This window comes from Aythya fuligula, chromosome 1 (genome assembly GCF_009819795.1).
Source record: "Aythya fuligula isolate bAytFul2 chromosome 1, bAytFul2.pri, whole genome shotgun sequence".
Taxonomy (NCBI): Eukaryota; Metazoa; Chordata; class Aves; order Anseriformes; family Anatidae; genus Aythya; species Aythya fuligula.
The window spans coordinates 195,674,724-195,735,671 of NC_045559.1; the positions used below are offsets into that span (position 1 = coordinate 195,674,724).

At 42.3% G+C, this 60,948-nt stretch overlaps 4 protein-coding genes across 8 annotated transcripts; 1 reads left to right on the top strand and 3 right to left on the bottom strand.

Moving 5' to 3' along the window:
* Positions 1-20,972: 20,972 nt before the first annotated feature.
* Positions 20,973-22,219, bottom strand: FUT4 (fucosyltransferase 4). Its single transcript, XM_032207514.1, has one exon. It carries the CDS (start codon positions 22,217-22,219, stop codon positions 21,152-21,154), a length of 1,068 nt encoding a protein of 355 aa, XP_032063405.1. The 3' UTR covers positions 20,973-21,151.
* Positions 22,220-29,824: 7,605 nt separating this feature from the next.
* On the bottom strand, positions 29,825-35,608 carry C1H11orf97 (chromosome 1 C11orf97 homolog). The gene is made up of 4 exons (XM_032207526.1): positions 35,518-35,608; positions 34,755-34,859; positions 31,045-31,170; positions 29,825-29,884 (listed from the first exon to the last, which is right to left on the bottom strand). Exons 1-4 carry the CDS (start codon positions 35,606-35,608, stop codon positions 29,865-29,867), a joined length of 342 nt encoding a protein of 113 aa, XP_032063417.1. The 3' UTR covers positions 29,825-29,864.
* A 1,658-nt stretch (positions 35,609-37,266) lies between these two features.
* Positions 37,267-39,910, bottom strand: ANKRD49 (ankyrin repeat domain 49). Of its 2 annotated transcripts, none has more exons than XM_032193881.1 (3): positions 39,888-39,910; positions 39,083-39,370; positions 37,267-38,227 (listed from the first exon to the last, which is right to left on the bottom strand). In XM_032193881.1, the coding sequence occupies exons 2-3, from the start codon at positions 39,368-39,370 to the stop codon at positions 37,769-37,771; spliced, it is 747 nt and encodes a 248-aa protein (XP_032049772.1). In that variant the 5' UTR covers positions 39,888-39,910; the 3' UTR covers positions 37,267-37,768. The 2 variants fall into 2 exon arrangements, with proteins under 2 accessions (XP_032049772.1, XP_032049762.1); XM_032193871.1 differs by lacking the exon at positions 39,888-39,910 and adding an exon at positions 39,790-39,843.
* An 85-nt stretch (positions 39,911-39,995) lies between these two features.
* On the top strand, positions 39,996-60,344 carry MRE11 (MRE11 homolog, double strand break repair nuclease). 4 transcript variants are annotated; one of them, XM_032201145.1, is made up of 21 exons: positions 40,067-40,250; positions 40,349-40,463; positions 41,242-41,374; positions 42,215-42,375; positions 42,961-43,048; positions 43,626-43,767; positions 44,723-44,837; positions 45,942-46,127; positions 46,557-46,728; positions 47,296-47,376; positions 47,845-47,971; positions 50,232-50,335; positions 52,437-52,610; positions 54,167-54,229; positions 54,699-54,915; positions 55,506-55,583; positions 56,656-56,711; positions 57,169-57,236; positions 57,625-57,706; positions 58,867-58,944; positions 59,683-60,344. In XM_032201145.1, exons 2-20 carry the CDS (start codon positions 40,444-40,446, stop codon positions 58,909-58,911), a joined length of 2,112 nt encoding a protein of 703 aa, XP_032057036.1. In that variant the 5' UTR covers positions 40,067-40,250; positions 40,349-40,443; the 3' UTR covers positions 58,912-58,944; positions 59,683-60,344. The 4 variants fall into 4 exon arrangements, with proteins under 4 accessions (XP_032057029.1, XP_032057036.1, XP_032057021.1 ...); XM_032201138.1 differs by lacking the exon at positions 40,067-40,250 and adding an exon at positions 39,996-40,056 and having other exon boundaries at positions 58,867-60,344; XM_032201130.1 differs by having other exon boundaries at positions 58,867-60,344.
* Positions 60,345-60,948: the final 604 nt, after the last annotated feature.

A 60,948-nucleotide genomic window follows, 5' to 3' on the forward strand; every position in this document is an offset into this window, starting at 1 on the left:
TACTGATTATGTAGAGACCTGAGGATGTGCTACACAAGATCAAGCACTTTAAGAGGGATTAGGCTGGTTAAATACAATTGGAACAAAGATGATTTTAAAGAGCTTGTAAACCCATGAACACAGAGTAATTTCCTACAACATGAAGAAGTAAAATGAAGCCTGGCTTTGGAAAATGAATGCTCGACTCCTTCTGTTCACATCGGGCTTAGCACAGAAGAGCAGAGATCATCGCCCATCAGTTTCTTCCATTGCAAACCTTCCTGAGTGCTTTGCAGCCAGAGCAAATCCTCTGTCTGTATGATGCACAGGCACTCTGAATGTCACTGTTTCTGAAAAAAATGCTCATGTCATTTATTGTCATCCTTCAGTGACATGAATACATGTCAGCACCCGTTGGGCTGTGATGTGACTGTTGGGGCACTGCTGAGGTCTCAATTAGGAAGCTGGTAGGAGCCAGCACTTTCCAAATAACAAGACTGATGAGCCCAGAGCTACTGCAGAGCCCCAGCTCCACCACGATGTCCTTCTTTTTAGGTCCTGCTCAAGGAACAGACAAAAAAAGACACTATTGCAGATTCACAGAGCATGTAACAGCAGGGAATCCTTGTACAATTTCCCACAGACTGGTCAAAACAGAAATTGGTTTGGTTTGCTACTTTTTTCCTGGTGAGCTCTTCCTTAATGCCTACACTGTGGGAGAGGAAGCTCCTCAGCTCACCCGGGAAGCAGGAGCCCCATCCTTCCCTGGCCAGAAACTGCCAATTTTTTGAGAGGTGGGCCTGTGCGAACCTCTTGAGGCTCAACAAGGCCAAGTGCAAGGTCCTGCACCTGGGTCAGGGCAATCCCAAGCACAAATACAGGCTAGGCAGAGAATGGATCAAGAGCAGCCCTGAGGAGAAGGACCTGGGGGTGGTGGTGGATGAGAAGCTCGATGTGAGCTGTACGGTGCTGCCAACCTTTGGCCAGTGGACTGTATCAGGCTGCCCAGGGAAATGGTGGCATCCCCATCCCTGGAGGTATTAAAGAGATGTGTGGACATGGCACAAAGTGCCTTGGTTTAGTGGTAGGACTTGGTAGGGTGGGTTGCTGGCCGGACATGATGATCTTGAAGAGATCTTGTAACCTAGACGATTTTATGATCCCCAATTCTACCTTCTGTGAGTCTGGTAAGTATGATGTTTACCCTGCTGATTGCTCCTTCCCTGGAGCTGGCAGAGAGACAAAAACAGTGAGGCCAGTGCCTTTCACAACAGAGGAAAAAAAGACACTTTCGAAAATAAAAAAGACACTGGAAAGTAAAAGAAGGGTAAAGGGCTGAGTATATACAACCACTACCTCCTAAGCACAACACATTAGCAAAGCAGCTTGCCTGTCTAATTTCAGACTTTTCAGTGCCACCTCTAAGTTAAAAAGAAAAAAAAAATATATATATATATATATATATATATTTTTTTTAGAATAGTTTTTATATAGACAACAGGTAACAGCTCCATTCCATTTCCTGCAAGGAGAGTTTAAGAAGTAATTTGTGCTTTCTGAATCCCTAAGATAAGAGCCCACCCCTCACTAGCATAAACCACAGCTGCCCCTGGTCATTGAGGTTTGAGGGACTGTGTGGCAGCAGGGAAGCTGAGCAGACAGCAGGGTCCACCTGCCCTGCACCAAGCACCCTTTGAATTTCAGCCAAGAGAAAATGACTCCAGAAACACATCAAACAGGAAAACATTTTCATTTATACAGCTATTCGGTATCCACGCAGAAATTTGCATTTTTTAGATATCACAGCGTGGCTTTGATCTCTCTCTGGCATGATGGCATTGGCTTCAGCTGAATTCTTTGTGATTTACAGCAGGAAATAGCAACTGAAGGTAGCTTCGCTTGGGTGCACCTGTGGGTGCCTGACATTGTGGCCATAAATGCAGAAACAACACAAAGCAGTGAGGTGGCCGTTCAGGAAATATATATATATAATCTCATACACTTTCTAGCTTAAATACTTGTTTATTTGAAAGGAAGGACATCCACATCCTAAACACACATTTTTGTTTGACAGGAAGGACACGATTCTACTCTGCCATGAGGCAGAATATCTAAATCTGAGTATCTGAGAGCATCTTAATCTGAGTATCTCAGAAAACATGTTCTTGTGCTTAAAACAGTGAGTTAACAATGAGTTTTAAGCACAAAAACATGGGTTCTGTCACATTTATCCAAGCCAAAGAATAAATTGGTGCAGAGAGGTAGTGTGGCAAGTTTCACTCGGTGTTTAGACCCCGCTGCCCCTGGGACATCACCCATATCACAGCACTGCCAGCAGCTTCAGCCTGGCCTCACCCAGCACCACGTCTCCCTCCCGCATGAGATATTGTAAAAGGGAAGACTCCAATTTTTTCAAAAAGCACCTGGAGTCACCTAAAGGGGTTTTGCCCGTGAGTATCCCAGAGGTTTTGTTGTCCTCACAGCCAGGGACCAGGCGAGCTCCAGCTGTGGCATGGGGACAGCCCCACAGAAGTGGCCTTGCCATGGGGTAACAGACCCCAGCGCTGCCCCATGCCCACCTATAAGGGGGATGTAGGGTGTTGGGGAAGGAGGGGACAACCCTTTCCCTCTCCACAGTGGGTCACTGGGGTAAGACCATCACCCTTTGGGTTCCCAATGGTCTTGTTCTGATGGAACTGGGGCCTTGTGTTGGGGGTGCCCTGCCCTACATGCATCCCCTTGCAAGGCCACATTGGACGGCACGGAGAGGGAGGCACCATTTCATAGGGACTGCAGGCTGAAGTCCACCCTTTTTATAGATTTTAAGCCAGAAGAGACCTCTCTTTAGACTGCTTGAATAACACAAAGCAATCATTTCATGCTCTGGCTCCAACGCCTTGGCTTAGACCAAAGCACTAGCATCCTCAGGAGGACACTGCCATGTAATCTACAGCCATTGCTACTTCTTTTTCCGACACTTTTTATATGTTTGTAGAAACATATAAACCTCTTAGCACTCAGGGGGATAAGCCCAAACAGATCCAGATGCTCACAGAGTTCCCTGCCTTATGTTTGTGGTGGCTTATGGCAACGAGCGTGCTTGTTTTGGAAACGCGCGGTGTGCGAGAGCCCCAGCACATGTACAGCCGTGGAGTGCCACCTTCTGTTTCCCCACGAGCACAGAGCCAGGACAGCATCGACACAGGTGCTGCCTGAAGGTTCAGGTTAAATAAAAATTAACTCCTGCCTGTCAAAAGCAGTGCGATGCCGTTTCGCCGTGTACCAGCCATGGGGTTTCCCGTGTTGTTATCACCCACAATTTCTGTGGGCTTGGCAGGCATTGCCGATGTTGGCAGCCACCATCCAGCAGCTGTCAAAAGCAAGCCAAAGTTAGCAAATAATACATTTCTCTTTTCTATATGTCACACAGCTTCATTGAAAACGAGGTTGGGCTTCCTTGGAAAACGCCAGTGATTTGCAACAGTTACTTAACAATTCCTGTTCACAATTCCTAGCTGCAAAGGATGGGAGTCAGCTCATTTCTAGGCACTGGGACTGTGAGCTGTCTTCTCCAGCAGTGTGTTACAGGACGCTGGTCCATGCTTCCCCTGTATTTACAGGTGATTTGTTCATGTGACGGAAGCAAAAGCTCAGTTCACCATCTCCTCAACAAAACTAAAAATTCATCAAACCCAAATAAATCATAAACCATAAAGCCCCCATTCCCTGTTCCCCTGCGCTGCTCAGGAGAGGAGGTAGAAGAGGGTGGATGGAGGGAAGGTGTCTTTAGTTTGCTCTTAGTTTCTCACTGATCTAGCCTGTTAGTAACAAGTAATAAATTACATTAATCCCCCTATGGTGAGTCTGTTTCGCCCATGACAATAATTGTTGAGTGATGTCCCTGTCCTTATCTCAACCCTTGAGCCCTTTCCATCATATTTTCTCCCCCTTTCCCTTTGGGGAGGGGGAGTGAGAGAGCGGCTGTGGTGGAGGTTGGTGACCCAGCTGAGTAAAACCACCACAGGTTGCCGGACTCCCCCTTCCCATTTAAGCACTTCATTTAAGCACCCTAATCCCGAGCTGCATCCTGCCCTGAGGAGAACTTTCTAAAAGTAAGGTGGGTTGAGCGAAGTGTCAGTGAAACCACCCTCACTAGGGGACTTTAGGAAAAAAGTGAGAGAAATCTTTGTCAAAAACATGGTGGTTTTTACGTTGTAATATCCAGAAAACAGCATATAAGCAAAATTCAAATGTCCTGTTTCTTACCCATAAAACATTGGCACTACCTTTTTCTTCCTTACATTGCTTTCCCTCCCATTAGAGGTACTGCTCATGGGAGCAAGAATTTCTTTCAAGAATCTGGAGTATCCAAAGCTCCGTAACAATGCTGGGTTTGGTGTGGTGGTAGGGGTTCTGCTTACAAACAAAATGCTGAAATAAAGATGATTTGCAGTAAAAAAACATAAATAGAAAAGTCTTTTAAAACTCTCAAATTTGTTTTTTTTTTTTAATTATCCAATTCCAGGACAACAAGATCCAGAGAGGGAAAATAAAATAATATTTTTTTAAAAAAGGAAACAGACACAGATTTGCCACCAGCTTTGAATGACTTTAGATCTTCCCTCCAATTAAGAGAGGTTTTTTACAACCTTACCACATACCCCACAGGAGAAGATTTACCACATATCACATCAAAAAGTATTGGAAATGGCAAAACCACTGGCCAGGCTGATGGCAATGCATTAAGCATCAGTGTGTAGCTCAGCTCCGAAAGCTGCACAGAGTAGTTAAACAAAATTAAGGCTTCATTTGTTACTTTTTCATGCAAACCAAGCATGCAAAATTGCACGCCAATTTATCTGCCTTGGCAGTGTTAAATTTCATGTGGTTTTCTGGCTTTTGCAACTGAGGGGTTGCTCCATCAAATGCTTCAGCCTTGCCATGCAAACCCTCAAGGCTGTAAAGCAAAGCAAGCAGCAGGCACCTTGAATCCAACTTGGAGTCAGACATGGCATGGCACTGATAAGGAGGCAAGATTCAGCAAGCCTCAGCTACCGAGTCTCGTGCCCGTGTTCCTGCAACTCCACTGGTACCTACAGGAGTCTGTTCTAAATGAAAAAAAAAAGAGGGGAATATTTTTAATACTAATATCTTAATTTCTATTAATGTGTGCTGTTGCTGTCTTCTTTGGTGAAGCATAAGAAAATGTAAGCAGCCTGAAGTGAGGAAAAAAAAAAAAGTGATTTTCTGGATTTTCTGCCATCAACATCTGTTACCTTATGGGAGTACACATTATGAAGTTGACAGCAAAATTAAGTGGTGGGATAGAAAAAGCTAACTGTAAAGCAACAAGTAGACATGGGAAAACGGGCATTAAGCTAACCTTTTGGGGTTTTATGAAGGGCTATAAAACAAGACTCAGAACCAAAAGCTTGGGGACCCCTTCCACAACTGTGCTGAGAGCACATGCAAAGAGCCCTGAAAACTGCTGTCACCAGAGGCAGGTGCCTGTAAAATGCTTATTGCCACACAGCCCACCCTGCACTCATTTTCCAGTTATCCCCAGGCATAAGGGGATAGCTGACACACAACAGCATCCTGTGAACAAAAACGTGGCTTTGCATTGCTGCATCCTCTCCTGCAGTGTGGAAAAAGGTGGTGGGAAAATGGAAATGCAGAGAAAAGCATAAAATTGGTCACTTTTACTGGGTCCCGTGGGACTGGTGAAGTTTAGACGCAGCTAGTGTTACAGTCTTCTGGTTTCCCTGGGTTTGCAAAATGAGTAGCAAATCTGGAGGTTCACTGCAGTTCACTGCTTTTCATCTGGCCAGCAGAGCACACAGGATCAGGAGGCAAAATTAATCTTACTAAACTTGTCCCAGTCAGCTTAATGACTAGTATAATCTATTAATTCCTTTTTCTGATAATGTCAATGATAAATTATTTTATAAACAGACAACAAAAGTGGTGTTTTATTTTAGTTTAGTTTAGTTTAGTTTAGTTTAATTTTTTCTTACAAAAAGGTTACAAAAGACACCTGCCTCGAAGATGGTCACTTTAGGCTCCTTCTCTAGCCACTGGGAAGATATCGGATATAATTCATTTTTTCCTAAAAATAGCTGGTTGGAGAGACGTGGGTAAACTATGCTGAAGGCTGATAAATATTCATTCCTCCTATATATTTTTGTGCAGCACAGATAAACCACAGCAGCCATTGTGCATTCAGTACAGTAATATCTTTCAAGAGTTACAAGAAAAACAACTCACCCCCAAATTAACAGAGCTATTTTCATTTTTTTTTTGCAGTTGGAGGAATGCGGAGTGGACCTTTTCACGGGGCCTGTGACTAATACAAGACAGTGATTCAGGACTGCCATTTTTATGTCTTACCACTGTCATTAACCATATTTATTTGTCTGGGTTTGGCTTCCACTGTAGCAGGGACTGCACAAGCAGGGAGATGGGGCTGGCTCTGCTCTTACCACCTGCCAATAAACATCAGCATCAGCTCAGTCCTCCCGTCCAGACTTGCATAGTCCATCTACAGACTGAAGACATTAAAGAAATGATGCACAAGAGCACCAGAGCACATCTCTACCTTACTCTTCACTAAAAGCCTTAATGCCCTAAAGCCAACACAGTGTAGAAGCAGTGACATGAAAGAAGCGACAGAACAGATATTCAATACGTAACGCTTCAGCTAAAACAGCAAGCTTACAGAGAGAAAACCAACAGAGGGAAGAAGCTTTAACCTCTTCCCTGCCTTTCTTCAGCCTGGGGAGGAGAAGGCTCTGGGGAGACCTTACTGAGGCCTGCCAGTACCTAAAGGGGGCTGCAGGACAGCTGGGGAGGGACTCTGTGTCAGGGGTGCAGGGACAGGAGAAGCACACAAACCATGGGGCTGGACCATGGGAATGTGCAGCATCATCGCCCTGCACAACCCCCCAGATCCTGGACTCCTGCTAATGGTGCGTTGGACAGGGCTGACTATGGGTTGTTTTCTGCTGAATCCTAAGTCCCTGAAATCTGAGATTTCTGAGCCATCTTGATAAAGTTACAGCAGGGATGGTGCTCCCACAGCAGCTCTGGCTGGGCTGCCAGGGTCGATTTTATGCTCGATTTATGCTAAAAGTCAGTTCCTCACCTCCTGAAACAGAAATGACTCCGACCTATTAACATCCATCGTCTGCTACTGTGCTCATCTCTGCTCTTGGGATCTGAAGGAGCAGGGAACAAGCTGAGCTCGGTGCTGGAAGGCTGCTGTTAATACATTTTCTTTCTTATTTTAGGTTTCAGGAAGTATGAATGGCTTCTTTTTGGTACCTGCAACCACCATGTCGCTAACAGAGGTGGGACACAGGCAGTCCTAGACAAGCCCTTTGTTCATTTTATAATTCTTAGTGCACAATACAAAAACATAAAGGACAGCAGAACACAAGATATCAGCTATGTTGTTGGAGAACTGATAAGCGAGTAAATAGGCACAGAGAAAACGAGCCAAATTTTTTGGCTTTTAATGGAAACCATTCGGCTTTCAAGACTGTGCCCGTTCCAGCTGTCACACATGATGTGACAACGAGAGGACAGGCAATTCCCCTGCTAGTCCACAAACAAAATTAAATGTTCTCCAAACAGAGAAAATCAGTATAATCAGTATTTCTGTGTATTCATGGCCATACTTTCTGTATGAAGTGAAATGCTAATGCAGGTACCTGTGCTCATGGTTGTCCTAAATAGAAGCTCAGCACTTCAATTACACCAGGAATATTGGAGGCTAGATGAAGATTTGGCAAAAAAGCAGTCATCAGAGCTTTTGATCTCAGTCTCCGTGGGCATGTTCTGCAATACCTGCTAAGGAAAACTGAGCAGAGATGTGATTATCTGCGTCTCGCCTGACCTGAGGAAGGGCACGGAACAAAGGGTTTGCCATTCAGATGAGCCCTGGCCTTGGATGTCAGCCCTCTGGCAGTGATGCAGTGCGGAAAGTCCTGAGATAAAGGACTTAATTTTTGGAAAGGACCAAGAAGGAGGGGTGACAATTACACCCCTGTGCCTGACTCGGCTGCCACGTGTGTGATGTGCGACCAAAGAGCCCGTGTGACTCTTCTTGTTACGTGCTGTCTTATTTAAAATCGATAACAACCTCTGAGCTAGAAGCCTGCCCTTCCTATTCAGAAGGACTTTCATTAGCTACTACACGTGTTGCTCTTCAGGATGTTTTTCTCTCCGTGGAATATAAAAGCTGGGTGGAGGATTAGGGCAAGTTGTTCTTCGCTGTGCAGGTCAAGTGTTCTTCTCTTCTCTTCAGCCCATTATTGTGAGGTTTTACTCTGGACACCCATGCGTGAGAGCAAACTAATGCCCTATCAAGTTTCAAAGAGAATAAGGGGCACCATCTTCAGAGAGAAAGGAAAAAAAAAAAAATGGAAAAAATCACTTCTTTTTACCCAAAACCTAGGTAGTAGCCTGGCCAAGGACAGGTGGTGATGTCTGGCACCAGCACTGAGCAGCTCAGTGCCTCTCTGCCTGCTCTAGGTGCTGCAGCCCCCGTTCTGCTCCTGTCCACATCCCTGCCACGGGATGTGCTTTGCTGCATGCAGACACAAGCACAGTCCCCATTGGCACCTCCTTGTGTTCTGCTTTGGGGCCGTGGGCTTCTCTGAAACTCTGAGCTTCTTTGCTTCATTAGCTTGAGAGAAAACATCCTAAATTTTTTGCTAAAAGCCTGTGCTGATGTATATTGCTCCTGCTAAGAGTCAGCTCAAGGCATTGCAGCAGGGCTGCCGTTCAAAGCCAGGACAAAGCTCATGTCAAGCCCAGAACTCCACCGCACGCTTTGTGGTGTTACATACTTGGACTAAACTTGCCATCTGATTCAAAACTGGTCAGAAATACCTCGTCACATGCACTTTATAGGAAACTCCACTTGAAAATGGGGGAGAAGCAGAGCTAGTGACCTTGGTATTTTTATTCCCCAATATTTCTATTCTTGACACAGCCAAGGTTCATGCATTTAGGTCCAGGAGAAATGAAATCCGTGAGGTTATGCCCACTGCAAACACAGGAACACAACAGAGCGTTGTTTCCTGCAGCCCCTGCTCTGTTTGTGCTGCAATTTGCGTGATTACAAGGAACAAAGGGATGTAGAGCACCGGGAATATGTACACCTATTCCTAAATTAAAGCAATGTAAACACTGCTCGTGGCAGGAACAGTCTGACCTTATTTCGCCTTCTGCTGCTTTCGGAGCAAACACCACGTCAGCGCGGGTTGGCGCTGCAGCAGCGCCCTGTCCCGAGATAATTCCTGCCGTGGCCGTGTGGGCACAGCACCTAGCCTTCGGGTGACACCCCAGCCTTTCTCTGCAGGGGTTTTCCGTGTGTTTTTGTGAGATGGCTTTGATGCCCCAGGTCAAACTGACTGGGAGTGCTGGCACGAAGGAAATGTCCCCGTCTCCAGCAGAGGCTGAGATCAGCATCACTGTGCTGCAAAGATCCTCAGGAGGACAAAGCCCGGGGGTTTCAGCTGTGCTGCCAGGGAGAAATGAGAACTCCCGTGAGGGCATTAGCTCAGCAAAGATGCCCATGGCTGGTCCCAGCAGAGCCCATGGTCCCCGGCTGTGTTAGCACAGCAGCTTTCTTTTTTTCTTCTTCTTTCTTCGAGCTGCCACACACTCACATCTTCTCCAGCATCAGATACTTTGCACTACCACAGTAGATTTTTCTTTGTAGATCCTACAGCACTGTATTAATGGAGAAATATCTCACAATATCTCAGTCTGGCCTGGGAGAAGAATGATATCTTAGTAACTGGCTGATGATGAGGCATTTCTCATACAAGGCGTGGTGGATTTGTGTCCCAGAACATGGGGACACTCGGACAAAGCCCTAGTTCCAGGAAAAAAGGACAAAAAAAGACTGCCTATATGAATTGCAGAGAGTAGTTTGAGCCATTTATCAGAAAGGCAGGGGACAAGGTTAAGCTCCTTCCACTCCACCAGCTGGAATAAACCCAAGGAGCAAATGAAATTGATTCCAGAAGCTGCTGTCCCCTTCCGACACCGCACTGGCTGCGTGTGGACAGCCTGGCCACATACCTTCCTGGCTCAGAAAGACTGAATTCCTCTTACTGCCAATAAGAACCATAAGTTGCTGCTTGAGGAGAAGATCAAATGTCTACAATAGGGCCCTAAGCTTTCAAGTGCAATGGCTCTGTCTGCTGGGAGAGATGCCGAGGCTGGACACGGACGTTGAACCTCCTCAGACATCCTTCTCGTGTTTTGTGCTGACCTTGTGGAGGCTGGAGCCGACAGAAGTTGCTGTGACATTTTCACTGAAGCCATAAATTCCTTTAGCTTAAAGCTAAAACGCTGAGTAACCTGAGATATAACTGAACTTATTTTCTCTCAGCAGAGAGGAGCAGTACCTGTGAAATCGGCTGAGTGACAGCCCTGGAAATTCAATATCCCCACGGCAGAGCCAATTGCCTCGCTGGCATTTTTTGTCCCGCTCCAGTTAAACCAGGCGGGTGAGATGCTGCTGAGACTAATGCGTGCTTTTACTTTCATCCAGCTGTCGCATTTTAGAGGGATCGATACAGAAGGCTTTAATATACTGAGAGCACCGGGAGAAATGAGATGAGTCCAGGAGGGACAATGCCTCAGACCCCTTGGTGAGAACAAAGCCACCGTCCCCCTGCAATTAGGTTTGGGGCCAGATTCAGGCTCCTGACAACCACCCAGACACTCCTTGTGCTATTACTGACCTGTCAATCATCCAAGCCATATTTCTTTAGCATTTCCATGTGCTGAGGTATATCTAGACTGCAAATGCAGTGGAGGACTTCATTCTCCCTGCGAATACCTTGGTGAAGGCAGCAGAGCTTCAGAGGCACTCAGAGCAGGTGCCAGCCCCGTGCCTGACCCAGCTCACACCTACACAAATGCTGCCTCCCCCATCATGTTCTCCACTGTTTGGTGTCCCCCCTAATTAGCTGCCCCTCCTGCTTGCCCCCACTACAGCATTAATCCACCAGGGGCCTTACACAGGCACTTTTTCAGCTCAAACGGGGAAAGCCGGTGTGCCAGTAAAAGCCAGTTTCTGCACGCTGACTTCTTGAAACAAATACAGGTTCCTACAGATGTGCCAATTAGCCTTAATTTCAATATAAAGTGAAACTTAGTGGTCCAAGTCTGGATGGTGTATCAGTCTGCTTTGACTGCTGGATCTCTGATGCTGAAGCATCTTGCAGCAAAATTGCCCATTCATAATATGTAGCAATGGTACACGTGCTGCTCTTCCGTAGCAAACTTCAAATTAAAGCCATCAGGTAAGCCACAGGGAATCAACATATGCATCCATACGACACATTACAACCTATAGATAAATAAACATTAGTTAGGGTTTGTGGCTTCACTTGGAGAGCAGAAAAACGAGCCTGCAAGCACAGGATGCCATGAACTCCACCTTGCCGGAGATGGACCTGCCATCCAGCCTCCACATGCCTGAGCAGGAGGGGGCAGTCACGGTGTAGTTAGGAAATTTGTTGCCCCCTCCTCATTTGTGTTCTGCCAAGCGAGCCCTGCCTTAGCAGATGGGCTCTCAGCAGCTTTGTCTTGGAGCTGCAAGGCTCAAATTTAAGCTTCCAGTGGGAAGCAACGCTGCAATCACTGGGATAACCACGTAGCAGGTACTAAAGCTGCCAGGTATTTGTGCAATTTTAGATAACTGATTTACAATCATCTTCTTCATTCTCAGGTTAAAGCTTTACAATAAAGGAGCTGTTTCATCTGAACTGATGAAATCTGTTTGATTCCCTTGTTTATTTGCCTCTGTTTCTGTGGCAGCCTTAAAACTGCTACACCAGCACGTGTAGCAGATATGAAGAAGCAGCGCAGCGCAGCACAGTGCAGCAGTGCAGTAATTGTGTTATCTCAGCATGATTTAAAACACTGGTCTCAATCTGGACTTAGAAAAATGGACATGACAGAAAAATTTACCAGTTTTGCTTGAATTTCTGGCTTCCTAGCACATAACGTGTCCAAAAAGCTTGCACACTTTTGAAATCCAGAGGACACGTGCATGTTGGCAGGCAGTGTAAACAGCACCAGTGTCCCAAGCAGACAGATTTTTTTGGGTAGCCTGTAGGTACACCAGCAGGTAGCATCAGGAAAAAAGCAAGCTGTTTTCTCTTTGGACAAGATGACACTGCAGCTTTTGTAAAATAAATGAGGTTATTCATGAGAAAACACAGTGGAGATGGTTTGCAGTGGTGCAGTCTTTCTGCAGTACCCAAGACCTCGTAAGGGATGTATCCAGAGATCACTGAGCTAATTTATTTGTGAGTTTAGCTTGTGGGTTTTTTAAGGATGTGGGTCTAAGATATGATCTGCCATAGCAGAGGCAGTGCACCACAAATAATGCCATTCAAGTACCTAGACAAATTGCAAGGTGGGGGACAGAAGGGTGCCTTGGAGCACCAGGCAGCTCGCAGGGCTGACCTGTGCCATCAGGTCTGGTTCCTCGTCCTGTTGGCAGATGTGAGCATGGGATCTGAGCCATCGGTGCTCCCAGCACAGAGCTTGATGCCGGCTCCTGGCCCCCTGCATCTGCCAGAGGAAACGATCAACAGCAAGTGGGTAACCTTGAGGGAAGATTATAACCAGCCTGGATCCCCCTGCAGATAAGCAAGCTGAAGCAGGTGAACACGTTATGTGAAGAGGCACAGGATGTGGGAGTCAGGGATTGAGGCAGTCAGGGACTGAATGGAAATTTGCAGAAAAACAGGAATTCATAAAAAAGAAATGGAGATCTTCCCCATCTCCATTTCTGCTACTGTTGTGGAGAACATTATGGTACAGATAAGGGGAGTTTGGTCAGTTTGCCATTTGGAGACCCTTGCCTTCTTCCATCCTTCAGGTATGATTAAGTTGTGCTTATGGCAGAGAAATACATCATTCAGTTCTTCACCAAACTTTCCTTCTCTTCTCAGTTGCTTGATAACTCCCCAGCCTGGCTATCTGCAATCCATAAAGACCACCAAACGAAGAAAATCCCATAAATACCAATTGTTCCATGACATTACTTTTCCTGAGTTGAGTACCACCATCCACCAGGCCAGACTGACTGAAATGAAAGCAGGCAGTGGAAGATGACACACAGAAGTGTAATAGATAAGTGCACAGGGAGATAAATCAACCCCAGAGCAACAGGAACAGAAGAAACATTTAAGCCCATAAAACATCTACCCATATCTAGCTGTCCCACAGCTAGCAGACACCGATGGTCATTAGCTTAGCCAGCTAATTAACCTCAGCTTGATGCTCGGTGCCCTGCTGGTCCTACTGATGCCCAGCCTAGGGGCAGAGCGGATCGTACACCCTGCTGGTGCTCAGGGTGTAACTGCTCCCAGCTGGGAGATCCAGAAGGGATCCCCCACAGCCCTGGGGGAAAAAATCCTCTGGTGCCATTCCTTTCTCTGCCTCACGCGTGGCCAGGTCTGGCATCTGTCTCTCCAGCGCTGTCACCTGGTGGGTGCCTCCCCGAGCCCCATGCGCTGCTGCTGGGCAGGAATCATCAGCAACCTGAATGGGGTGAGAAGAGAAAGTTTGGGGGCATGCACTGGGCCATGAACTGCCCCTGGCAAACCAGCTGTGGGTGGTATCTCGCTGTCGGTGGTTTGCAGCCCGTGACAAGGCCAAGCTGTGGTTAGCAGACAAGCTGCCTGGACTCCTTGGCTTGGAGCAGGCCAGATTTCCTCCCTTCCATACACATATCACAACAAAACAAAACAAAAAAAAGTTTCCTACTAACTCAGCAGCTGCTGTAAACTGTTCCTCACTTCAGTAACTTTCTAATTAATAGATATGGGAATGACTAAACAGCTAAATTATAACACAGCTTCAGGCAGAGAACCTGAAGTGAAAACTATGCACCCAAACTAAAGGAATGGCATCTTCTGTGAACCCCAAAATATATTTAAGGCGGCTTTCTGAAGGCATTAGTACCACTATTAGTACTATTAGTACTACCATTAGTACTATTAATACTGCTTAATTAGCAATTCCTAATATTCCAGGAATGAAATGAAGCACCTTAGGAAGTAAAGGTGGACAAGCTGGTTTCCAGCTTTAAGGACTCGATTTCATTTTCCTAGCTCCTTGTAAAGTCCGAAGCAGAAAGACACCTCCTGCAGGAGAGGTGCCTGCGCGAGACTCACAAGCAGGCTGCCAGAATCTGTCAGGTTGCAGGAAATGTCTTTCCCTCCAGGGCTAATGCAAAAATAAACTAAGCAAAACAGACACCCACACTTCTTTTTTTATTATTTTTTTATTTTTTCCATATTAATTGGAGCTGTCCAAGTGAGGATTTTAGTTGCCATCTCTGCCCTGCATCCTCCTGCACTGAGCCCTGCCCTCCCAGTCCTCTCCCTCCAGCTTTGTTTATGGGATACAATGGGAGTTTTACTGAAAATCGAACATTTGCCACTGAGGAGAAGAATTAAGTAAACAGCCATAACTCGTAGGGTGAGGTTACCTCAGTAACTCCACGCAGCTTGGCAGAATGCTCACTTTTTGTGCTGAGGATAAAGCAGGGTTTTAATGACGAATTTTATCCGTTACCAAAATGAATGAAATCTTGTTTCCAGTGAGAGCACTGTCCAAACTCTTACTGACATGTAATGGAGTCATAAGCATCTGGCCTTCAGACAAACAGTCATAATTTTAGTTGTATTGCTGCCTTCCGTGGCATTTTGAAAGGTTTTTATTCCATGGGGCGGTTGTGGTCCAGCAGAGGAGACCTCAGGCTGTGGGAGTGATGAGGACAGGAGAAGGGATGTGTTTTCTCTCCTCTCCTACAGTGGTCCCAGATAGCTAGCAGTTCTCCAGGTGCAAAAAAGGTCTGAAACTACAACCTTGTGCCTCCCCTTGTCTCCAGCCACCTTCTGTCAAGAAGTTTAAGATGGCTGTGAGTTGGGAAGTGTGATCAGGAAGCTCTCTCTTTCTCTTAATTTCCCTAATGCACAATCGAGCTCTCTCTTGAGCTTGCACTAAAAGCATCGGCCAGAACAAGGATGGGAACGGGACGGAAGGCTGCAGCAGAAGAGGCAGAGGAGGTGGTGGCAGCTTTGGCTCTTCTTGTCGTGCAGGGGTAGAGGTAGGAACGAGCAGATAAAGCCCAGGCTGCAAGCTGCAGGTCACAGCTTTGCACACCTGGAGTATTCTCTGGGAATCAAATACAAGAGCAAATTTCCTTTTCCAGCTACATTAGTGAAATGTATTTTTTTACTTCTTGTTATTATTTAAAGTACTTTTGAAGAATGGGAGAACACACTTCATGTCTGTGCTTAGGAATAGACTCAACATAATGGCAGCAATTTTCATATTTCCAGTGAGAAGCCACTGTGAATGACAAGGAAGAGTAACTCAGCACCGCTCAGGCTCTTGTCTTATCCAAAAATTTGGTCCAGGAAATATTCCTCAGCACAGTAAAAAGGCAGGGCAGTGAACAGTGAACCTGTGGCTTTTTTAATGAATGTGCCTGATGGTGCTCAATGAGAGCCTGAACCCAGCACAAATTCTGCTCTGCTTAACCCAACTCATTTTTTCACAGCGCAGTCATACTGAGTGAGGTCTTTGCATTCTTGGTCCATCTCTGAGGAATAAAGGACTGGAAATCTTCAGGGCTACCTGGTAATATAATCTTCACAAATAAATGAAGGGGATAATAAATAAATAAAGCCAGGGGAGTATAAATAACAAATAAAGCCAGGGGAGTTTTAGCCAGGGGAGTTTTAGGTTAGATGTTAGGAAGAACTTTTTTACTGAAAGGGTTGTGAGGCATTGGAACAGGCTGCCCAGGGAAGTGGTGGAGTCACCATCCCTGGAAGTCTTCAAAAGACGTTTAGATGTAGAGCTTAGGGATATGGTTTAGTGGGGACTGCTAGCGTTAGGTCAGAGGTTGGACTCGATGATCTTGAGGTCTCTTCCAACCTAGAAATTCTGTGAAATTGCTAATGCTCAGTCTCTTCCTGGACTTAGTGTCCCGTCATCCAAAACGCCCAGAATGTTTTTTACTCTGGTGGCAAATCTGAGGATGTAAACGCTGAGCTGTCTTCTATAACAGCCAAGCCACGGGCTGATAAACTTCAAAAGATGGTGTAATAAACAAAGGGGAAATAAAAGATGCTCCAGGTTTCAAGTTTTGCACTGTCTTTTGATAGTAATTAAAAGGACATTATTAAAATCCTAATCATCACTAAAATAATGTCCAATTTGAACTCTCTTCACAGAATTTTAACCCATACATTTATATAATTCCAAGGACCTGAAATCCCTGAAAAACTTTGCTGACTTTATTGACTTCTTATGAGAAAACTGCCCACTCTGCAGGGCTCCTGGTTTCCAAATGCTTCCTGAGCACTCTGAGCACCTCTCTGCTGATTCCCCCCAGCTTCCAAAGCCTCCCGAGGGCCAGGTTTCCTCTTACTCAGCTCAGAGTCTTTGCAGCGAGGCCCTCAGGAACAGCAGCCACTGTAAGGCAAAACGTCCACAGAACTTAGCAGAGGCATAGATATGGTGGCCTCAGGTATCGCTTCCAAACTGGCCTCAGAAGAAAGCACGGGAGTATATGGAGCATAGCTGATAAACAGCCAGTTACAAGATATATTTGAATTATTCAAATAACTTTTTTTTTTTTTTTTTTCCTGATTAGAAATAGGTGTTTGTACTTGGATCCTGGTTTATCTTTAATTAAATACCACTTAAACCCACGTTAAGTCACCATGTTCTCTTCAACAGATTGCAGATTGAGCCAGCTCTATGCTTCCTACAAAGGACCGTTCACGCTCTGAAAGCAAATACCATTTTATATGATTGCTGGATAAAGAGTGAGTTTAAAACTAATCAAGCATAACTCACATCTTACTTAAAAGTCAACAAACAAACTTGAGCAAATGGTACCCAATGTTTGGCAGATAAATATTTCCACCCGTTTCCACCACCCAGAGTCCAATCACGGTTGGAAAACCAGCAAAAAAAAAAAAAAAAAAAAAACATTTCCCATCTTGGGCACAGGTAAACAAGCAGTTGGTTTGCAAAAGTTAAATGTGGCGGTGACACAGCACAAACCACCTGAAGGGGAAAAAAGCGAGCGCTGCAGCACTCACCACATCCTGGGGAAGGGGGGTGAAGTTTCAAGAGAAATGGTGAAACTTACTCAAAACTCCCCACTATGTGGTACAGAAGATGAATAAAGAGAGAGGTCATCCACCACCTTTGCTGCAAAAAACGTTGAGAAATTTAGGGGAGAAAGGGTTGGGGCCCTTTTTTTCTGTTTCGTGGTTGAAGACATCAGCGAACAAGTGTGAAAAAAGCTGCAGCTAAGAGTTGCACTACGTGCTGAACATCAACCCCAATCTCTGTTACACTTCGGCATTTAAGAAAAAAAAAACTCTGAGGACTTTCAAATTCTCTGTAGGTGAAGAGAGAGTTTGTTGGATGGTTTTGGGTTGTTGTTTTAAATGACATTTTTTCCAGCAGACATCCAACTTCAATAAATGCTCCTTTTCATAGTGAAAATAACCCAGTGCAGCCTCTCCTGCGAAAATATTTTTCCCCTGGCACAACCTGGTCTCATTCCTAACCTCAGACAGTCTGACTAATTTGAGAACAATGAGCCACTTCTCTTGATTAGAAGGTGGAAAACATGAAAAGAATTTTTTCTCTAAAAATTGGTTTTCTACAGCTGCCCTTCATAACGCATAAAGAAATACAAAAATAGGGTCATTTTGTGCTACTTCCTTTCTGTAATTTTATTGAGTGTTAATCTACATGATTAATACAAAGTTACTCCACTCTATGAAGAGACTTTACAGTAGAAATTTCCCTGAGACACGTTATGTAACTGACAGGATCACACACTTCTCTCTTCCACTTATAATCAGAGGGTGATGTCGATTCGTCTCCTTCTGAGAAACAGAGCAGAATCATCTTCCTTTCCCTCCCTCCTCCCCACCAGTTTAATACATGGAATAAAACAGGTTTTTTCAAAATGTATTCCAAAAGATTTGTCTGCTCAGAATAGAAGGTAATTTGCTTGATTTTCACAGACACCACCTGCAATGTCTTGTGGAGTCTGGTACCTGATCTACAACCCAATTTGCTAAGACAAAATTCTTCTTTACCATCGAACTTGGGCTCAGTTCACTTGGGAATTACACAAGACAGCCCTCAGCTCATAGCAGTACTCTAGTTATTAGCTTATTTCTTATAAGCCCATGGAGTGGCTGAACTAAAAATCCAACTGGATCTGCAGAGATGCTGTATTGTTGATGGCAGCAGCTGTAGACCAGGTCTGAATTTCCTCCTGATAATGGGAAAAGTGTGTAATGCTTATGCAAGACCTGTGAAGCTAGAAAAGGCTTCTCTTCTCCCACAAGTACTCTGCAATAATTATTACAAGACCGCAGTTTTCATTATACAATTTTTTAAAATAATCATTTAAAATAATCACTTACAAACAGAGCACAGCTGTGATATCTTATTCAAAAATAACACTTTGATCATTGCATAGCTGTTTTCTGAATTTTACAAAACTCTAATTCCACCAAGATTCCCGTAAGAAAAGCTGAGAATAAAGTCCTGGTTGCAATCACTGGAAATTCCCATGCTCCTGTAGCCTCATCTCCTGCCTGTGGCATCACTAATAGTAACACAGAAAAATTTTGTGTCTGAAAACCTCCAGAACATGCTAAAAATTTGGAAGGACTGGAAAAATAATACACTTTTTGGCAGGCTGATAAAAAGTAGTGCAATCTTAATTACTAGTTTTCAGAGACTGCTCACCGCTTTTAACATCAGGTTTTTGTACATACTTACATGAACTGAAATAAACTGTAAAAAGAAAGGATAAATCAGAGATGGAGTCTGTTATCCCAGCACTTAACTGTTAGTGTTAATGTTATACTTAGATTTCTACTTTAGAAATTATCAAAATCGGTTTTACGGGAGCATTAACCACTGGCAGAGAAGCAGATGACCGTGCAATGAAGAGCATGCTTTTGCTTTAAAGAATCCCTTGGAACTGTTTAAATTAAAGAGCAGCAGTAAGTAGGGAGCATCCCTACTGCACTCTGCATTGCGCTGACCGTCTTCTCTGCTCTCCTGATAAAATCTCTGCAGCAAGTCTGGCATGAACAACAGACATGGTCAGGAAGTACTTTTACCTATATTCCCTTCCACAAAAGCAGGAGAGAATAAAAACAGGAGCCACCAAGATCTGAAGGCGTAAATCTCTGCAAATTATTCACGAACTGTATCATTATTTCAGATTTTTTTTTCAATCATCTTTAGATCTGTGCTTACCTAATCATGGGAACATGTAATTTACCATAAATTACCGTAGGCCGTCAGCTGATTAGTCTAAGCACCTAACCTGACATCCCTTATTGCTTAACTCAAATGTAATCCTATTCTAACATAAATAAGACAAACAAATGCCAACAAACTGACCTCGCACTTATTTGCAACTAACTCGTCTTTCCCCACCTGTTCTGTGCCCATGATTTTACTCCAAGTGAAGCCTCTGGATAATTTCATGGCATTAAATAAGAGCAGGATGAAACCCTCAATCATTTGGACAGCACTCTTGTGGGTTATCATTTTTTTTGCCACCAAATCTCACAGCTGCCAAGGGCAGGAAGGGCTGAGGTTCCTGTGGATCAGTAACTGCAACTGAAGACCCTCTCCGGCTTTCAGGATGCAAGATTAGAAGTAACCAAAAAGTAACCACACACTGACTGCTCCAAAGATCTTAGTCCAGCAGGGTGGCAGAGCCTGAAAGGGAATGCCGCCTGTAAATGTTCTGGGTAGGCAGTTCACAAGGAAGTTTTAGCCTAGAAAACTAGTTGTACATTAAAAAACGAGGAAGAAACCTTCAAAACCAAAGATAAGAAATCCTTCCTCTCCCTTTTCATATACTTCCCTCGTACAACCTGTATTTAACAATGGTTTACATTGTATTCTCTACAGTAATTTCCTTTCTGGAAGGTAGTGATTTGGGACTTGGACTTTGGGATTTTTGTTGTAATTATTGTTTCACAAACAGCGAGCTGGCACTCTGAGTAGTCTGTCACCTGGCAGAATTTTTAAAAATGCGTGCCATACGCCAAAGCATTTGCTATACAATAAGACATTTGAACGATATTAGAGAAATAAGTTAGCCTTTCTGTATACATATTCAATACAGTAATAAAAAAACCCTGCTGTTCTGAGTCTTTCCCTGCTTTTTCCTATATGGCAGTAATTTTGCAGAGAAAAACATGCAGACTCCTGTAAACATTTTCAAATTCCTGAAAAAAAAAGGGAGGGCAGAAACATTCCAACTTTATTTCTACATTCTGTCTTTTCCTGTACTTGAAGCTCTTCTCTGCCTTCATACAGGACAAATGTGCTCATGGTTTGGGAAGGGAGTGGAAGAAACACTTTATATCATCTGAGCTGTTCGTTCCACTCACACCCAGACCCCTCCATACACTTTTTCCAAAATGGAATTTTTATTTGGCTCAAGGAATTATTATTTGGCTGCTGCAATTCAACACATTGCTAAAAAGTGCTACTGTATCATCACATTCTTACGTTCAACACTTGCGGCTCAGCATTTGTCGGCAAATAACTTTGATTTTCTTAATAATCACTGTTAAAAGTATTTGCTTTTGTCTTTGGAATGCAGAAAGCCAGCACTGATCACGTATCCGCTATAAGCAGAAGAAAGTTTCACAGTCCAGGAAGCTGTCATAGCTGACAAAATTGGTTTCAGCTGTACAGCTGAGGAACTTGGCATGTTTTATTTACATTTAGCTGTGCACGACTGTGATGGTTTCAGATCTGCATGGCTTCTGGAACTTTAATTAAACTTTGCTCTTGAAGAATCCTCTTGTCGGATGGTTCTCTGTACTTTCATGATTTTGCCCTGTAGTAAAAATCTTCCTTTTGTCTTTTTTTTTTTTTTTTTTTTTTTTCCCCAACTTATTTACCTGTATCTGTACGTCTCTCTCAAGGATGACAAACTAACTTTGCTAGGGCGGTGATCTCTGCGAGATGCAGCCTTCCTCATGCCTTAGTGAAGGCTGCTGCTCGGAAAGACTGGCCAAGCGAGCCTCACCCACCACGATCATCAGCTTTCAAACCAGCTGGCCAGATTTTGTACCGTCTTGACTTGATTCCCAGCTGTTCTCACAGCCTCGCAAACCTTGCAGTAATGCTCGTCCCAGAAAGATGTGACGTGGACCTCATACTTGTTCCGCCAGGCGAAATACCTCCTGTAGCTAGGCTTGTTTTTATCGAGGAATTTCAGGTAGGTGGCCAGCAGCCTGGGGCTGGGGAAGTCATCGACGTGGATGAAGGAGTCGGCGGGGATGAAGCGCTCGTAGTTGGCCCTGCGGGGGCCGAGGACGACGGGCACGGCGCTGGCGGCGAAGGCGTTCCTCCAGAGCTTCTCGGTGATGTAGTCGGTGTGCTGCGAGTTCTCGAAGGCCAGGTAGAACTTGTAGGCCGACACCGTCTTCACCACGCTGCCCTCCACCAGCGCCAGCCCCTGCGCCCCGTACACGTCAATGGCCAGGTGCTCCTTCAGCTGCTGGTAGTAGCGCACACGGGCGTGCTCCTCGTTCCAGTTGCTGATCACCCACGCCACCAGCCTCGTCTTGCGGGGCAGCGCGAAGGGCCGGGGCTGGGGCAGCGCGTGGAGGTACCCGTAGGGCACGAAGACGTCCGAGTCCCTGCGGTAGGACATGGTCCAGTTGAAGACGCCGCCCAGACCCTGCAAGCCGGGCGAGTGCGAGGGCGACTCGAAGTTCATCCACACCCAGAGCTGGCGCTGGGGGCGAGGCGGGGGCCCTCGGGGCAGCCCCTGGGCTCCGTGCAGGGCCAGGTCGCGGTGGTGGAAGAGCACGGCCCTGGCCTCGCCCAGCCGCCCGCGGTCGGCGCTGAGGCGGCAGCCCGACACGTTGTAGCGCCGCCGGCAGTCCGTGAGGCGCCGGGGGCGGCCGAAGGGCTCCCACCACAGCAGCACGGTCACCTCGTCCCCCGCCCGGCCCGTCGTCGGGACCCGGCGGGGTTGAGGCTGCCGCAGGCAGGCGAACAAAGCGAGGGCGGCCCCCAGCAGCCCGGCCGCCAGCGCCCAGCGCCGCCGCCACAGCCGCCGCCATCTCCTGGGGCAGCTGCGGCGGGGGCACGGCTCCATCGCCCGCTGGGGAGCCGCGGGGCCGCCCAGCGCATGCTGCTGCTGCTGCTGGTAGTGCTGGCACTGCTGCTGCTGCTGCAGCTGCTGTTACTGCTGTTACTGCTGTTATTGCTGCTGCCTCCCCTCAGCGCCCAGCCCCTGCCCCGCCGCCGCCCCTCCCGGCCATGCCGGCCCGCTCCCGCCCACAGCAGCCGGCCCTGCCCCGTGAGGAGAGCGGGGCCCCCCCGAAGCTCGCTGTTCCTATTTCTTCATCATTTTTGGGGGTTGGGGTCGGCAGAAAGGGCTCTCCCCCACGGCCCGGGCCCGCTGGTTCCCGGGGAGTCCTTGGGAAGAAGAAGGGGAGGGGGGGGGTCTCTTTTCGAGCCGTCACGGTCCCGAGAGTGAGGTCGAGCAAAGTCGTGAATAAATCGGTTACTGAGCAAAAAGGGGGAAAAATAAAGGAAGAGACGGCAGCCACAGCAGGTTGACTTCCTGCCAAGTCATCAAACGGTTTCAAGCACCTCTAAAAGGTCTAGCAAGTTGGGAAAGTATATATATATATGTGTATGTATGTATGTATGTATATATGTATATATTACATATATATGTATGTATGTATATATTGCATATATGTGTATGTATGTATATATTGCATATATGTGTATGTATGTATATATTATATATATTTATATATTATGTAGTCACTTTAATTCTTTTTAGGACTACATATGTTTTCATTTACTTTTTAAATCTCACTGCTATTTAAAAAAACTCCATGGTGACGCTTTTCCCAGCTCTGCTTCACACAAAAAAGTGTGAAAAACTTGATCAGATAGGCCCGAGATGTTTTCCCCAGTCATTTGTTTCAGTGAACCACGATTTCATTGATTCACACAGCTCAGAGCATCTTTGTACAGAACTGGAGGCTCTGCATTTTTGTATATTTTTGTATATGCATTTTTGTACCCACAGCTATAGATTCAAGGACCTCTTGTATACATCCACCGAGGACAGCAAAGGTACACAGGGCATAGAGTCTCGCCGACAATTTGGGTAGCAGCACAGTGTTTCCATAGCACATAGGTCACGACTCTGCGACTCGTCTCTGTGTTAGAAAAGAAAGCAATTCAAGCCCATTTATGCCCAAAAATACAGAATGGTTGCAGGTGAGATTGCTGTTAGGTTAGCAACTAGGTTGTGCATGTCCATAAACTTATTAATTGTACATGAAAACACTTGCAGACTTCCATTGTCCATGATCTAAGCACTCAAACAAACAAAGAAAAAAAAAAAACAACAGCTGTGGTTACAGTAAGCATTTTATTGTCTCTGCTGTAACACCCAGTGCTGGCTGGAAGGGGTTTCTGGAGGTCACTACTCCACCCTCAGAGGATCCACCTCCTCAGGGTGGAGTAGTCCACCTCAGGTGTGGTCCACCTGCTCAGAGGAGGACCACTGCCAGCACCAGCTACGTTGTTTACATAGGTGCTGGCTTGACTAGCAACAACAAGTTGAAAATACTCAAGAACAGAGACTCCACAACACCTTTGGCAGCCTGTCCTAGTGCTGCGCAACCCTCTCAGTGAAGAATTTTTTCCTGCTGTTCAACACTGAACCTCCCAACCTGTAATTTCTGGCTGTTAAGGCCCCTTGTTATATCCAAGGACCGAACAGCTCCATCATCTTCATAACACCTTTAGGCAGCTAGTTGTTGGCTGCTATTAAATCATCCCTTTGCCTCCTTTCCACAAGACTAAACAAAGTCTACCTCCCTCAACCTCAGTTATGTGCTGTAGGACCCCTCATCATCTCGGTAGCCTTCCACTGGACCTTCTCCATATTCTCAACTTTGAACCTCGAACTGGGAGGCTGGAAAGTGGACACAATATACCAGGTGTCCCCTCACCAGTGCTGAGTGCAGGGGGACAACTACTTTCTTCAACCCGCTGCACATACACCAGATGTTGCCCAGCATATGGCTTGCTTTCCTTTCAAGGAGGGCTCACTGTTGGCTCACATTTTACTCGCTGTTCACCTGGTCCCTCACAGTGTGGTTGTTTATCAGCCAGTCAGTTCCCAGCCTGTACCAGTGCACGGGGCTTTTCTGTTGTACACACAGAACTTCGTACTTCTCCTTGCTGAATTCCCCAACATTTCTGCTGGCTCAGTCCAAGCTTCTCCAGTCCTCTCTGAAGTTGTTCAAACCAGCATGACAATCCCCTTTTCTAATTTAGTATTGTCTTCAATATAGTGTGCTAGCCAACAGCAGCAAAATAAAACAATAATGCAATAAACATAGGACCTGCCTTGACAAACAATGCTGATTTTAGTCACAAAATGGGGATCTGGGAATTTTTTTTTACCACAGTTAAAAACTGTAAGCATGTAGAAATGCAATGCTAACAGACCCAAATCCTCTGAGTGCATGAGCTGTACTTGAAATCAGCTCATGAAAGCAGTCCAGAACCCATCCAATACAATGAACGCTACCTAAAACGAGCACAATCCCTTGCCTGCGTTAAAGAAAGATTCAAAGTGGTCAACAACTCCACTGTAAATAATTTAGTTTCATTAGCTGCTTCTGCAGATAATGTGAGAAATTTGGGACCCATAAAAATCAGTGGGAGAGCTCAACTGACTTTTGTGGAATTATGATTCGCCCAATAAATTTGATTGTATGAGCCGCAATGGCAGCTGTTTTCCTCTAAGAACATAAATTTGATCTATGGGTTTGGAGGAAGCTGAACCAGATCGTACTTGCCTAATCAAGTTTTCATTTCTGGTTTTGCAGATTTGTTGGTAAGCCGTTCCAGTTCCACAGCCCAGGCAAGTAGAGTCTATTGATCATGCCAGGCCCAGTCCTGCACGTAGTGAAGTCAGCAACAATATTGTCTTTCATTCCGGTTTATGAAATGTTTCAGGACAACTCATCAGGGAAGTTCTTGTAAGACAAGCAGCAACAACTTTGAAAAAACAACAAAAAACAAGCAAAAGGAAACATGACTGTGTCCCTTACACCCTTTCTTTCGCAAATTGCACCTCAACCAGAGCTAGTAACGTGGGGACTAGAGCAGCACTTTTCTTTACAAAATTTCTTTTTCATAAAGAGAGGGTTTTTTTCAAGCAGCTTTTTTCACTCTGGCTTGGGAAACACACCCACTGCCGCTGATGGGAAGTACAACGTGATGAAGACCGAGTAGCATTACCAGATGCCTGTAGATATCCCAGAGGGAACAGACCTGATCTTGCCTGCTTTTGGAGGTCAACCAGCCCAGGCTGTCACTCTGTGGCCCAAAGACCACACAGACTTCTTGGTACTCTATACGCAAATGGGAGATCCATGGCTGAACCACTCGGTGGAAACAGCAGTAAGCTCCACTGTTGCTGATAGACAGGAATTTAAAAAAAAATGCCGTCTGTTAGTAATGAGGCTGTTGCAAAATAATAAAAAAAAATAAAAAACATTTTGCTTATTTGAAGGCTAAATGTTTGCAGTTTCTAACAGCAGTTAATGTTTTTGCCTAGAGCTTCCCAGCTGGCTTCCTCTTGTACTCTGACTCACCGTTTTGTCACACATGAGCAGTATTTAGGCCTAGGAGACTCTTTGAAGTTATTTGTCGACTGTCTTGAAAACATGGTTTAAAAGGTGCCAAAGGATGCTTTATCTTCAGCCACAGCTATCAAGTCAGATGTTCTATCAACCAGGGAAACCCCATGCAGGTGGTCTTTTATCCTAAAAGAATGTCACCAGCTACAAGGAGAGACAGAAACTACCTGGTACCAAAATGACACTTAAGAATGACTTTGAAATCTCTTATCATAAGCAGTCCCTGTAGTTTTGATGCAAGCTTCTGCCAGGTAAGACCCTAAATCCTGTGTGAAAAAGAGCAATACAAGTTCTGTTCTGTATAAATTGCATGCTGTATTTTAGTATACAAATTAAATGCCTGTAGTTTGATTAACTAATGTTTCACGCTGGGGATTATGATCTTTCTGCTTGGAAGTTTAAAATTCTGAAATATGACTGGAGATAAAAGATCCAGTTGAAAGCTGCTGCCTGCCTCGTTGGATGAGCAGCTTCCGAACAGACGAGCCCACATGACTGCACACGCAGCAAATGCGATGTTAAAATATTCTGCCTGGCTATACAGATCCATTTGTGACTGAGCAGCGCTGTGCTAAAACGATGTAAAGTTGATGTTTCCAGGACAAGGCACGGGCACGACCAGATGTGCTGTGCACACCCTGGAGGAAGGATCCAGTGCAGCACGCACCTTTGTCGTTCACCAGCATAGATCAGAACCAAAATCGGAGCAGAAAACTTTCCTGCCCAAACCAGATGATCCTCAGATAATTTGACATGTGTGTGTGTGTGTGCCAGCAGGCTGGAGTTTGGCTCTGTGGGTATTTGTTAGCAGTTATCATGGATTTTGATCTGTCTTGTTTTCTGAAGTACTGGGCTGCATCGTAAGCAGCACCCGTGGCAGGGGCAGTGACTTGCAGCCATCCGTACAGAGCAGGCAAACCCCTGCTCCCAGGGGACTGCTCTGATGCTCTCACTTTGCCCAGAGAGCATCCCACAGGCCTGAGTGCAAGGGTTTGTGGTACAGCTTTTCTTCACACATCTCTAAACCTCAGGCACTGAAGCAACGTTGCAGTCCAGGAGACAAGCCTTGCTCAAGTTTGAAGTAATCTCCTAAAACTCTCAGTTTCGGGGCCCTCGACACCAGGAGCTTTAATATGTTGATCCCTCCTACTGTGCCTCATTACTTGATAGTGCAGACATAGCTGCTGAAAGATGTCAGTGCTTGAACTGACTCAAGATGTGGAAGCAATGCTAGCTGTTGTCTTTCAAAACAGCAGTGTTTAGTTTGAAAAAAGAAATAAAAAACAAGAGAAAAGTGTAGCTGAACAGCTAGAGAGTAAAAAATGACTGTGATAAAATATGAGTGCAGTTAGACTAGTGGAAATCCAGTTTTATTAAATATTATATTATAAATATTAAAGTAATATTAATAGTATTGCTATGACATTATTATGTTGCTTAGTTTGGTTCAAATGAAAGATGAGAGGCATTAAAATAAATTATAATTATAATAGAAATAACAAAATATTCAGCAGAAGAGACCTAAAAGACATTTCTCCATTGTACAAAGTTGCATGAAAAGGAAGCAAAGGCATCAATGAATTTCACAAATCTGTTTTTGTTGTAGCAAAACTGAGCTAGTGCAGAAATCTGTGATGAACCCAGAAAGCGTTTTCATTTGGCAAGTTTTAAAATAAGATCACAAAGAAAATAATGACTAAGAATGAGCAAACAGGCGGAGGAGGCTTGAATTAAAATGAAGCAAGGAGCAGCAGGGAGATGCAGCAAAGTTAATCAAAGCCTCTGTCTGATAACCCAGCGCTTCTGAAACATCATTGTGTGCTTCATGATCAAATTTGCATCTGAAAACTAAGAATAATGTTTTCAAAAGCTGCAAATCCTCTCGTGCCTCAGGTGCAATTTTCAGTGCCAATAGTTTTATTGTTTTATTATTTAGAAGTCAAATAGAAATGCTGAAAATTGTTACCTTTAAGCCAACTAAGTTTTTTTTTTTTTTTTTTTTTCTCCTTATCACTGATACCAAAATAAAACCAATTTTTTAGTATTTGAAAAGACTTCCAGGCAATCAAAAAACAAACATCCCTTTTCATTCACAGATAACCATAAAAAAGCCAACAAACAGAAAGTCTAGTTTCATAAAGTTGTCACTGAGACTCTTTTTTCTTAACAATACTCAGATATTGATAATATCTGAGTAAGAATATAACATTTCTGAATAAGAAAATGTTATTTTCTTAACAATATTCAGATCCTTCATCAGAATCTCAGAGTCCCACAAACAAATCCCACCTCCACCTCTTAGGATCACATGAATGTCTTAAGAGTGACATGAATTATCAGTTTGAGCTGGCACTGGAAAGAAAGAACTTTTCAACTCTGATCTTTAATTACCCATCAGTTAATTTTTTTCACTGTACAAAACAGTTTCCTCCTTCAAAAAGACAGTAGCACTCAATATCTTATTGCAGGATGGACGTCTGGAAAGATTCTGACAATGAAAACTGTAGCGTGCAAAGTATTACTAATTTGGAAAAGAATGTGCTACAGTTATTCTATAAATACGGCATAGACTGATCATTAATTTAGATTGCTAAATGTGAAGACATCATGCTCACCAGCCTTGTTTGACTGTGGGTCATCATCTCCCTCCCCGGTTATTTCTAATTATAGCTCTGCCCAGGTTGGCCAGCCTCACGGCAATTGTTACTGTGGAGTCCTTGTATTATCACAGCACTTCAGAAACAATCATGGATCCTTTTAGGTTCTGTACAAACAGAGCTTTTGCCTCACTTGTTGAGATGGATCTCATCTCTTCCTAGCGGTTCTTAGACCTCAAAGAGCCTAAGCACTCCCAGCTGCTGGAAAGCAGCTTGTCCAGCAGGATGCCAACTCCACCAAGCTGCTTTCCAGCCTGTGAACCTCCAGCCTGTCGCAGTGCAGAGGATTATTCCTCCCCAAGTGCAGGATGGGGCATTTCTCTGGGTTGCAGTTCATGAAGTTCTTCTGTGCCCAGTTCTGCAGCCCATTGAGTTCCTTTGGAATAGCTGCACGCCCATCTGGTGTATCAAACACTCTTCTTCATTTTGTACTCTCCATAAGCTTGCTGAGGGTGAACTCCATCCCATTGCCCAGGTCCCTGATGAAGATGTTAAACAGTCAACCCCTGGGCTTCTCAGTTAGTGACTCTTCTCCAGCTGGACTTCATGCTCCTCATCCCAACCTTGGGATCCTGGCTGTTCAGGCAGTTTTCAGTCCACCTCCTTACCCATTCATATAACCTGTAACTTCATCAGTGTGTCTGCGAGGATGTTGGAGTGGAGAGTGTCAAGAAGCTTTGTTAAAGTCAAAGAAAACAACACACTACCTGCTCTCCCCTTGCCCATCACACAAATCATCTCATTGCAGAAGGGTATTGGGGTTGTCAAGCACAATTTCCCCTTTGTAAATCCTTGCTGGCTACTCCCAGCCACCCTCTGTCCTTGGTATGTTTGGAAATGACTTCCAAAATTATTTGCTTCATCATCTCCCCAGGGAGTGAGGGAAAGCTAACCAGCCAGGAGGTGCCTGAACCTTCTTCCATCCCTTCCCGAAGAGTGGAGTGCCATTTCCTTCTGCCAGTCCTCTGGTACCTCCCCCACTCACCCATGACCTTTTGAAGCTCTCTTTTGTCCTGCTTTTGTACAGTACCTTGAGGGATCTAGGGCTGTTTCTGAAGTTCTGTGACAATACAATAAACATATACACAAATTCTGTAATAATACAATAAATACAAACTAAAGATCATTTGGTATTACCTCACAGCAATGACAGTTACAAGTGAGAGTTAAGTTAAGGTTATTTCAGGTTCCATGCTGCCTCTGTCGTTCTTTAACACTACGACAACTCTTCCATAAATAGAGACATCACAGGCTTATTTATGTTAACATTTTATTAAATCAAGCTAGAAATTGAATCACAAACTCTTGGCCTAGAACTGCTGGGTTTATGAATAGATCCAGCATAAGGAATGTTAAGGCATCTCTTCTACTATATATTACGATCTTCTGCTGGAACTTACAATCACTCTGCAATAGAGAAACCTATAAAAATGTCAAATTTCACAGCAGTACATTTTTGTCATCAGAAGCATTCTGTAATTTTTGGATTGTGACACCTTCACTAACTGAAATATGGATCAGTTTTGGCTACAACAGGTAAAAAAGCAGCGTGAAGCTATGAATAGAAATAACTATAAAGAGAAAATAATTCCCTATCCAACCAGGACTATCTTCAAAATCTTATAAATAAAGATCTACATTTCCATACATGGTCATTTTAATGTTTGACACATCAAAACAGACTTGGAAGACTAATTTGTGCTAGTAAATAATTTACGGGCAAAAGGGGATAATTTTTAAGGTGCAAGTATCTCCAGAGCTCAGATCAAGACAGTAAGAAAGAGGTGCTGATATAAAACTCATGCAGCTAGCTGTATTTTTAAACCACTACCCCCTGAGAACATGACAAGTAGCTTCACCTAATGGCCAATATGCTGAGTTTGTATATTTTGCAACCTTATGGCACTAATAATATTCTTCTTATAAAGCTAATGAACTCTATTTCCTTGGGGTTGGAAGCTCTCACTTCCCACTGCAAAGTTAACACATTCCAGCAAAAGAGAGAAGATGGGCACATGGAGAAGACAGCTGAAAGCAACCAGCTCGTAAGGAATAGGTCCATTCCACAAAAGCCACATTCCAGCGACTGCAAAGATAGAAATATGTGCCCCAGAGCACCAACTGCAAATGGCAATTTGCTATGCAAAAGCAGGCAAATGTGAAAATGCCTGAAATGGTTCCTAGATCAATCTCCTTTCAGGAGACGTGATGGAGGAGGGCTTTTCCAAGCATTAAGGCTGAATGCGAAGGGGAAGTAAGGTTCATTACCTACATCACCACCCATTCACAGGAAAGAAGTGATTATTCCTCACATTTGCAGAAGGTTTCAGAATATTAAACAAGGTGACTCAACACAGCAATCCTAAATAGGTTTCTTCTGCAAAGATTTCAAGTCTGCTGGCTGCTTAATAAAGATGCCCAGCTGTGATTACTCTAAGGCCATATAGGTGAGTTGATGGAAAAATAACTTTGAACAAAATAGATCTGCAGTCCAGTGAGATATCTATGAATTACCAAATCATATTATCCTGCAACTTTAAAGTGAGGTGTTACAGCGAAAGTTTCTTATTGTTGACTCTTACTTCTCATTGCTGCATGCCTTGAGTAGAACTGAGGCTGTAAGAGCAAACCATTTCTGTTCTGGGATGCTGGTTTCAGGCCTCCGATGGAGAAATTCTTTTTCAGACTCCAAATTCCTTCCAGAGCCACTGTTAATAATTTGTTAAAACAATCCTGTTACAACTTGTTCTAGATGAATGTAACATTTAGAAGACAGTCCCTTTGGTCAGTACGGTACAAATAGGGAGAACACTGTAATCATCCTCCATAATTAATGAAAACCAGATTGACATCTTCAGAGAGGAATTTGGGTTGCTAAAGGTGTATGTTGCTCGTTAGTGCCTGGAATACCAAAAGGTCTCATAAAAGCAATAGCAGGAAAAAAAAAAAAAAAGGAAAAAAAAAAAGCTAGTTTATTTTGTAGAAAGGTTACAATTTACCAGTCATCTCATTTTTATAAAACAGTAAGCTTATGAATCATCTGAACTGTGTAACTCAGTAGCCCTCCAACCTGACAGTTGTTTTTTAATCAAAGCCCTGGCCACTTGTGGAACATCTCTAATTCTCTAGATGCATACTAATGAAAAAGGAACTAGGCTCTTGCTGAGTAATTTGCACGCTGACACCTAATTGACCTTTTTATACATAGCATTATTACGGTAAGCATAGCTTGTAACTACCGTGTTCTACATACCATTATACACGGAACTTCTTATACACAGATTTTATACATTCCCCTGACAAATATTTTTTGGTGGTTCTGTTTTATCTGAAGTACTTTAAGCCTCTGTAACATGCATTTCATTGTGAGAACCTCCAGAAATCATGAGAGTATATTTTGTAGCATCCACTCATGCGATCAAATTGAAGCCTTCCTATTTTGATCCACTGGCAGATGAATGCAGTCCAAAATAGGTGTGTTAAGCTCTTAGTAACATCAGACATGAGCAGATCAAGCAAACCAATGTTAACATCTGCAGCTCAGCTACTTGCCCAGATCCCCTTTACAGAAACTGGGCACAGAACAGGCACTTACAGAGCATCACTCATGCAGAGGTAGATATCTAGGACAAGAATTATATTTTCAAAATGTCTTTTTTTTTCTCCATTTACTATAAACAGAGCTTACATAAGTAGTTCATTTGCCTGTGTGCTGTAATTGCCTAAGGAGCCTAACCAGAGAAACACAGTTGCATGTTCAGATGGTCTTTAAACTTGACAGAATACCGGTTACATCACCTAACTTTTGTACATTTTCATCTGTGAATCCAATTGTTTGAAATTCACTTTGAGTAAATCTACACTTGGGTCTTCATCCCACAAAAGACAAGACAGATATTTTTTTTTTCCAAAATTTTCCAGATTTGGAAATAAAGGCTAAATTACCCTTGCCACATTTGTGGAGGGTGTAATGATTAAGAAAGACAACAGCGGGCCTATTGCAACAAAACGCAGCTTAGTATAACCAAGGAACAGGTTTACTCTGTAGAAAAGAATGTGGGGCTACAGAACAGAAATCATGTATTATGGAGCAAAAGATGAATTATGTATTATATATTCAAAAGATGAAATACATATAATTCACATGTTATGGATTTAGGAGTAACAGTTGGCAAATAGTTCAACATCCCTGGCTTATGTTAGCTCTAGATTTTAGTAGAGAAGTAAATTAAAATAAGTAGATGATTCTCTCCAGGATACTTGTGATACAAATACTGAAATAACGTGATCAGATTTGTAATTTACATTTTAAAAGGGGAGGCAAAACAATTGGTCAGAGTTCTTAAAGAGCTAAAAACAAGTTAAGTGCTAGACATAACACTCACATGGAGAGATGTTGAGACTCTAAACTGCTTAAGCTATCAAATACTGACTGCAAGCAACTTTCATTATAGTGTATATATAACTTCTCTCGAAGAAGATCCTGGATACTAAAAAAAGGACTATCAACAAAGGACCCAACAAAGGCAAGGAGCTGAACTGTACCAATCACAATTATTCATATAATCACAGAATGGTTTGGGTTGGAAGGGACCTTAAAGCCCACCCAGTTCCAACCCCCTGCCATGGGCAGGGACACCTCCCACCAGCCCAGGCTGCCCAAAGCCCCATCCAGCCTGGCCTTGAGCACCTCCAGGGATGGGGCATCCACAGCTTCTCTGGGCACCCTGTGCCAGGGCCTCACCACCCTCTGAGGGACGAACTTCTTCCTTACATCTAATCTAAATCTCTCCTCTTTTAGTTTAAATCCATTAGTCCTTGCCCTATCACTACACCCCTGGACAAGAAGTCCTTCTACTAGGCCTCAGTCAACTTCCACCACACTGAAGCCTACAGTATCCCCAAAAACCAAGGTTTTGCAGTCCCCTTAATTCATGTGTATGTTTGTGGGTTTTTTTTTTTTTTGCTTCAAGAGGATACAGAATCACAGAATACCCCTTGCAGGCAGTTGCCAAGGGCTTTTTCAGCAGGACGGTTCTTAAAAGCCCTACCAAAACTTGAGGAGAGGCTGTGTCCTGACAGAAATATATTTGCAAGCATACAGCTAGAGAAATGTTTTCTTCAAAGAAGTGAAAATACACAATATATGTAAATCCTAACTCTGCTCAAAAGAGGTATAATTTGGCTTCATTTAACAGTCACCTTTTCTACTTGTGTAGCCTGCAGTGAAACGTAGCGCTATTAATTAGGCATGAGTTTTTAACATGCCAGCCACTAGAACAAACTAATGAGGGAAGCTGCAAGAACCAGCTTTATTCAGCAGGCTCTGCAGAGAGGCACCTCCTGAGGTACAGCAGCTTGACCAGTACAGACAGTCAGACCTTGCAGTCAAACAGATCAGCTGTCCTATCCTTAAACATTGCAAATTTCTGAAAAATAAATTTCTACAATTAGATGAATAGTTCTATGGCTGCAAGAGAAAACCACCACAATGTAAGTTATATCCCACGTAGGTCACATGGCTTTATACTCATTTCTGCATCACAACTAGCAAATGAGCTCGGACTAGGGTTGTTTATATGGAAAATATTTAAAATTTATATTAAAGTGGAGAATCTAATTGATCTTTGTTAAATTGTTCCATCATTAGGCTCTTTTTGTTAAAAAATGCTAATTATTTTTATTCTGATTTTTAATTTTTACCTCCAGTTCTCAGAATTAAGTTTCTTATCTAGACCAAACACCTTGTTCCCTCGTAGACTTCCATTTCCTCATTTGCCTACTATAGTCAAGTAGTTCCATACCCTTCAAACTGCCTGAACAGACTGATTTTCTAATTGCCTTCACTGTTTTCCTGTCCTTTATCTAACCTTATTCATTCTTACCTCAACTTCTTCTTTTCAACACCAACTTCAGAACTGGATGAAGTATTCTAATAACTACAGCACCTCTTTCAAAGAAGGATGTAATAAACCTCCCTAGCACTTGGTATTTGCTTCTGTTTTATTAAACTGATAGATCATATGGAATTACATGTTCTCAATAATTATGTTCCCAATAATTTCAGGCTAAAAAATAGTAGAGACTATATGAAATTCTTCTGTTTCTGAATGTTCCCCAGATCATTACATGAATGTTCTAGGCTGTTTTTGTTGTTGTTGTTGTTTGGTTGGTTGGTTGGTTTTTTGGTGGGGTTGTTTGTTATAATCAGTAATTTTGCTGCAGTTCTCAAAACATCTTCTGTTCCATTTGCCCTGATGAACACTTTTCATTTGCTCGTAAGGAGGATTACCTGCAGCTGGATGTTTAATGTGGTATTCTTCTTTCTGTAAATAAAGCTCTTCTTGAAGGATTTCTTTAACTCTCCTAGATGGCTCAACATATACAAATTTCTTCCCTGTTAGCAAAACACATTACAAAAGAACCAGTTATTTACCCACGTCTCCCACCCCAATCTCAGTATATTTTGCTGAATGTAATTTCATCCTGTCCCATTCTACTTTATCTTTCACACACCTTATGACAAATTTACAGACGTGATAGGGTTCAGACATGCTGGGACCCACAAGGGATTCCTCACAGTGGGTACCTAAAGGGGAGCACTGCAGGATTCAGAGGGAGGTGAAATCCATGGCAGCGAGCCCAGGCAACTGCCAGGCACCTGGGAGAAGGGACGATGGGGTCCCTCCATGAGCAGCCCCAGCTGGAGGAGAGAGCTTCCAGGGGGAAATGAAGGAAGCCCCCAAGATGTCCTTGCTGAAGGGGACGCCTCACAACATGTTACTCCTAAAAAAAGGCAGTGCCCAGTGGTGCAGCCCTACATGAAGCCACCACGGAGGCGGCCTGGGGAGGGATGCGACGCTTTCCTTCCCCATCCCCACCCTCCAAAGCTTTCTGGGGACCCATGACGGGGCGGGACCCCTGAGGAAGAAGCCGGAGCCCACCCCCGTGGTGCCCAGAGAGCCAGGGAGGGGACCCTGCGGCGGGGAAGGGGCAGGGAAGCGGCTGCCCGGGCGCGGTGCGCAGTGAGGCGAGCCGGGGGCCGCCGCGCTCACAGGGCTGCCCGCTTCTCGCCGCCTCGCCGCGGCCATCGCTGCCCGTCTCCTCGGCTTCCCCCGCCGGCTGCTGGCCGCTCGCCGCCCTCATGGCCACCGTGCCCGGCCGGCTGCGAGCCGCGCGGCTCCGTTGCCACAGGAGCGGGGACGGGCGGGGACGGGCGGGCTGCGCCCCGCCAGCGGCTGCCCGGCGCCATCTTGTGGCTGCCCTAGAGGCGATGTTCCGTACCGGGCTATGCCGCCTCTTTCTTCCTTCTGTCAGCGCCGGGGTGTTTTGTCCCTTCCACTTTGACCTAAAAAAAAGACCTTTGGCCTTTTACCTCTGGTTCTTTTTAGTAAAAAAAAAATAACGGATGAGCCCCCGGTGCAGAGGCGTCCCGGGGTCGCTGTGTGGGGACCTAGGGTTGCCTCACGCCGCCATGGGGCACAGGGCAGGCTACAGTAAATGGTTTATCATTAAACATCACTCATGTGGGGCAGTCATAGTGATGCATGTGCATACCAGCGTTACACGTTGGTATGCACATGCATCACTAGTGCTTTGTGTCCCTAGAAAGTGTTGCCACTACCCTAACTTTTAAAAGGATGTCACATTTTATGTCAGTCTTCAGACTGAGACTGATAAAGATGGAAGGATCCAGCTTGACCAGATCGACTTACAGGAGCATTTGCTTGATTTTAATAGCACTTTTTGTAATATAAGGCACCTTGAAACTTTGATAGGACTGAGGTGGCATTTTGACTCCACTCATCCTGCTGCTGTGCATGGTATGAAGAGCATCTTGCAGGTACCACAGCAAGCAGAGTGCTACCAGATAGCAGCAGATGAGCACACCAGCAAGCTGTCCCACTCACCCAGCAGAGATTTGCCCTGTGACAGCTTCCTTGAAGCCAAAACTTGGCATACAAGGAGTGAGAATCTGTAAGATACAAGCCACATCTAGTTAAACCAATGCACAATGTAATCTGTCTTCCCTTAATGTGTTTCAAAGTGTATATTGGTCACAGATATCCTGAAACCAAGCTTTCAAAATACTAACCATTAAAAATTACTTTGTACAATTCACATTTCAAAGGAAGTTCTCTATTTTTTTTTTTTTTTTTAAACAGAAGCACAACACAGGGCAAGAAAGCCAGGGTGGTGGACATGCCCTCCAAAGATGCTTGATCAGAGGACCAAATAAATGCCTCAGAGGACAAAGGCTGACACATTCCAGCCTTGCTGCTGCTGCTACAAGTGTGCTTCAGACCTGTTAGTGGTGTCTGGAAGGAGCTTGGGATCACTCAGTAAGGTGTCTGCACAGGACAAGAGGTTTTCTTACAGCTGTCTTGCTGAGACCATATTCCAGGTCTTACATTCATTTTCTAGTTCAATTTGATTAACAAAGAGAAGCAAGTTTCTCCACTCCTACATTATAAATGGGAAAGTTGAAGCTCTAACACCGCATGCCTTTACCATGGGAAATCCTGTAGTATGCTAATTCCTGTGCAATACACTGCTTTACCAACCAACCTCCACCAACTTCAGTTTGGTTAAGCCATGGCAGTCAAATCTGAGTTTGGGATCCAAAAGGTTTGACAGCTTTGACTGGCTAGAATTAGCAATACTAGCTTTAAATAATTAGGCACAATAACATGTTGCCTGTTCATCCTCACACAGTTGAGGTTCCTATGAATAATTCTTTTGATTTATGAACAGGCAATCACATTGATTATTGAGATTTCAATTAAAAATACAACAATAAAATACGTAGGGTTGACAGTTTTATTTTATAATAGGCCTTACAACAGATCACAGCATTTTGTGTATCACCCAAATAAGTTACATTCATACTGAGCTTTCATGCAATTTCTTAAAAAATTAAATTTCTGAAAAAATAATTTTCTCTTGAGCTGTAATAAATTTTGTATAACCAAGCCTGAATTCTTTCACAGAAATAGTCCAGTTTTCCCTCTTGCTTTGACATTGTTTTGGACCAATTACAAAAGTCCCTTCAAATTTGCACTAATTAAACAGAGACTCACTGAAATCACTGAGATTTTCTGAATACCTCGATAACAGAAATAACATTTCAAAGTATGAGGGAAAGCACTGAGTTGATTTGCAGGAAGTAACCTGGCTGAAGAACACCCAAGTCTCTGAACTGAAAGCCTTGTTGCGTAGGGACAGACCACCACTGACAAGCATGCAGCACGCTGCGTGACAGACAAGAGGTAGGAAAACCCACATCCACAAGTCTAACCACAACTTTTAAGGGGTCACAGCGTTTATGCAGTCTTCTACTATTTCGAAAAGGTAGTGATATACATCAGTCCTCCTGGCGATGTCGAGGGCAGTTTCATCCAGGTTATTTTTCAGGTCTGCTTTCACGTAGCGATTCATCAGCAAAAGTTCCAGGGTTTCTCTGCTGTTTTTGTTCCCCGCGGCGATATGCAGTGGTGTCAGCAAGCCGTTTGTCTGGGCGTTGATGTCTGCGCCCTGCTGAAGCAAGAACGAGGCCACTTTCGTGTTGTTCCACTTGCACGCGCTGTGCAGGGGCGTCCAGCCATCCACTGTCTGTGCGTGAACATCTGCCCCTTGGGCGACCAATTCCCGTGCCATGTCCAAGTGCCCGCTGTAGGCGGCTCGATGCAGAGGGGTGTATTGGTCTTCGTCACGAGCATTAATGGGGGCCAGCTTTTCGGAAAGGAGCCTCCTCACTGTACTCAGCTATTGAAGTGAAACAGTAATTTATTAAGAAACTCAGCAAACAAGATGCATTGCTTCTGGTGTTCTACCCATCTTTAGATCTTTTAGGAAAAAGCAGTTTCTCTCACTCTCAGGACTACATAACACAAAATTTTAAAATGAAACCAGTTATGGTTACCTAAAATAAACAGATATCCAGCTCAGACTGACACAAAAACACACAACCACGGTTTGCCCCACTTAGCTTTGGGCATTTAGCAGCAGTGCCTCAGACTTCCCCATTCACTGTGAAGAAACACAAGCCTCCACAAAACTATAGGTGGATCTTGTGCATATAACAAAGGCAATCAATGAAAATAAATGCACACATGGGTGTAATAAGGTACCCATCAGGAATCTCCACTTTATTCTTGGAAGTTAAGAACAAACTTAGCTAATTAGAAGTTAGTTATTACTGAAAAAATGAAGAACTTCTTATCCAAGAAAGAGATCAGAAAACACTCACACATTCTCTGTACAAGTAGCTTTGAAGAAAATAAAGCTTCAAATATGCCCTCTCCACCCCAGTTAAAAGGCTTACCTGCCTTGAAGAAAGGGTCTGGCATGTTTTTGGTTTATACAAACTTAAAAACAGCGCTGTTATTTTAACTTTGAACTACAATCAAAGTGTTTCTTCTGCAAGCTAATTGACCCAGAAATATTTTAGCGTTTGTGGACTGAAAAGCAAGCTGCTTTTCAGACTGCCTTGCAAAACCTGGATCCAGGTAGTTCAGACAGATAAAGGAGCACACAGGGAAGTTTGGGATCGTGGAAGAAACTGTAGACACCTATTCAGGCTAATATTCCTGTCGGTGATACACTGAATAAATGCCTTACCCGATTGTTTTCGGCTGCCCAGAGCAGCAGTTTCTCTGGATTTTTTTCCATCTTTTTTTCTTGCATTTCATACCATTCCTCGCTTTTCTCCTGCTCCTCATCTTCGTCATCCGACTGCCCCGACCAGCAGCTCTGCGTGCCCACGGGAATCAGGTGCCGGTGCGTTTCCAGCAGCTCCAGCTGGTTGAAGCTCTCCGTGTACTCAGCTAGCTCATCGCTGTCCTCGTCTCTTTCGTCGACATTTTTTTCAGCAGTATCCTTGCTTTTACTCATTTTTTTTGTTAGCATCTGCAAGGAGCAGAGATATAATGAGGTTTATAACAAGTTATTCGTGCACTAGCTGAACTCCCCATTAATACTCATGCTACAAAACACCACATAATCCAATACCAGAAGTGACACCAGCTGCAGACTGCGTAGGACTAAGCACATATTTCATTACCTAAAGCCACAGGCATTTTATAAACACAACATTTGGGCGAAACGCTTCATTTTAAAGCAGAATTTCTGCTTCTCCCCACAGCCAGCACCACCCCAGCACCCCCCAGCTGCCGCCATTTACCCCTCACACCCCAGCCCTGCCTTCCAGGCACCACAACCCTCCAGGGACAGCCCGGGGAGGGCCCCAACACCCACCCCAACCCCTCGGAGGCTCGGTTGAACCCAGCAGGAACCCCCCCGACCGCCCCTGGCTCCCCCATCCCTACCCGAGCGCGGCGCCGCCGCCTCCCTCAGCGCACCCAGCCCCGCGGTCTCCCATCCACGCTCGCCCCCCGCCCGGCCCTGCTTAGCTTCCCCCACGCACCTGCCCCTCCCAGCACGGTCTCCCCAGGGGGCGGGGCTACGCGCCCACCTGCGCGAGGAACCCTTCCGGCCCGGCCGGCCAATCGCGCCGCCGAGCGAGCCGGGAAGTCTCGCGAGAGCGGCGCTCGGCGCCATGGAGACGGCGCCAGGCGACCGGGGCCCGAGTTAGGGTGAGGGCTCCCGTTCGGCTTCCATCGGCTTCCTTCGGCTTCTTTCGGCTCCCGTTCGGCTCCTTTCGGCCCCCCTCTGTTCCCCTTCGGCTCCTTTCGGCTCCCTTCGGCCCCTCTCGGCTCCCCTCAGCCCCCCGGGCCGTGTGAGGGGGCGGGCGCGATCCCGGCCGTCAGTGGGTAGCCCAAGCGTTTGGGTTTGTTATTATTATTTTTTAACTAAAATACTGAACAATTGCCGATTCAGCTTGCTGTGCCCTTCCTCCTAACCCGTTTGTGTTCTCTTGTCCCTCAGGCTTCGCACGGGATCCGTGAAAGCAGAAGGGGACCCCGCGCCCTGCCTCGCTGCGCTGTGCCCGGAGCCCTGTGGTGGGGAGTGCTGGCAGCAAGATGAGCGCCCTCAGCTCGCAGTAAGCTCCTGTCTCTGTCCGGTTCTTCTTTCACATCAGATAACACGGATTTTGTGCACTGGGAATGAGTTAACGGCTCAGACATGGATTTGTGTTTCCCTTCAGGGCCTTCTGAGCATCGTACTTCCCCTTGTATTTTCATAATTACCAGTGTAAACGGAGAAATGGAATGTCTATTCCCCAAATCAAAGGCAGAAAACCTGCAAAGCTCCTGGGGATCGGCCTCTTGTCGCAGACAACCAGTGATAGGACTAGAGGGAATGTCCTCAAGTTGTGCCAGGCGAGGTTCAGGTTGGAAATGAGGAGACATTTCTGCTCAGAAAGAGCAGTCAGTCATTGAGACGGGTTGCCCAGGGAGGTGGTGGAGTCACCATCCCTGGGGTTGTTCAAGGAAAGGTTGGATGTAGTGCTAAGGGACATGGTTCAGTGGTGTTAGTGGTGGTAGGCAGATGGTTGGAATTGCTGGGTGGATCTTGAAGGTCTTTTCCAACCTTAATGATTCTCTGATTCCATGATTTAGTTTTTCATTAGATACCTGCAGCCCTTCACTAAAGCAGACTGATCGGGATAATCTCGTTTTGAAACCAGTTTGTTTGGTCGAGTGCAATTTGCAAGTAATGTAGTGAAATGTTTTGAGAGTATTACTGGAAGGATATCTGGACAGAATTTTGTACTAGATCTACTGTGTAATTAATAACTTTGGACAGAACTGCTTATCTTAATCACGTGTTTTGAAATTCTGAAATATTCTGCTAACAAATTCTCCCGTTTAATTCAGGGATGATGAAGATACCTTTAAAATACTGATTGCTACTGATATTCATCTTGGCTATTTGGAGAAGGACCCAGTGCGTGGAAATGACACATTTGTAACTTTTAATGAAATCTTGGAGCAGGCTCAAAAAAATGAAGTAAGTATTGCTTTTTAGAAAGTAAAGCAGAGATACTGTGCAAAATCCCTTCCAACCTGCCAGAAACCACAAAACTTAGTTCTGCTATAATCCTTACTACTATCAAACACATTATTGCAACCAGTTACATTTCTAAAAGAAATGCATATTCCTTCATTCAGATACAAACAGATGTAGTGCTTGGAAAGGTTTCTTAGTCAAATTATTTGAAATGTTGACTTTTGTATTTTCTATGCTGCTTCAAAAGCTGAGCTCAAACTAGTACTTCTAGTTACTTCTATTACTTCTCAAAGTAATGCAAAGAGAGGCACCGGGTTTGTCACCCTTGGTACCGTAGCAATGAAAAAATAAAGCAATTCTTCAGGCCATCAAAGGAAAGGTTCAGGAGACAATCTAGGGACACTTATTAAAACACTTTGCTGCCTTCTTTAAACGCTGTCTTGTTTTGTCCTATAGCTCTTCATAAATGGTCTATTAAAATATATATTTAACTAAAATATTTTGAAAAATGCATGTGTGTATATATAACATTTGTTTCATGAGAAAATTAAATCCCAATCTTTAAACGCTGTCTTGTTTTGTCCTATAGCTCTTCGTAAACAGTCTATTAAAATATATATTTAACTAAATTATTCTGAAAAATGCGTGTGTATATATAACGTTTGTTTCATGAGAAAATTAAATCCCAATATCTCTAGCCACAGACTCATTTTATCTAGAAGTCCAGGTATGAGATATGTGGAACTCCTTAGCAGAATTAATTTAATCGATTTGATTATAGGTCTTTCAAAGTACTTCAAAATGTTGTATTAAAATAATAGAGCTCTTTGTTATATACAGGTGGACTTTGTTTTATTAGGTGGGGACCTCTTTCATGACAACAAACCTTCCAGGAAAACAATACATTCTTGTTTAGAGTCGCTGAGAAAATACTGCATGGGTGATCGTCCTATTCACTTTGAAATTTTGAGTGATCAGGCAGTTAATTTTCAATACAGCAAGTAAGTCCCTTCCTATGAATCATGACACCACGTGTTTTGTTTTCATATGGGGTGAATGTGTTGTGATTTTATTTTGTTTTTAATGCTTTTCCTCTATGACTGAAACTTTGAAGCTTTAGACTTGCTTGTATGGGGCAGCTGGTAGGATTGCTTCATCTATCATATTTCACTATTTAAGTCTATAAATGACTGGACACCGTATTTTTGAGAAACTTCTGAATTTCTTGTAATAATTTATATATCTAAGTAAAAACTAGGTTGTATCCTGCAAGTAAACTAAGTTAAAGGAATTGTGCTAAAATAAACAGTTTTTTGTGTGTAAATAAAGGCTGCACAACCCAGTCTAAAAATATAAATATATTTGCTACCATGTTCCTAGTAGGAAGTTCCATTCCAGACAATGAATAAGAATCGTCTTATGCTGTGGAGCTTAAACTTAAACATAGCCACTTGGCAATCATTTGTGCCACTGCCATGTATTTGTGATGACAGTAATTTGAAGAGAATATTGGGAATTATCTGTACATGGATTTGCAGAATAAATCTGCAAAGTTGAATAATTTAACTTTTCTTCTTTTCGTTCAGGTTTCCATGGGTGAACTATCAAGATGGAAATCTCAACATTTCTATTCCAATTTTTAGTATTCATGGCAATCACGATGATCCGACAGGGGTAATGTAATTATTATCCTCGTTCTACTGCTCTGTTACAAAACCAGTATTGTAGAAATACAGGCTTTTATAGAAATACAGTTCTTGGCGAACAGGCTGGTTTTAGTCAGTTGCTCCACTCTTTGCATAAATATTTTGTGTTTCTTTAGAAGTCTTGATTAGTGACAACAGCTTAAGTGTGGTATTAAAAAGAATTGAAAGAAATTAAGGTATCCACACAGATTATATTTGTGCTCAAAGTATATTAAATCTCAGATTCCATAAACTTTGGTAATTGGGAACAGAATCGCTTCTCATACCAAGAAGTGACAGCCCTTCAGAAAGTTTTGAGAACAAATTGTTTCTATGAAGACTGAAAGCCTTTTTCTTAAGGAAAGGAAATATTGATACTTGGACTTGTGCTTTGATTGCGTGTACAATTGATATGCGTCTTCAATTGTGTGGCCATGTATTTTTGAGGAAGATAAACGAATAATAACTGAAATGATTGTTTGAAAGTAAACATCTACAGCTAAGCACAAAAAAAGAACATAGCCTGTTCACAGATTTTTAGATTTGTTTCTTCCTATTTTCCACAGGCTGATGCACTGTGTGCATTGGATATTTTAAGCTGTGCAGGATTGGTGAATCACTTCGGGCGTTCAACTTCTGTGGAGAAAATAGATATTAGCCCCATTTTATTGCGTAAGGGTAGAACAAAAATTGCTCTGTATGGCTTAGGTAAGTGTTCTTCTGCCAGACTGTGGCTCAACTGTTGTGCATTACCAAAGCTTAATAGCTGTGAAATAAGTTGGAACGAACATCCTGTGCTGCAGCAAACACAGATGTCTAAGTAACACTAAATTAAGGTATATCAGTTTGGTGAGAGTGTTGCTGCTTAGAAATGCAGCTGTGCCAGCTGTGTCCATAGTCTGTGACTTCAACATGTTAACCTCTTGGTCTTGTGGTTCCACCTATGTAGGTCCCCTGCCACTTAGCGTACCTTTTCTTAATTCAGATGTTTTGTAGAATGTCAGGTTTATTCCACTGCTGGGTTGTCTCTGGCTTAAAAACGTGGAGGAGGTAGCCGATGACAGATTGTTCAGAGGTGTTACAGACTTTTTCCTGCTCTGTGGGAAAGCATAGACTTTGTAGAATTCATTGTTTATTTCTTGTTTTCTAGAGAATTTCTAAGGACGTTTAAGAACCCTATCTCAGTGGATGGTTTTAGAGTCCACCTTACAACAAAATATAGTTCTTACTCCATCAACAAGAAAAATAAACCTCACATTTTTAATTCTGCCCATAGTGTGTTCAGCACAGAAAACTGATGAGGTTTAAAACTTGATGTAGTTAACAAAACTGCTTTTAGCAGTTATTTAAAGGTGCATTTCATGTTACAATGTCTTACTTGCAGAATGTTGTCTAGTAAAATAACAAATTTATACTTTATTATGAATTCAAACAGAACAATGCCTTAGACCTCTCAGGTCATGAAAATGAAGATCTGGTCTTGCCACAGAGTTGTATTCCCTATGCTTTTTTTTTTTTTTTTTTTAACAGAGTTGCTAACTAAAATGCTATGAAATAAAGAGTCGGTATATACCTCCTGATGTTTGTCAAGAGTTGATAGTTGATATATTTTTGTGTGATACTTATACCACACAACAATGATGGATTGTTTTGTCCACTACAGGAGCCATCCCAGACGAGAGGTTGTACCGTATGTTTGTCAATAAACAGGTAACCATGCTGAGACCAAAGGAAGATGAAGACAGTTGGTTTAACTTGTTTGTGATTCATCAGAACAGGTACCAGTACTGAATGGATTATGGTGACTTAAATTTTCGGGTTTTATCGTTTGTTTTAATTAAAGTGCCTTGAAAAGCATAGGAGAGAAAGCCAGCTATGGTGGCTGGTGCTTCTTGTGAACAGCAGACTTAGAGCTGTTCTTAGAGAAGAATCATCAAGGAAAAGAGTTGAAATAAATGAGTTGGAGATGTTGGGGAAGTTACTTCTCAAACTCTCATAGTTGAGGGGGAGGAAAGAGGGTAGGTAGTGTGATATGTGTATAATTAGGACTTAAGTCTGTATGTTACAGCTGAAAAAGCAGTAAACTTAAAATGCCATTTTCTGTGCTTGTTTGAACTATAATTTCATTAGTGCTGTGTCTTCACTTGCACTCATATACCTTCCAGTGTCTCAGACAGAGGAGAGGTAGTGTGTGTTCTTTCTGCCTGCACACTTCTCCCAGCAGTGTCAGTAGGAACAGGCAGGGTTCTCTTCCAGATTCTGTAATATAATTTTCAATGAAATTTCATGAAGTCCTCATGTGGGAAGTAACGCTGAGGCAGAAGTAAACAAATAGAGCTGGGAACCCTGTGTATTGATCTCTGTCCAGTAGGCTAAAGGAACTGTCTCACTTCATTTCCTCCATCTTCTGGATAAGGGATAGAGGGTGGTGTGTCCTATATCTTTTTATTTCTTTTTTTTTTTTCCCCTCACTATTTAAAAAACAAAAAACAAAACAATTAGGTGCTATAAAAGCATTCACATGGAAGATAACTGAAAGCTTTGCAAGCCAGTTAAAAAGAAAAGTGAGGTCCAATGAGGGAAGTATAAAAGAGTGAGCTTCATTCAGAAAAGAAAAAATGCTACTGAAAACCTTCCCTGTGCAAATTAACTAACTTTATGGCTTAAATCTGTAAGTTGCCTTTTTGTTTACCCAGATACTTCAAATAATTGCATAGGAAAAAAGCCTTGAAGAATAGCGGATGTGAAATGTATGTCAGCTATTTTTGCTAGAGCTTCTCTATCGCTTTAAATCACATGGATGGTTTTCACCTCCTTCGCTCCCCACCTGTGCTCACCTGTGACTGTACACATTCTAATTATTCTTTTCTTTTCTTGTACAGGAGCAAGCATGGAGCCACCAACTACATTCCAGAGCAGTTTTTAGATGACTTTATTAATCTCGTTGTGTGGGGTCATGAACATGAGTGTAAAATAGCTCCAGTCCCAAATGAGCAGCAAAATTTCTACGTTTCTCAGCCGGGAAGTTCGGTGGTGACATCTCTGTCCCCTGGAGAAGCTGTGAAGAAGTGTGTGTGTTTTTATTTATTCTTTTGTTGTTTACCTCTTGCCTTACATGTGTTGTGTTTAGAAGTATCAATAGAAAAATATATCTATTAAGCATGAAGGGATTTGTGTTACAGTGTAACAGATTGAATAGGTGCCTGGGATAAGTTTGGTTTACTTAGAACTAAGCCAAATGTTTGTAGCAAATGTAACTTATCCAAGAGGGGTCACACACAGATAATTTGAAATACATGAAGTGTGTACATCTGCTTGTAAAAAGAACAAACACAATCTGAATATAATGGGATTGAAGTTTGGCAGTGCCAACCCTGAAGTAGATATCTGAGAACTTGCTATAGCTTCTAAGTTTTTGCCCCTGTAACATAAACATTAATTTAAAACACAGTTTTGTACTGGAAGATACAAACTTAAAGAGAACTTTCTCCTTGTAGACACATCGGTCTGCTGCATGTTAAAGGGAAAAAAATGAAAATGCACAAGATTCCTTTAGAAACAGTGCGAACTTTCTACATCGAAGATGTTGTCCTAGCTGATCATCCAGATCTTTTTAATCCTGACAATCCCAAAGTAACTCAGGCAATACAAGCGTTCTGCATGGAAAAGGTAACTTGTAACGATTATGGTTTATGGTACCAGCGTGTGGGCAGGGAGGGTGAGCTGTGACTGGTTGTAAAAGGGGAAGATGAACCTTATTTCTTCTCCAATGTTACATGAGATGGACTTGAGCAGTGTTTCCACAGAGGCCAGTTCCATGATGTTCACTGCAGCTTTGGCCTCCAGACCAGGATGACCAACTAAAGCAGGCTGTAGCAGCTTTATGGGGGCCCACATCATCTTTCTGTAGAAACTACCTGAGAATGAGACGGTGTAAGATGTACACTTTGGAACCACCATAAATACGTGCACCTAAACCCTGGGAGCTGGGCTGTGCAGTGTGAAATGGCCCAAGTAACCAAGGCAGTTTCATTGATTGCTCTCAGGTCTGTATTTGACTCTTTCTGCCTTTCCCTGGAACTGGAACTCAAGCTACAGAGTAAAATAGTATGAATGATCACCAGTGTAGATGCTGCTGGACTAAGCTGTATTTCAAAGATAAGCAAGTTATATTTGAAGGGTTCAGGCATCTTTACGAGGGCAAAGTGGAACTGAAATCCTCCTTCTGCTTCGTAGGTTGAAATGATGCTGGATAATGCAGAAAGAGAACGCCTAGGAAATCCACGCCAGCCGGACAAGCCTCTCATAAGATTACGAGTAAGACGTTGTTCCATTTGGGTTTTGTTTTGAAAAGTCCCTGTGAAAAGTTTCAAAGCAAGATCATACTTATTGTATAAATACATAAAATTTCTTACTGTATACAGGCAAATTCAAACTGCATTAATTAACCTGTGATATAACCAACATTGTATGGTAAAGAATGAGATTGTTCATCAGTGTATTTCATTGCTGGTCTGAGTAAGATGACCAAGATTATTATTTTTTAAGTCATATTGCCCTGTGTTGGTTCCTAACCTAAAATATGGAATCTTTCCTTAAGGATAGTAAATGGAACAAGTAAGTTATGGATCTGGGCTCTTATTAGCTATTCTGCATGCCATAGTAAAGTATTAATTTTAAGCTGACTTTAATTTTTGCTTCGTAGGATAACAAGCTTGCTTGCTTTGTGTGGCTTCTCTTTTTTTCTGTTTGTTTCATGTTTTAATTCTTTCAATCCTCCCTTAGGTTGATTATACAGGTGGCTTTGAGCCATTCAGCATCTTTCGTTTTAGCCAGAAGTACGTGGATAAGGTGGCTAACCCAAAAGACATCATACACTTCTTCAGACGTCGTGAGCAAAAAGCGAAAAATGGTAATTTGAAAGGAAGGAATCATTTCCTTTCCTTGATTTTCATTTTTCTTCTATTGTTTCATTACCTAGCCATTACTAAACCATGGTGTCTACCACCTAATGTGTTACAGGACGAATAAAGATATATGGCCCTATTTAAGGGTAAAACACTGCACAAGTATCTCTGTTCTATTCCAAGTGATTCCTGGGTTTGTCTAAAAATTCTGATACTCATCACTGGATCTTTATGATAGTTAATGCTAAATAATTCATTTCTCTTTGGCCTCAAATCTTACTGAGTTGCCTGTAGTCCCATATCAGGCTGAATTATTCCATGACTCTATGCTGATTGCCATGAAAGGAATTAAACATCTTGCTTCTGGAACTTCTTAGAAGGAGATGGTTGGCTTTGTTTTTTGTTTTTTGTTTTTTTTCCTATTCTGTAGAAAAAAAGGTAGGTGGTGTTCTTTTTTCTTAATTTTATTATGTAGTAAATAATTTGTTCATTTGCGCCTGAAATGCTAATTGGGGGGATTTGCTTCAGAGTTGATTTAATATTTAAAGAAGTCCAAATCGTAGAATCTGATGTGTGGTGCAAATGTACGGCAGCATTTGGTTTGCCCTCATCAGTCCTGTGTTTGAGGTGCTTTTAGCTTTTCAGCATGTTCCAGGTATGTCTCTATTCAAGCATTTTTGCAAAACAAATAATAGCTGTTACTATTGTGCCTCTTCTCACTGTGCCTAGAATTTTTAATAAATGGTTCATAAATGTTGCCTAATTAGTGGATTTGTAATAGTCACTAATAAAGGTACAGCTTGCACAAGAACATACTGTGCTAATCTAAAGAACTGTTAATATTGCACATTAGTGCATTGTAAGCACTCCGATTCCACTGACAGTTTTTATTTACATTGTCAATTTTGTAAAGTTCAAAACATGATGGCTCATAAATGGAAACTGCTTTTAGTGAAGGTTTTTTAATTATGCTGCATTGCTCTTGTTTTATTTTGCTTTGTTTTTTTGACGAGTTAAAGAACCTCATCAACATTTGCAGAATGCAAAATAGCTCTCTCACCATCTTTTACCTATACATTTTCATTTCCCTGCTTAATGTGCATCTCTGCTTCAGGAAGTAAACTTGAAAAGAATGCCATGGTTCTCTGCATTATTTTTTGATAACTTCTACAAGTTAGGTGGCAGTCTTCTGTTATTCCTACCTTGTTTCCTGGGAGTGCAGGGCACCCTCATAGAGCCATGAACCTTTTCTACTCAAAATCAGCCAGCACGCTTTGGAGGACAGTTTCTTCCCTAGTAACAGAGTTACTCATAAAAAGTCCCTTGTGCTTTGATGCATTTTAGTTCTCTTCCTGTTGTGATCTTTCAGAGTTTACTTATAATAACCTTCAGGATGTAGCATTCAGCTTCTAATTCCAGACATTCAGTAGTTAGAAGATCCTTTTGTATCTACTAGAGATGTAGTTGTCTTGTACAACTGTTGTATCTGCTAAGTTTACCTGTTTGCATACAATAGTGTATTGTTTGAATAATAAGCCTTTACATATAAAACGGACCATGGTTGTTAAGCAGCCTGTATTAATCTTTTTTCCTATTACTTTCAGTGGGATAATAAATTGTCCTGGTTTCTGTTAGGACAGATTTAATTTTCTTCCTAGTAGCTGGCAGGGTGCTATGTTTTGGCTTCGGATGAGAAGAGTGCTGATAACGTGCTGATGTTTTAATTGTTGCAGAGCAGTGCTTACACCAAGCCAAGGACTTTTCAGCTTCTCGCTCTGTCCTGCCAGCAGGCAGGCTGGGGGTGCAGCAGGAGCTGGGAGGGGACAGACCCAGAGCAGCTGACCCAAACTAGCCAAAGGGGGGTATTCTACATCATCTGGGGTCATGCTGAACAATATATAGGGGTGGCTAGCCGGGATGGGGGGGCTGGCTGCTTGGGGTTAGGCTGGGCATCGGTCAGTGGGTGGTGAGCAATTGCATTGTGCATCACTTGTTTCACACACATTATTAGTAGTACTATTATCATCATTATTGTTATTATCATTATCGTTGTTATTATTTTTCTGTCTTAATAAGCTGTCGTTATCTCAACTCACAGGCTTCACTTTCCCATTTCTCTCCCCCATCCCAGAGAGGGAGGGGAGAGGGTGAGCAAGCGGCTGTGTGGTGTTTAGCTGCCGGCCGGCTTAAACCACAACATGAATACAAGCTGGCAACTCCTACATGAATGACGGCTAACAGTGTCACTGTGCTTTTCTGTTTTAGACAGCAATATTAATTTTGGAGACCTGGTCAGCAGACCTGTTTCTGAGGGGATGACACTGAGGGTGGAAGACCTTGTAAAGCAGTATTTTCAGACAGCAGAGAAGGTTGTACCTTGTACCTTTTATGAATCTCCTATATAATTATATGCGTATTCCTGCATAAAATATATGCCTTAGGTTAACAAGTAATTGTTGTGTACAAAGTATGTAGGATATGTGAATGTAAGCTGTTTTGACATTTGTAACTCTTCATGTTACATTTGGTAACTCTTCATGTTACTCGCAGTGCCTGTGCTGCACCAATGGTTGCCTCCTGTTGTCACAGGAGGAAAGCGTGAGGCAGCGTGCTCTGAGAAGCTACCTTCATTTACTGTGGGGTGAATGTGAGGCCACACCAGTTACTTTTACCAACTTGGAATGGTTTGTTACCTTGCAAATCATATTTGCATCGTCAGGCATAGTGCAGTTCGACGTTAAAGCAGAGCAGGGAGGACAAAGAGAGCACCTGATAGTTTGCTTTCTTCCCACTCTTTCGTTAAACCTGATTTATTCCCTATTCCTATCTGCAGGGCTGCAAAGTCTCAGAGGTAAAAAAAATAATAATCAGTGACCGAAATGCTTGATCTGGATGATCAAGCATAACTTTCAGAGGCTACTTCAGAACATGCTTTATAGAGGGTTATTAGAACATGGAAGGATTCCTAAGTTTATATCATCATGCCTAACGTTAAACATACATTAGGGGCCTTTATTAGGATGGCAAAAATTATGCCCTGGAAGGGCTACTTGCCTTCTGAATATGACAGGGAATGTAACCCGGGGTGAGTAGTGCAGAAGTAGGTGCTACTTCAAATGTAAGCCATCCCTAAATCCCATGGGGAGGAGAAGCAGGGTCAAACATGGGGTACTGTTCTTGTATCTGTGAAAAATAAGTTTGATTTTAATTTATTTGCCTCCTTTACTCCGCAAAAATTGTCCCTCTTACACCATTCAGCACTTATAAAGACTGGTAAGAATCCGCCAGTGTTCCAGGAAGGCTTGCAGTAGGGAGATAATAAAATTTAAGTTCACATTGGTAATAAAGGAAGGTGGGGGTGAAGTAGTTGTTGCCCCAGAGTGATTTTAGGGGTCTTAAACTTTGTGTTAGGATAGCTTGTGCTTCAGGCTTTGTAGGCACCTGATCTTGTCTTGCTGAAAGTCACCGTTAACGGTCTGTGTCATTACAGTCAGTCTCTCTTCTGAGATGCCTGCGTTATTCTTTTGTAAACTTATTTTATAATAGCTTTAAAATTTATTCCCCTGTTAAGCATCATTTCAGGGAAGGTTTTACACTTCTGATTAAACTGGCAATACAATTCCTTAAGGACACATGGAAGGATCAAACGTCGTTAAGAAGCATATACAGTGCTTATTACCAAGAAATTAGCTAACAGACAAAAGAAACTGCTATTTCAACTATTTGTATGGGGTTTCTTTCCAGAATGTCTCTTACTGTAATGGGGAGGAAATGTAGAGAAGAGAGCAGCTTTGAAACACCACTAGTAGCTTCTGGTACTTTTACTAATTAGTGTCTCTGGTAATGTCTTGATGTAGAGTATTTTGATGAATATCATCTGACTTAATGAATGAGTGAGGACTATTGGTATTTCAGAACTTGATTTCAACAGAGAGTTTTCTCCTTAGTAGCTCTTAATGCTTCGTAATAATTTGTCCAGCTCTGTAACTGCCAATTTTTATTCTTAGAACGTTATAGTAAAACTAAGTGATTTCACATTTGTAATAATTCAGTGCCTGTTTTTAATAGCTTGTTACGTCTTTGCAAGTCTGTCCTAGTTTATAAAAGGAAGTTGGACTAAGAAAAAATAGATTGCCTTCTCTCTCGGTAATATGGTTCAGACAAATTAATTTAGGTATGACTAGCATCATCATTCATCATTTCTTTACTATTCATGAAATGTTTTTTCTTTGACTAATCTGAAAATGCTCTGCTAAGTTAGGTGTAGCACACGAGTAACAAGAGAGTTGTAACTCTATTGTGAGGAGTAACATTTGCTTATTGCTGTGCTATTTTCTGATTGAAATCTTAAATGCAGGTTACTTGTTTTGAAACCAACCAAATGTACTATTTAGCTAGAAAAGCAGGAATGTTTCTCACATGCTTTGATGGCAGATGCTTGTTAACAAACTGTTTTCCCCTTTTATAAAGAAAGTACAGCTTTCACTTCTGACGGAAAGAGGAATGGGAGAAGCAGTGCAGGAGTTTGTGGACAAAGAAGAGAAAGATGCTATAGAAGAGCTTGTGAAATTTCAACTAGAAAAAACACAAAGGTTTCTTAAGGAGCGTCACATCGATGCAGTGGAAGAAAAAATAGATGAGGAGGTAATATTCTGTTACTTTTAACTCTTCAGAAAAGACAGATGGCAGAGAAGTTGGTGCACAAAGCTGGTTTAATAGCTTTGCCTGCATGAAGGGCACATGTGACACTTGCCTCTCGTCATTTTCTGGAATGAGTATGGTAAAATTTCAGATGCATATTTTAAAAGCTTGTGTTAGAAGTGTGTTTTATGGTATCCTTATAGTGAGTCTCGCTTTATTTGTGCATGCATGAATCAAAAAACATGTTGCTAGTGCACATAGAACTTGCTCTCTGGCTGTGTGCAAGCATGTACTCGTATGTGCTATTTCACTGCTGCAGTAAGTAAAGGTAGATGAAAAAGGAAAACATAAATCAATCCCTTCATTTCTTGAAGGGCTGGGGCTACACTGACCACTTATCTCTAGTGTGAGGAAAGAGGAGATTTAAACTGTTTTTCATATTGTCTGGGAGAAAGTACACAAACAGCACAACCATAAAGGAAACATGCTTCAGGTGCTTTGCTGCTTTCTAACTGCTTGCAGCTTGTGGTCTCTCAGAGCCAGACCTGGTGTTTGTGTAGCTAGTAGTCCCTAATAAACCTCTCTGACAACTTGTGGAATTTCCTTGTAGGCTAATATTCAAGCGGGGTAGGACAGGGCACTCTGCAGTGTAACTCTGCACTGGGTTTTGCACCAATAATTTGGTGGGGAACTGAGGGGAGGAATGTTCTGCCCACCTGTTTTCTAGCTGGTTGCTCTAATTCACGAGGGGTCTAGAGACAATAGTCAGCACCTGTAGGTTTTTGGTGCCACTTTTGTGTGTTTTTTTTTTTTATTTATTTATTTGTTTGTTTGTTTTTTTGTCTTCTGATCTAATATCTTCTTTCCCTCTGCTGTGAGTTGTCTCCGTGTACTGGGTCTGGCAGTTAGGCACCACACAGCTGCTCACTTTTCCCTTCTCTGGGATGGGAAGAGAACTGGAAAGCAGCAGAAGCAGAAAATACCTTGTGTGTAAGCACTGCTCTGCAATAACTAAAACATGGGTGTGTTATCAACACTGTTTTCATCAGAAATCAAAAACATAGCACCATAATCTAAATAAAATTAACTCTACCCCAGCAAAAAACAGTATACAGTCTCACCCATAGTATCTTTTCTGTACATTGTATCTTTTCTGTACTAAGATAGTTAAGCTATCTTAGTTGTACATACATGGCAGTGTTTCTCTTGATATCATTGCTTTCTAACTTGCTTCTTCATCCCTACCCTGTCTTTACAGTTACTCATGTTTCACTGTCCCTTCCTGTCTAGTTATTCTGTTTCTCCTGAATGTGGTATCTCATGTGCCAACTTCCTTCTTTCCAGTGGTGTAGTTACAGGAGACTTACTAACAGAATGTGAGATTCTGAAACTGTAGCATCACCCATAAGGTGGTTAGCGTGAAAAGGCTCTTAACAAACTGTTCGGTTGTTCTTGCTCTCTCACATGAGGTTGACTTTAATTCACAGATCAAGACTTCCTGTGATTTGGTTATTGTATGGAATGAACTGTTATTTTGATGGGAACTTTTCTTTACTCAGGTGCGAAAATTTAGGGAGAGCAGAAGAAAAAATGCCGAAGAGGAGGACGAGGAAGTTCGTGAGGTAACTCCTTTGGGTTTTGGACTTAGATTGAAGAACAGAGTAGTGACTTTTACATATGAGTGAAGTGACTGACAACATCATCCATGCCCAAAATTGTCTGCCTGATTGGAGCAGATTAGAATTTTTCTCAAAATCATTTTTATGATTTTGTATAATGTGTGCTTAAGCTACTGCTCGATTTGGCCTTTGAAATCTCTTTTCCCGTAGAAATTTGTGAACCTGAAGGCTCAGTTGCCCTTGCTTTGAACCAGGTGGCTGGCCTTCAGAGCTCTGTCAGCTTAAACTGTGAGCCCATGACCAGTGGAGATGTGGATGGGAGTGATGTTAATGGAAGAAATTGGTACTATTGGTGAACCTGGTGGTGCTGTCGTCCTTATCAGCAAGCCAGATTGTAGATATCCCTGAGATTTGTATTTAGATGTCGTATGCCTTTGCAAAGAGTTCTCCAGCACTTATTGTTGCATTTCAGGCAATGACCAGGGCTAGAGCTCACAGATCTGAAGACGCAGTTCTTGTGTCAGCCTCCAGCGATGAAGAGCTCATGGATACAGGAGCGAAGGCCTATGGTGATTCGGATGATGACCTTCCTGCAACAGCGACTCGAGGGAGGGGTCGGGGGAGAGGTAGGGCAAGAGGTGCAAGAGGACAAAATTCAACAGTAAGAGGGTCGTCTCGAAGGGGAAGAGGTAAGAAAAAAATGAAATTATTTGCATTGTAGTTGCTAACTTTTTTTTCCCCTTAAAAGGGAACTCGTCTGTTGCTTAAGAACTCCTCTTGGAAAAACAAAATTCTCAAATATTTTTGGTACTGTATGATATACAGTTGACTGCCTTCCAAGGCCTAAGTTGTGACATTTTCACAGTGTGATTGAACTAAAATTATCTTTCTTTACAGCTGTGGAAACATAGTAGGCTCTTAAGAGATCCATTATTGGGAGGTCTGTGTTATGAAGTGCATGGATAGATCTTTGTTGCTGCTAATAATATGCAACATAATGCATCTCCTCAATTAGAGGGGATGTGATGTACAGATTGTCTCTATCTTAATACAGCTTACAAGAGACTTTATTATTGCTGGTGATTGAAAAAATGGGGTGTGTTTCTTAAGCTAAACGAATTAAAATGCTCCTTGGCTATGTGTGATTGTGTATTTTATGGTGATAGCAGTACTTCGGTTATGGCAGCCTATTAAATATAAAAATTTAATATAAATATTAAATCACACATGAAGGGGGAAGAAACTTTACAGATTTGCATGTTGTTTATTGTTCCTACAGGAAACACTAGCCAAGAGTCAGCTACTAGCAGCAGAACCTACAAGTCTGTCCCTGCCAAGAACAAGTCGATTCTGGATGGTAGGCCTGTGTTCTGCCCATTACTCTAATCTGCTCTCATATTGTAATGAAGGTGTTTAAAGGTGAAGTGCCTTAATTGTCTTTATTTCTCTTAGTCCAATTTGACTCGGAGAGATTATTTTTGTTTCTAATAATAAGGTAACTAACAGTGGTGAGAGAAAGAAAAGAGTAGTTAGGTCCTGCTGTCGCTGGCAGTAAAATGAAATGTGCTGGGAATATCTGACTGCATTTGGGAATAGGCAACATCTTTCTGTGTACTGTATGCAGTTATTTTTTATTTTTTTTTTAAGAAATAAACATGGGAAGAATGCGACTTAAATCATCCTTTCTATGCCGAATATTTTCAGTAGTTAAAAAGCTTAAACTTGCCTGATGTTTACAAGTTTAGTAAGCTTTAAGAAAAATGCATTTAGTGTTTTAGTAGTAGTACTCATTGTAGTAGGTTTTAGAAACACCAGCTTGTAGTAGGGAAGAATAACATATCTGCAGTTTAAGCCAGGTATGTGAGAGCAGCCCTTCCTTGCTACAGAGGACAGGCTCTGAGGAAACAGCTAATCTGAGTATTACAGGGAAAAAATATATACTGGTCATATATTCGTACATGAATCCCACCCAGAATACCCAAAGGTGGACCCAAAAGTTATGTTTAAATTAATCAGACTCTCAGCAAATGACCTGCACATAAATCAGCTTTAGCAGGTGTGTTAATGTGTGAACTAAATGTTAGACAAAGAGGAATCCCAGTAACAGTAATCTATTTTCTTTGTTGTAATGAATGCTGCTGATACTTTTTCAGCCAGACTGGGAAGCACCTGGAGCTGCACAGAGGGTTAGATCTGCGTTGTCAGACTCTAGCCAGGACCTTTGTCTGCCAAGGACACTTTGTCTGCCAAGGACCTTTGCTTGTCTTGGTTTGGGGATTGTTTGCTTGTTTTACTTTTTTTTTTTTTTCTTTTTTTTTCCTCCAGAGGAAACAAATGCTAAGCAGGTTTTCTTTAATGAAGATGATGATGTAACATGTTGCATTTTATTATGTAAGCACTTTGTAAATACTACATTTATTTTATTGTAGCCTTTAAGTCTTTGAAAACAGAGCCCTTCCAGAATTCATCTAAATCTTTCTCTGAGGTAAGAAGCGTCTCGGCAGGAGTGAAGCTACACAACTACTGCCTTTTGCTCTCTTCTCATGTGAAAAATAAATGCATGGACAAAATGTTAGCCCAGCCCAGTAGATGTTCCCAAGCTATCAGTTCCAGCAGTAAAGTTCTGCATGCTAATTTGTAGACCCTTCTTTTGGTGCAGGGCCTATTTGAGAAATACAAAGACCATATTCTAATTCTGACCATAGCCTAAGGTACAAAGAGTATATACATGAGTGGTTTGGGGGTTTTTACAATATCAAATGTTTGTTTGCACATTATAGTTTTATTCTGAAGCCCTCTCAAGTGTATATTATAATTAAGTAGTAACTTTAAAAAAAAAAATAAATAAACTGTGTAGCTACATGATAGTACTACAGAATTATGTAACTGTGTTTTTGAAAAAGTTCTGTGAAAAAGCTTTAAAAATGGTATCTTTTTTTCAGGATATTATAGATGATGACTCAGATCTGGAAGACATTTGTATCACTCCTTCTTCCAAAGTAAATCAAAGGTTCGTATGTTTATTTGGTCTGTGCTATCACAACTGCCTTATTTCTAATTGGTAATTGACAGAATTTAGAGATCTGATACACTACCTAAAGAAATCGATACATATTATTTTAATTCTTAACATTACTTACAGAATTTATGTAATTTTTTTTGCCTGTGAGTGATCTTCATATAACAGTAAGTTGGTCTTACTGATGGAGGTAAGCTAGGTAAAAGTATCAGGATTTGTTTGGTAGTTTGAGAATTTGAATTGTTCCGCGCATTATTTTTTCTGTTCAGTATTAAACTCCATATTGATGGTCCAAATCTAAGTTGAAGGGAAATTTATTTAAAATGTCTGGTATTTGAGAACATGCTGATATTTTTTTTTTGTCTTTATATGTTTCAAGGTTCTCAACTACATCTTCATTTAGTAAAAGAGGTTCACAAAGCCAAACAACATCAAGAGGAGTTGATTTTGAGTCAGATGAGGTATGGTATACAGTGGCCTTTTTTCATGCGTGTATATCTGAATTTCTATAGCTTATTTTTTTGAAGCCATTTAAACAAAACATTTCCAAGTAAAATTATTATATTTATTTTTTCATATCGGGACTAGATTTTTTTAATTCAATATATACATATCATCAAAAGTAAGGCTAAAAGGGACCCCAGGAAAATATCTACTCTTTTTTGCCTTCAGTTCTTAATCAGTTAATTGTCACTCCTGAAATGTTTTCAGTAAGTTAGATTGACTGGGGAAGAAGTAGTTGTAATCTCTTCTAGTACATGACTTTGTCCTTTCATTTATTTTCTTTTACCTTTTTGAAAAGGAAGACTTTTATGATTTTTGCATTTAAAAATGGCTGTTTTTCAGGGCTCTTAATTGCTTTATTGTTGCATGTTATGAAAGTACACTTTATAAAAAAAAATGTCACTACTGTCTTAAGGTTTAAAAAGTCTGTTCTTGCAGTACATATTTCAACTGCTAGGAAGAGCTTTTTTTTCCATAAATAAATGAGTACAACGTCTATTCACAGCTTTGCACTGAATACACATTATGTTGTCAAGCAGTGTGCTGTCATAGCAGACTGTCAGGTACAGTGAGGTTCACACCCTTAACGATGTCAGTGACCACTTCAGAGATGATGTGTTCTTATTCTTCTGCCCGCTGTGCTGTCTCTTCTCCTTGTACCTGGAGTATGAATTTGTATTTGCTTGAACATGCAAGAAGAAACATTATTTTTGATTCACGCAAATGCCAGTAAACCATGATGTCTGATATATGTACGTAGATAAAACTTGACTGAAGTATATGCTCCTCATAACAATAACACTTTTCGAGGTCGCACCTGCAATATAGGTTGCTTCACATTTCACAGCAACTATTCTGACCATTCTGACCTAAGCTCAATTTCTGTTTTCTGCACGTTTGTTTCTTAGACTTTTAAATTGATATCTCCTTGATACCATCTCCTTGATACCATCTCCTTGATACCATCTCCTTGATATCAAAAACAATAAAAACAGGTTTATCAGAAACCATAAAATAAAGTGACCTGGCTTTCTAGTTTAATCTAGAGGTAACTTTGCTTTTTATGACGTGGAATCCATCTTACTTGTAGTAATGCTGATCTGTTTACAAATTGCAGGATGATCCATTCCAAAGCGCTGTGACATCACGAAGAAACAGATGATTGCTGCTTCACTGTAGAGGAGAGACCATGAAAGTTAGTGAAGAAAATGGAAAGTAGTATGCAGGGCGTACTCCATATGACATTTCTCTGTAAATGATGGTTTGCCTTCGATCTTCACTTGTATGAAATGTTTTGGTTTTGTTTCAGTGGCACCAAATTTGGTATAATTTGGATGTTATGTTACTTTTAGGGCATTAGACTAGAACATCTAATATTCTGAAGTATTGCCTGAAACTAAATTCTTTCTAAAACTTCTAACAACTTGTTTTCTTTTTGTGAGGAAAATGTAAATAACATAACGGTATCATTTGTACAAAACTCCCTTGGACTTGATTTTTTTCATAGCTGTGAACCTTTAGCAGTATGCAAGTATGGATATGGGCATGGACTCAGCCAGCAAAACAAAAGTTGTATTTAATTCCAGTTTTCTACAGTTACAGATGAAAACTCTGAAGAGTAATATTTTAATCCAAAGTTACAGTTTCCAGTAATAAAGCTGGAAAATGTTCTAATGCTTCCAACTTAATGGTGGGTTTGGTTTTCCTGTTACACTGTTACTAAACGTCATAGCATGCAGGAATGATTTCTGCTCTATAATTCAAGAACTGCCAAAGAATTCAGATAGAATTGCTTTGTTAGTGTTTACCCTCTTAATAAGACGTAAGAGCTAGAACCTTACAGCTTCACAAGGAATACTGCTTGAATAAAGCAACGAGCCAGTAACAGGCAAGCTGCTGCCTCTTAACAGTTCTCTTTGCTGATTTTTTTCAGGTATTTTGCCTTAGCGATCCTAAAATGTCATCACTGTTTTTCCAAATGTTTCTCCAAATGAGGCTTTTAAGAGAAGATCCTGTACTCACACTGGGGGAACCACACCTTCTGTTGAAGGAGCCAAGACCTAGGCACTCCTCTTCTTCCCCCTTTTCCCATTCCCTTAAAAAGGGTGTTCCGCAGCTACAGCTTTTAGAGCTAATTGAGGGAAAGGCTAAAGTGTTCATCAGCTAACACCCCAGCATGTCAGAGAAATACCAAATACAGTGGGTAACTGAAGCCATACTTCTGCATTTTTCTGTTCTCCATTAAAGAGATGGCAGTGGGCATTTATGTTGCTCTGGCTTTTGCTGAGCATGACTGTTGTTACTTGTCTGCATAAATGCCATAGCAGTGCACCTAAAAGGTCCTTGAGCTTCCTGAAGATTTCTATAAAAATAATCAAGACCATCAAATTTCTAGTGTAGAGCTCAGTAACAACTTCCAAAGCTGTACAGCTGCATACTGCATCTGGAAATAATTTGGTGTCTTGACCCTTCGTTGAGGGCTATCAAAGCTCTTACAATATTACCTATGCAATTAAAAAGCTGCTGTAAGTGCCCTTGAGAATGGGGGTTGTGAGTTTTGTTTCTTTTTTAATAAAACTATTTCTGTTAAGTAAATTCTGAATGTCAATTGTATGGAGTACTTTAATCTGAGGGATTGAGTTTTTAAAAATATTTTGGTTCATGTTGCTGTCCAAATTAAAGTTGTTTTGTTACTGAAAGAAAAAAAATAAAAATCCAGTTTAAAATTCTTAAGGAGATGCCAAAATACAGAAATATTTATGTACTGTAAAAATATCTTACTCCTAATCATCCATGTAATTTTCTTTCATACAGGGATAAGACACACAGAAAATACTGCTAATTCTCAGAGATCCCACTGGATGCTCTTTGAGAAGTCGTTTCTCCCTCATACAAACTTCCAATCCACCTGCCCAAGGAAAGCTCAAATGTTTAGCAGAGCTACATTCAATCAAAGGTCGTTTCCTTGGAAATGGGGTGCAGAGTGCACAGTGTGCAGTTTGGCTTTTTAAATATTCCTTTTCTTGAATGTTTCCAAATTGCATTTTGTAGTTTGGGTGGTTTTTTTTCATACTTCTGTTACAGCTGTTTTTTCTATGCCTATTTTCCTAAATCACAGCTTCAGCTGAGAGAGCTGTCAAACAGATGCTTAGGATGACTCGGATTACCTGAAATCTTGAACTGTATAGCTTTATTTCAA

Bases quoted from the DNA above. Each gene is read 5' to 3' on its own strand.
- FUT4 (XM_032207514.1), bottom strand. From the start codon at position 22,219: ATGGAGCCGTGCCCCCGCCGCAGCTGCCCCAGGAGATGGCGGCGGCTG.
- C1H11orf97 (XM_032207526.1), bottom strand. From the start codon at position 35,608: ATGAGGGCGGCGAGCGGCCAGCAGCCGGCGGGGGAAGCCGAGGAGACG. The intron at 31,171-34,754 runs GTAATCCTCCTT...AATTATTAACAG, and splicing joins CATTAAACATCCAGCTGCAG to TGGCTCTGGAAGGAATTTGG. The intron at 29,885-31,044 runs GTAAGAGTCAAC...ACATTTTTATAG, and splicing joins AAGGCATGCAGCAATGAGAA to GTTTCTCTATTGCAGAGTGA.
- ANKRD49 (XM_032193881.1), bottom strand. From the start codon at position 39,370: ATGCTAACAAAAAAAATGAGTAAAAGCAAGGATACTGCTGAAAAAAAT. The intron at 38,228-39,082 runs GTAAGGCATTTA...TCACTTCAATAG, and splicing joins GGGCAGCCGAAAACAATCGG to CTGAGTACAGTGAGGAGGCT.
- MRE11 (XM_032201138.1), top strand. From the start codon at position 40,444: ATGAGCGCCCTCAGCTCGCA. The intron at 40,464-41,241 runs GTAAGCTCCTGT...CGTTTAATTCAG, and splicing joins ATGAGCGCCCTCAGCTCGCA to GGATGATGAAGATACCTTTA. The intron at 50,336-52,436 runs GTTGTACCTTGT...CCTTTTATAAAG, and splicing joins ATTTTCAGACAGCAGAGAAG to AAAGTACAGCTTTCACTTCT.